Source organism: Carex rostrata, chromosome 6 (assembly GCF_964058835.1).
Source record: "Carex rostrata chromosome 6, lpCarRost1.2, whole genome shotgun sequence".
In the NCBI taxonomy this organism is placed as follows: Eukaryota; Viridiplantae; Streptophyta; class Magnoliopsida; order Poales; family Cyperaceae; genus Carex; species Carex rostrata.
In genome coordinates this window covers 11,704,258-11,776,346 of record NC_135923.1, presented here as the reverse complement: position 1 = coordinate 11,776,346, position 72,089 = coordinate 11,704,258, and the positions used below count along the sequence as shown (strand labels likewise).

The following is a 72,089-nucleotide window of genomic DNA, read 5'->3' as shown; positions in this document are numbered from 1 at the left end:
CATGTCAACATCTACACTCTTGCTATATATGTGTCATGCAAATATGATATGCGGTTGTGCAATATTTCCGTAGAGTAGTAGAGAATTTCTAAATTCCGTTGGGCTGTGATTGAGCCCGTTATAACTGTAGGTTGGCCCGTATTCATTCTGGTCAGGAAATTTTTAAGAAAGGTGGGGTCGTCGGGAGGGCGAAGCGTATCCTCCGTGAAGTTTTTTCGTGCGGAGCTTTTAATCTGATCCGTTCGTTTCACGTTGGATGGACCAGATCAGATTTTGTCCGAATTGAAAAAAAAACTTCTCAAAATTTGCGGAACTTTTAATCGGGTCCGTTCAATCCGAAATGAACGGACTAGATTAAAAACTCCGCAGAGGATACGCTTCCGTCGGGAAGGACCACAAATGGAAGGACTTTAAAAATCGACGCTCATCACCACGCAATAAATCTATAAACTCGATGTAATTTCTTGCTGCTGAAAGTACGTACATCACTATAGCTTTTCTTTGACAAATTATTAGTATGGATTGGCGGGTTATTTTTTACAACTTAATAATTTAGTATTCTATAAGATTTTGACATATAGATCATATTGGATGGCTGATATTGATTTTCCGACAAAAAAAAAAAACATAATTTGAGTAATACAAATGTTTGTGTAAAAACCTAACTCCTATTATTATAAAAATAGACGACTTATACAATTACTTATGATTTCTTTGTTTAGTACTCATATTATTTTCAAAATTGTACTAATAATGCGTGTGATTTATGACAAAATTATTCGATTAATATATGATTTCTTTGCTTTCTAAAAGTATTATTATTTTACTTATTATTGTATAACCAAAAAGATACTTCGAACTATTATGGCAAACAAATTTGAGTGAGTCTATGGTACTATGCATATCATGGGTTGGTCCATAATACGGCTAAATATTTGACTTTTCAAAATCCTAACGGTCGATCCGAACCGTTCATCTTGTTCTCCATATTAATATGTGTTTGGAGACCAAATTTTACATTTTTTGAAATTTTTTTACTATTTTTTTAGATATTTAGAAAATCACTTGATCTGAAAATTCTGGACCATCCAAAAACAGTGATTTTCAATAAATCTAAAAAAATAGTAAAACAATTTCAAAAAATGTAAAATTTGGTCTTCAAACACATATTAATATAGAAAACAAGATGAACTGTTCGGATCGACCGTTAGGATTTTGAAAAGTCGAATATTGAACCGTATTACGGGCCAAATCGTAATATGCATAGTACCATCACTAGTGGAGAACATACAATTAGTGTCGCCTTAAAAAACCGACACTAATACTTTAGTATCGGCTATTTACAAAAAACCGACACTAATAATATTAGTGTCGGCTAAATCGGCTAATAACTGAGAATTAGTGTCGGCTGTTTATAAACAGCCGACACTAATGTATTAGTGTCGGCTATTTATAAACAACCGACACTAATACTTAACAATTAGTGTCGGCTCTTTATAAACAGCCGACACTAATACATTAGTGTCGCCTTTTTATAAACAGCCGACACTAATTCTCAGTTATTAGTGTCGGCTATTTATAAACAGCCGACATTAAAGCTAAAAAAATTTCATTTTAAGTCCCGCGCACCTCTTTCAAACGCACGCCTAGGGTTTAAAACATCTCCTTCACTTCGCTTCACGCTTCTCTCCGATCTGATCTTCTCAAACCGAGCCGCTTCTAGGCGAATACCAGATCTTCTCAAACCGAGCATGCTTCAGTCCAAGGGGCGTAACTTTTGATCCGTCCGTCGGATCGGGCTGAAATTTTGACAGGAGCTCCGCAGCCCCAAATCCAAGCTAGAATCCTTTCCAGCCCGATCCGACCGTCGGATCAGCGATTTTTCGAATTTTCTTTACAATTTCAGTCCGATCTAACTTATAGTCTTTATAATTTTAGAGTTTTTAGGGTCTTTTATGTATTTTTTATGTATTTTCTGTTTTAGGGTTTGTATTTAAACATATTTTATGTATTTTATGTTTTAGGGTTTGCACAAACCATTTATAAGAATTATTTAGTGAGCAATTTGGATGATATTTTATTTAGTGAGTGTTATTTGTAAATTATGATGAATTATTTGATATCTTTGTTTTATATATAGTTCAGCAAAAATATATGAGCATTCCAGAACAAAAATTTTCATTTTTAGAATTTCCTATGATTTATAGTGAATTTTTGAAATTTTTTTTTTTAAAAAAAAAAAACATTAGTGTGGGCTATTTATTAAAAAGCCGACACTAATAAGTATTAGTGTCGGTTATTTAATTAATAGCCGACACTAAAAGGTAGTATTAGTGTCGGCCATTTAATAAATAGCCGACACTAATGGCTTACTTTTAGTGTCGGCTATTTACAAAGTATTAGTATCAGCCCGATTAGTGTCGCCTAATGTCCGATACTAATACCCATAAACATCCGACACTAATTCCAAGTTCTCCACTAGTGCATAGACTCACTCAACAAATTTTATACATCACTGGTCATTTTCAGGTTTTTATTAATTATTATGGCAAACACTATCAGTCTGTAATATTTAGGTTTTTATTAATTTGTTAATTATCTTAATTTTAGCCATTTTTTTAATATCCTTCATTAATTATAAAATTACAAAGTTGTCCTCATTTTTTTTTAAAGAGGAGGGTTCAAATGCCTCCATTTTTTGTGCCTCCACCATGCCTCCATTTTTTAAAACTTTAATAATTCAAAATTTAAAACTTAAAAATCAAAATAAAACCGTTGGATATGATCTACATCATTTTATCTATGAACATGTGAAAAATTATGACATTTCAATTTTATTTTGATTGTCATCAAGAGCTTGTAAAAAATGCACTAATTTGGATGATTTCTAGACGTTGATTTTTGAACTTATTGATTCACATAAAAACAAAATTGAAATGTGATAATTTTTTACGAGCAGATAGAGAAAATAACATAGATCACATCTAACGGTTTTATTTTGACTTTTAAGTTTTAAATCTTGAGTTATTAAAGTTTTAAAAAATGGAGGCATGATGGAGGCACAAAAAATGGAGGCATTTGAACCCTCCTCTTTTTTAAATGCTCCAACTGTTAGAATTCGTGGCGGTTGAGGTCCTTACAAGATCACCAAGAATTCTGGTAGGCTAATGGTTAGTATTTTTTTTAAGATACTTTTTAAAAAAAATAAATAAAAAATTTGTCAGTTTGGTGATAGAGAAGAGGAGGCTAGAACTGAAACAAACAAAAACATGTTGGCTATTTTTGAAATATTGAGAAGAATAATAGTGTGAAACTAGAAAATTTGATGTTAAACATGCAAGAGGTAATTTTGGGTGCATAGAGTTACCAGTACCAGTGTTTCACCCATTGCATGTTTCTGACTTAATACATCCTCTTAGTGTTGTCATTTGTCTAAAATGTGACTTTAAAAGAGTTCTCAACAAAATTGAGAGAAAAGAGACTAAATTGGTGAGAGAGAAAAAAGAGAAAACTCATTGGCATCTGCGAAGAATGATTTCACGACACAAGGCAATGGAGAAATACTGGTATCGGCAATTATATGCACCCAAAATTACCTCTTGCCAGGTCAACATCAAATTTTATAGTCTCATGCTTTTTTTTTTCCTTCTTAATATTTCAAAAACAACCAGTATATTTTTATCGGTGTCAGTTTTAGTCTCCTTTTCTCTATCACCAAACTGGCAATTCATTTTAAAAAAAATAAACACATCTTAATTAGAAAACCCTACTGGACCGCCAGAATTCCTGGTAGTCTTGTAAGGACCTCAACCACCAGAAATTATGACGGTTGGGGCATGTTAAAAAAAAAAAACCGAGGGCAACTTTGGAACTTTTACTCTTTTGAGGATATTAAAGAAAATCGGTAATTTTAGGATCGGAGAATATAAAGGTATGAAAGTAATGGGCTACTCAGAAGATAGCAATTATTATTATTATTAATTATTGTTTGAACTCTGCTTTTTCTATTATTTAATAAAAGGAATCGAAGAATCTACCTCGTGGAACTTAATTTATGTGAAACAACATACTCAAAGAATCTGATTCTCTGTATGACACGAGTGATTGCAAATCATGTGATAGGCAACACTAGTACAAAGTGACCCATCAAATATATGTCATAGAGGAAATCCAGTAAATTATAAGAAGTTTCATGTGCATGAATAATTATTCAAAATTCAACATTTTTTTGTAATGAATATTCATCATTATCTTACAAGAATTCGAAATAAACATGTGCTATATATGTATTACCTCAAAAAAAGTAAAATCAGATTTTGATCCCAAGAAATCTAAAATATATATCGCTGACACTTCTAAGAAACCATCAATTAACTTTATATTTTTTTTGTGTTCCTTGATCTTCAAGTAATAGTTACATATTGAATAATTTCTGAATTACTTCTGTGTTGTGGATCATTAAGCAAAAGAATACTATTTCATTGAAAAATACCGTTTATGGGTATTTCCATTGAATACTATATGAAAGAATAGGAACAGATTATGCTATTTAGACAGAGGTACTAATTTTGGAGTCTATATAGGCTTCCTTCATTTTGGAAATTTTAAATTTTTTACTTGGAAATAATCAAATAAAATATCTTTTAATTTCGAAATCTACATAATAATATGTTTTTTCATTCTGTTATCTACAAATATTTTGAAAACTTGGCACACAATTTTTCTTAAGGGAACCTAATTGACTAAAAAAACAAGATCTGCTAATTAACATGAATTCATTGAAACACAGGATATATAATTTTTACAGTATTCATTTCTATGAGAATTTCAATAAACATGGCAAAAGCGAAGCATGATTATATAAAAGATGTTATACAAACTTTGAAGCACAGGATAAGATCATACACAAAATAATTACCGTTTATTATAAAATTTTTTTGTTTATGGGGTCTAAACTACATCCAACATATTATTTGCCTAACTTGTTTTAGTCGTAAACATCAGATTATTAATAAAAATTAAAATATTAGAATCATCCATTACGAATAATTATTCGTGATTACCAAATTTCATAAGATCTTTTACGAGGTAATTAAGTAGTTTTTGAGCAGTCATCTCTGCAATACTGCGTGGGGCAGATGAAAACAAGCAATTATTTGACAATCTCAAATATGCAGAGACAAGAAAATCTTTGTCGACCAACCAAAACTAACGAGGAACCAAGCACCCGTAAGATGGTTGGGCTAAACTAGGACATTTGCAAGCCTACACACGCGCGCCACTGTAGCAATGTCAATCTGTCACCTCTCTACTTGCGACTCGTTATAGGGAAGGATGCACAATAATTGTCAGAAAAAATCACAGTGGAAGTTGGAAAATTGGAAAAAAGAAGAAAAAAAAGAAGAGGAAAGGATAGTTATCGTTATATTTATTGCCTACTGGCTGCATAGTCTAGACTGTAACAAGTCAGATGCCAACAAATGGAGTTTTTTTCATAAACCATAATTGAAAAATGGATTCTTAGGGAACCAATATGATTACAACTTTTTTTTTAAAAACCATAAGAACCGTGGGAACCTCACGGTCTGGCATTTTTTTTTTTTTTCAGACCGTGTGCTTCTCACGGTCTTGCCAAATTTTTTTTTTTTTTTTTTTTAAAAAAAAACAGATTTTTTTTTCAGACCGTGGGGTTCCCACGGTCTCAATTTTTTTTTATTTTTTTATTTTTATTTTTTTTATAAAACAGAATTTTTTTTAATTTTTTAATTTTTTGTATTAAAATATTAGAAATGTTGAATATGTTTCTTTGAAAATAGATGAAATACAATATAATTTGATTTATTAGAAATACTGCAATAAATAACCCGGATCAATATTTTTCAGGTCGGATTTTTCGCGGCTGTAAGAAAAATTAATATATTTATTTATGTGTTATTAGAAAAAAATAAAAATGCTTAGATTCTGAGTTATTGATCCCGGTTCAAAAGTCATTTCTAGGTAATCCAGAAAATATTGTGATCTTTCTAGTAAATTTAATTTATGAAAAGTTGTATCTATTTTTGAAAATAATAATAACTTTTAAGTTATTTAATAATTGTTATTCAAAAAGAATTCTCAAAATAGATATAACTTTTTATAAATTAAATGTCCTAGAGGGATCACAATATTTTCTGGATTACCTAGAAGTGACTTTTGAATCGGGATCAATAACTCAGAATCTAAGCATTTTTATTTTTTTCTAATAACACATAAATAAATATATTAATTTTTCTTACAGCCGCGAAAAATCCGACCTGAAAAATATTGATCCGGATTATTTATTGCAGTATTTCTAATAAATCAAATTATATTGTATTTCATCTATTTTCAAAGAAACATATTCAACATTTCTAATATTTTAATACAAAAAAAAAAAAAATTAAAAAAAATTCTGTTTTATAAAAAAAAAAAAAAAAAAAAATTGAGACCGTGGGAACCCACGGTCTGAAAAAAAAATCTGTTTTTTTTAATAAAAAAATCTGTTTTTATTAAAAAAAAAATACAAAAAATAAAATTTTTTTGGCAAGACCGTGAGAAGCACACGGTCTGGAAAAAAAAAATGCCAGACCGTGACGTTCTCACGGTTCTTATGGTTTTTGAAAAAAAAGTTGTAATCATATTGGTTCCCTAAGAATCCATTTTTCAATTATGGTTTATGAAAAAAATTCCAACAAATGGTCAGTTTACCTTTTTCGTTATTTTGTTTTAATTTCTTTCTCGTGATTACATCCGAAGAGACCCTTATGTTCTCATTACCGTTATATATGGTCGTAATGGAGAAGCCGAGAAGGCGTACAATATTTTACCAGCTTGTTTAAGCTTCATTTCTGAGCTACAGTACTACAGAGACGGGCACCGAAACCCACACACACAGACGCAGACTGCAAAAAGAAATCAAGGAGAAAGAAGAAGGGGGTGGGCCCCACAAATAGAGGCTCATTTGTTGAATAAAGTGGGGGCTATGAGATGTCAGAAGGGAATCTATGTTTATCTTTGGTGGAGTGCCTTTCCCGAGGATCAAGGTGGCAGTGTTTCTTAATAAAAGAGAATAAAGGCTGCTCTTCAGGGTACACCTCACCAGAGTGGATTCATTAAGTAAGTGGTTTTATTTCAAAAATTTATTTTTATCACATGGTTTTATTTCAATTGGTTCTATTTAAAAAGAAAAAAAAAAAATCCTGAATTAGCAACTAAGGAATCCTTCAAAGGCAGTCACCAGTCGATGCATTCACACATAAAAACCAGTGAAGGGACTATGATTAGGAATCCGTAACCTAACAAGTACTCACGGATAGAGTCAGATTTTTAAATTATAAGAATCAAATATGAATAAAAATTAATTATATGATTTTTTTTATTACGAATGAGAGTCAATTTATGATATCCGGAGCATTTTTTCAAAATTATATAAAAAAAAATTAACTATAAACACAATTTAAAAAAAAAAAAATGAGAGTCAATTGACAGCCATATAGTATTACTACATTCAGGGGCGGACTCAGGATTTTCGTCAGGGGGGAGGGGCAAAAAATTATCGAATCAGGTTTAAATCGCTTATCGGATTTAAATCCATTAACTAATTAGGTACTCAATAAAAAAAATAATATTTTGACTTATATTTTCCAATGCTCTTACTTATAATTTATGATGCTTTAACTTGTAATTTTAATTACCAATCATAATTGAAGATATTTATTTTGATTTTAACACTAAATTTAATCCGAATTATAAATCAAACATCCAGAGGGGGGCAAAAAAATTTCCAAGAAGGGACAAAGTCGATCAGTACTGGTAGATCACCACTAAAACTCGAAATCCAGGGAGGTGGCTGCCCCCCTGGTCTACTCTAGGTCCACCCCTGACTACATCCGCCTCTACAAGTACCGGATTGAGTACAATGTGCCTTGATGAATTTTAAACTAAGCAATTAGAATTCAGTGTCTGTATAAGGTCTGTTTTGAGATTCGTGTCAAATTAAAATTAACGATTCATATGTCATTATATTTGGAATGAGATTTGCTACTTTTCAAAATCCATGTTATCCATGCTCTCCTCTCTATCTCTCTCCTCTTTCTCTCTCTTTTCTCTCTTCTATTTCTCTCTCCTTCTTTTTTCAAGAGAGAGATAGAGACAAAAATGAAGAGCACCACCCTGCTATTCTTGTTAGAATAACAGCAGATTTGGATCCATTATATTCACTCCAGTATTGGACCGGATTTTAATTTATGTAATTAGGAGGTTCGGATCCATAAAATGACTCAAAATTTGAGTTTGAATTTAGACTGTTTGATCAGAATCCGAGCTAATTCAGTATGCGGTGGAAATTTAAAGGACTTCTTTAATATTTGTGTAGATTCTTATCAGACTATCTGAATTCAAACTCAAACTTTGAGTTACTTGAGGGGATATGAGTTCCTAATTATAGGCATACTAGTTGGATGCAACACCATCTTCAACAAATGGAGAATAAATTAAATTGATATATGCAAATAATATTAGTCTAAAATATAAATATCTGGATTATTTGCAAAAAATTTATGAATGATTAATGATATTCAAGTTAAATCTATAGCACTTTGGAAATTTATGATTAAATTTTTTTTAAAGTATTTGTATTTTTATATATTGTTTGCATAACGTTAAAACATATTATTTTTAATTATAGCTGTATAATTTTAGATTAAAAAATGATTTATAACAAATTTTCACGAATACCAACATCTGTGAAATTAAATTATTTAAATCCAACGCTCTAGTTGGTTTTTGATAGTATAGAAATTTATAAATTTTAAATTAAATAAATTCAAAAACCTAATTTAAATTTAAGTAATAATTATAATGATAGAAGATTGAATTAAGAGGATATTTGAGTGTTAAATTATTATTTGGAGCCTTATAATTGTATCTCAAATAAAATCACTGAGCGCGACCCCAAGTAGTTTAACAGAAAATGCTAGAGTACTAATCTAGAAGTCAATTGATATCATGCAAACTTATCTATATTCCGACCCGTATTTTGTACCAAAATCTGTGTTTAAAACTGTCAAATCGTGTTTATTTCATTGAATATCTATAGAATGTGGTACTGCTGCACATTTGTTATTACTTTGCAGAAAACGGACGAAACCGAGGAAGAATCTAGAATTCGAAGATTTATACATGGTCCGTGTACCTTCTTATGCAGACCGTATAACCCTCTGCCCGACCACAGACATGACCAGGACACCATCCACACGACCTGTATATGATGCTGAAATTTCAGGACCTGAACTTAAAACAGTTATAACTTTTGACTCATAACTCCGTTTTGAGTGTATGACCACTTTTCAAAAATCTTGCTAGAAGATCTACAATCTGAGCCAAAAACACAGGCACACGGTCCGTGTGGATTTTCACACGGGCTGTGTCAAGCAATTTCGGAAACAAATCCAAATTTTAAAGTAAGGCTAATTGAAGGAAGGTCGGCCAGAAAAGCTTATAAGCGGGATTTCTTGCACCAGAGATCTCATTCTGGAGCAGAGAAGAGATTTCTAGGGTTTGGGAGAAGATGGCTAAGCTGGGAGGCAAAGGGAGGAGGAAAACGAGAGTTTTCCGATGATTCATCTTCTTCTTCTTTCTTCGAGTTTTATCATTTCTTCTTGTTTTCTTTTCATCTCTTTTAATTGTTTTAGAACCATGTTAGAGTAGACTTTTTAGTTTCTAGGGTTTGGATGTAATCGAATGTTTTGTTTTGCATCTTAGTTATTGAAATTTTTGGGTTGAAATTTGTGTTTGCTTGATTGTGTTTGATTTTAATTCCTTAGATTAAATTATTTGATTTTAATTGGTTTGCCACTAGATACATGATCACATTGACGAGGACCAACCCGAGTCGGACTCGGATTCAGGTTCAGACTTGCTTTGAGAAGCGTGCAGCAACTATTTAAGAGGATCATATTTTGAGGATTGACCAACCATATTTTCTAGAAATATTAATGGTTGTTTACATTTCCTAGATATCTCTTAATATTTGTTTACATTTCTTAAATTTACATTTCCTAAATTTATATTTTCTAAGTTGTCATTTATGTTTTCTTAATTCCTAAGTTAAATCAATCTCTCCTTATGGCTATAAAAGGAGACCATTTTGTAAGAGAAAGACAACTTTTGATCAATATATTTTCTTCTTGAGAGAGTTTTATACTCGCCTTTTGCTATCTAGCATTTCTTTGTTACTATTCCACTAAACCGAGTTCGAGACCCGTCACTAGCGGAGTTGAGATCCGGGACCGAGATTGCATTAACTGGTATCAGAGCCAAGTTCGACAACCACCTTCGCGCTTGCGTGAAGTTGTATCCTGACAACCACTCCGTTCGACATCCATCTTCAACAACATTTTTTTTATCCGACAATGGCCGACCCAAAGCTTCTCGCCATCCTTGAACGAATGCAACAAAACCAAACCGCGCTACTCGAGCGAATAGATAACAATCAAACCCAACTTATCACCACACTCATGGAACAACTAAACCCGAACAACAACAACTGAGAACAAGAAGGACCCTAAAATTGAGACCAAGTTAATCCTCCAGTTCGTGAGCATGACCGAAATTGAGATGGTGGTCTTCGAGTAGAAATTTCAGATTTCTCAGGAAGTCTCAAACCGGAGGAGTTCCTCGACTGGACCAACACCGTTGAAGAAGTCTTTGAATTGAAGGATGTATCGCCCGAAAAATGCGTGCCATTAGTGACAATTCGTTTCCGAGAACGGGCCGCGGCATGGTGGCAAAATTTCAAATACCACGGCTACCTCAATAATCTTCCTCCACTGAATGATTGGAATGAGCTCAAGCGCGAGATGAACCGCAAATTTTTGCCGCTCAACTATCGGCAGACTTTATATCAGCAGTTTTAGACCCTTTCTTAAGGTACAAGGAGTGTAGATGAGTACACTCTCGAATTTTATAAGTTAGAAGCTCGAAACCAGTTGAACGAGACGGAGGACCAGCGAGTGGCTCGATACCTTCACGGGCTTCGTCACAACATTCAAGATGCACTCGCCGTGCACACCTTTCACAATGTCTCTGAGGCTCAGTCCAAAGCGAAAGTGTTGGAACAACAATAAACTCGTACTCGCAATCTGATCCTGAGAAACACATACCCAGCAAACCATACTCAGCCCGAAACTTCGCCAAATTTAAATCAACCTCTCTTTAAACCAAATAACAACCCATCTCCCTAACAAAACCGCACTCCACCTGCACTAACCAACCCAATCAGCCCTCAGCCACAGAGTAACCGAAAAGCCAATATCCGATGTCATAGATGTCATGATCTCGGCCACTACGCCAACGAGTGCCCCAAAGCTAGCACGATTCAATAAAATTATGAATCAAACTAAATATATTGGAGCTGTCTAGAGAGCAAAGATAGATTTATTAGAGCTGACAATTTCGAGATATAAAAATAATAATCACCATGTGAAGATGCTCCGAAATTTTGATTTATAACATTCCCAAAAAAAAAAAACCACTTATTTCGCAGAATTGAAAATTTACCAATACCGCAACGACATATGGAGGCCCTATAGATTGGGAGCCGCCATGTGTCTTTGCATCCCTATGCTATATAAAGGGGCCGCAGGTTCCAAATTTCATTATTCCTTAGATCGCTTTCAATCCCTTCGAGATCGGATAATTTTTTTCTTCTTTTCTTATTTTAATTTTTAAATTTAGATAGGTTTAGGGTTTAAGATTTATGTTTAGGGTTTAGGATTAAGGTTTAATTTTTATATAGACTTCTCGGCAGAAAATATGTATATCTTGCCAGCTTATTGGCTAGAAAAAAGTAAAATGGTGCAAATGTGGGTCCATCAACGCACATGGTGGCCTGGATTGCATGCTTATATTCACACATTGCATGCAAGATTTCATTAATTTGTTTGTTTCCGTGATCAAATGATGAATATTGATGAATGATATATGAGCAGAGTATCTGGCTAAAGCAAGACTATTTATAAGTCACCTGCTCACAGTACTACATCAAGTCTTTCAAAGCTTCAAGATCTTACAGGAGGGAAATCTTTGGATGCAATACTGTAAGGGTGCTGCAACTAAAACTGGAATAGGGTAGCTGTGGGAAAAATGCTGAAAATTTTGAAAATTTTAAATTAGAAATTGAAAGTGGCAGTATATCATTAGGTTTTGCTTCAAGTATTGAAGGGTGCGATGTCGATGTTGGATACTAAAATGTAATCAGTACTTAGTAGCTACTACTAAGTTTTTCAAAAAAAAAAGTATTTCAAAGCTTCATGAATCTGCACGATTGAAAATTTCCCTTTATTTGCAGTTTTGTGTGGTTGTGCGTGTGTTCAGAGCTTTTTTGCGTGTTCATGTGATCGAAAGGTTGATTTTTTTCCATGTGTATCCAATTTTTACAAATAATTTAAATTATTATTAACCCTAAAAAAATTTAAATTATTATTGAGTAGAACTAGGGTGTTTCTAAGTTCATCAAGTTCCTATGTGAACTCAACTCTAAAGACTATCAGATTGGCTTCGAACAATCCGAACCATTAAAACCCATCTATCCTTACGAGTGATATGTTTCTACATGCGAAAATTTGAAATTTTGGAAGTAATTTGGTATAGAATCAAGTGGTAAAAAAATGAATGCATTAATATTAATTTATAAACTTTCTAATTTTTTATCGCTTGACTTTATACTAAATTAATTCGAGAGCTTAAAATTTTCTTATGTAAATGCATCACTTATAAAGTAGATGGGTTTTAACGGTTCAGATTCGTCGTTTCAAGCCAATTCGATAGATTTTAGAGTTGAATTCTATTAAAAATAGATAATTAAGCAACATAAAATCCTCATCATATGCTAATTTAGGAAATGAATAATGTAACATCCATAATATAGCCTGTAATCCAAATTAGATACCTAGAATCATTATTAAAGATTTAGCAAATCTAATATCATGTAAATTAGGAATAGTCCAACTGCTATAATAAAAAAAGCCTATAAATACACATGTATCAACTCTCTAAGATCAGACTTTCAATACAGATTATTTTCAAAACTTATTTAAGTTCAATAGGAGACTTGGTGAACTTAAGAACAGTACCCTAGTTCTACTCATTATTATTATCTATTTTTTTTTAATGAATATCAAAAATTTGAAATCTGAACTTACGTTTTAAAAAATCCAATGAAGTTTGAAATCTGAAATTATGGAAATTAATCTTCAAACCTGTTATTCTGATCCCAACCGTTAACATTTTTTCCAACGACAAATCTCAATGAAGAAGTTTTTTCATATACAAATCTCAACTAATATCAACGGCTGGAGTTGGAATGGAATAACAGAGTTGAATTCTGTTGAGAAATAGATAATTAAGCCTCAGAAAATCCTCATCATAGGCTAATTTAGGAAATGAATAATCTAGCATCCATAATATAGCCTGTAATCCAAATTAGATACCTAGAATCATTATCAAAGATTTAACAAATCTAATATCATGTAAATTAGGAATAGTCCAACGGCTATAATCAGCCTATATAGATTAACTCTCTAAGATCAGACAACAATTCAATATAGATTATTTTTATCATCTCTCTCTTTCTAAAACTTATTAAGTTCAACAAGAGGTGAACCTAAAAACACTCTAGTTTTACTCATTATTATTATTATTATTATCTAATTTTTTAACGAGTAGCAAATTTTGAAATCTGGACTTATGTTTTAAAAAATCGGATGAAGTTTGAAATATTAAATTATGGAAATAAATCTGAGAACCTGTTATCCCGATCTCAACCGTTCAAATTTTTCCAAACGTACATCTCAATAAAGAAGTTTTTTCATGTACGTACAAATCTCAATGAAGATCAACAGCTGGAGTTGGAATAACAGATTATTCCTGCAGATTTATTTCCTGAAATTATGCGTTCAAAAGTCTTGCTTCGGCATACGCTTTCAGAATTTTAGAAGTGGGTGTTCAAATATTTATGGTTTTTTTTTAAGCTTACTATTTGAATGTATATATGTGCATAAAATACTTCTAAACACATATACGTAATATATTTGAATTGCATTGACATAAAAACAGATATCTAATTTTCATATTTTTTTTTTAATTAGGATAAATATATCTTAAATAATATTGATCTTTTAACTTTATTTTGATAATCGATCATGACGAAAAAGATTACATTTTTACAATGTGCACGAATTTCATGATGTAAGCAAAAAAAACCTATTTTATCAAGAAATTGTGCAAGGAATTTTGAGCCAGCTTTATTTTCTTAAATAGAACCATACTCTCTGAGGAAAGCGGAAAACATGCAGTATATCTACAAGAATAAGATAGTATTCGTGATGATAAAAAATGACTATTCACGAGAATACGTACATCGATAAAAAAATTCTATTTTTAAATGTGTTGGTATTACCGAAAGGAGTATCCATGGCATTACCCTCGTGAATATTGTCCCACATTCTTGTAAGTTTAGTAAATTTTAGTATAACTTATCTCTGATTTTTGTTGAATTTACGTTCTGTAGTTGACAGATTTGAACTTTTTCTTTCTCTATATATAGTTTTATTATTATCATTTCTTTAATTTTTGTTTTAGCATATATACATCTAATTATAACTTGGATACTACATCGATCATTTGATATTTTAAAAATATTACTAAAAAATAATTAAAAAAAATTCAAATTACCGGCCCTTATAGGGGTTGTAAGAAATCTTTACTAACTAAAAACTGGCTTAGCTTTCCAATATCAATTAATTTGATAATTGGAAAAGTTAGTTTTAACGGCTCTTTAATGGATGAACAATCAAATTTCAAATTGATTCAATATATATAATTGTGATATATACGCTTATGTCTAGAGATGGAGCCATGCTTGCTAGTGAGAAGTTGCTAGTTGTTTTTCTTTTATTTCCTGTATCAAATAGATGCACCATAAAAGACACAATGTCCGATAGATTACCCGTGTTAATTGTTGCTAAATTCTAACTATTTTTTTTTCTTAAACCAAATTAATTAAACAAATAATATGGATCCACGGTAAAAGAAAATTGATTTTGACAGTCAACCGACACTGGAAATGGGGAGCTTAATTATTAATTAGGAAAAAAGCTATATATCTCATATGAGTAGGGGTGATTAATGAGGGAGCATGAGCGAGTTGGGGTATGCTCATGCTAGGCTCATTAAGTTAATGTGCGAGTTTAAGCGAGTTGATAATGAACTTTTAATGAGCGAGTTATGAGCAAGTCACGAGTTATGAGTTATAAAATTTAACAAATTGTCATAATCCATTTAACATTTTTTTACAGTAAAAATCCGTAGGTTATCATTAATATAACAAGAAAGTACATGAGTGTTTAGTGCTGTTACAATGCTGCAATGAATAGAAAAAAAAATACTACAACAGACTACCACAAATGATGGCCCGAATAACAATGAGAGTAGTGTTGGTCCCAAAGGCACTTAGAGGGGAAGGGGGTGAATAGGGTATTTTTAAATTTTAATCTAAGTTATAAAGTTCTAGTGTGTCGTAAAGTTATTCTTGGCAGAAACTTAGAATAACTTTGTTCTAAACTAAAACGTAAATAAATAAAGTAAATAGTAGAGTTTAGAGACACTTGACACGAGAGTTGTTTACGGAGTTTGACACTAATGCCTACGTTTCCGAGCCCGCGACCTTCGAGATGACGCGTCTTTCTTTACACAATGAGAAATGATTACAAGGTGGAACTGGTGAGCCCTTACAGTCTTCTGGAAAGTCACACAGCTCGAACAGGAGCACTAAAGGCTCAAAGGAAGATAATTCACAAGGACAATTAATTGATTTGATCATGCAGGATCACTCTAGGAGTTGGGAGTTGTTGAATTGATTGAATAAGCTTCAGATTGATTGTGAGTATTGAAGTTTAAGCACACAAGCAACAATGGCTTTCTCTAGATCTGAAAATACAAAATATTGAAGTTGAAGGCGGCTAGAGTGTCAATCCAAACCTTGATATAGATTTTATTTATAGAGAGCTGATAAAAAGGAAGTATCTGGTGCTGATCGTTGCAACGGTACAGGGACCGGCACAACGGTAGGGTAATTTGAACTGGTTTGGATTGCAACGGTAGGGACCCTGATAACGGTCAGCATCACGAAAGTCTCTGTCTCATCTACCGGCCTGCGTCGGTTATTATCGAATTATTCTGGCACAACACATTCTATGAATTTATTTATTCCGCTGCAATGGTATTTGGACCGTTGCAACAGTAGGCCTCACTTAGGTCAGTCTCAAGCTTATTTTACCAATTTTACAAATTAATTGTCCTTAATCTTGAGTAATGCTTTTGCTATCCAGTATCTTGTGCTTCATGACCATATTCTCGATGTTATAATGCAGTTCTTTAATTCACCATCGATGTGTATTTATTGAATCTTCAGTTGTCATAAACCTGCACAATGTCTCAAGAAGAAAAACTGTAAAATGCAATTATGTATGTTTTGCAAATCTAGTCAAACGGACAAGTCGAGGGCTCCAAAAGCAACACTTTAATTTCAATTCTGTGTAAACAACACACTTGAGATTGGATGTGTCAGAAACTTGATTCATTTGGATTTGATACAGTTTGGGATTGGATGTGGCTTCATGTAACTCAGTTCTTAATGAGCGAGTTGGGGTATGCTCATGTTCGGCTCATTAAGTTAACGTGTGAGTTGATAATAAGCGAGTTTAAGCAAGTTGGTAATGAGCGAGTTGTTAATGAACTTTTAGCGAGTGAGTTATGAGTGAGTCACGAGTTATGAGCAATTTACTCACCCCTACATATGAGGAGTAAATTATATATGTATTAATTAGGGATAATATACATAATGTATGGATTAAACTAATCTCTACATATATATGCTTTGAGGTAAATTTAGCTAAAAGTCGCGCGGTAATAGATCTGAACAATAAATTGAAGATTATTTCAATTTGTTTCAAAATCAAGGAGTAAATTAGTGTTACGTTGGCTAATTATTTACATACAAGGAGGGGTAAACTTGCATCTGAAAATGTATAAATATGTAATGAAGTACCAAAGATAAGGCTCCTGGGTTGTTAATGTAGCTATGAAATATATTTCTAAGCACAGAAGTTGTGGTTTTATGTATGCGTCAAATAATCAAGGGTAGATTTATATGCTATATATATATGTACGGTAAATAAATAATTAATGCTTTGTGTACTATTAATATATAGATGCACAATCAAGAATATTTATAGAATTGGTGGCATGCACTGTCCTAAGATTAATTGGATGCTAACAATAATACTTTAACGATACAATACAATTAGCTAGCTTGAAGTTGTTTGGAAAAGTTAATGCAAACATATGCTCATGCTTGTTTTACACAGGTTGGTCAAAGATGGTCTTTCACCAAAGTTAGCTCTTAAAAGATGAGAAAAAGTGGAAGAAGATACCCTTTAATCTGAATTCATAGCTTTACAAAAGAAAATACAAAAAAGAGTTGCACCCCTCTCAGAATTTGTACAAGCTTTGCACAAAAGCACTAAACAAAGATAAATTGTTGGATTAATGCCAATATTCATTCTGAGTAACCAAAAGCAAATTATGAACTCCCAAACTGATTCCATTAGCTTTGTTTCAAATAGACACAGATCCCCCACCCTCTCTCCCTCTCTCTCTCTCTCTCTCCCCCCCTTACTATCTCTCTATCAAACACACACAATGGTTTTTCCGGTAGTTTGATTTGACGAGTTAAAAACTAGAACCACTATAAAGGAGAATTTGCATGTTACTCTATTCCACTAAAACTCATCATCTCAAGAGGAAAAATATCATATCTAAGTGTCCATGCCATGCATACACAACAAAGACTGTTCAAATATATATATACGTGCATAGAGCAAAACTAGGAAGGAAGAAGAACTTAAAATCAAAGAAATGTATAATTGAGTTAGCTACAGAAACTCAACGTGCACATTCAATGTAAGAAATATCTCTATCAGCAAGATCTTAATTGCATATATAGTTATTATATGTTCACCGATACAAAGATTGTCCTACCCTAAGTCCCTAATTGTACTGCTGTAGATGAAAACCAATCTATATTAACAATCTACCTAATTTAGATGAGAAAGCTCTTAAGAAATATCTAAAGGAGGCAGCAATAGATCAAGATTCTCTCACTATGAAATCCTACTACAATAGGCTACAACTCTCTTTTGTTGTTCAAATGCTTGGGACTCTCTCTCTCCCTTCCAACCCCCCTCAAAATTTCCAGGTACGTACTCATCTATTCACTGTTCGGGACAAAAAGTAAGCTTCCAATTACTACAGACCAAAATGGCAAGTGCATTCACACTGCATGCGTGCATATAGTTGAGCTGACTTTCATGCATTATATGACCGGTCATAAGCTAACCAACGTATAATTGCTATGTCTTTATGATAACTGACATTTACATCAGACAAATCTTGCATATATTTTGTCAACGCCATTTATATGAAATTAATTTATTTACCCGACAGACATTTATGCATTGATTAGTCAAACTAGCTAGCTAGTCAGGTCCACTTCACTATCTAATCTCATTGCATGTCCTATAAGAAGCAAATGAACAAACATAAGCTTATCAATGCCATATATATTATAAAATTTGAGAATGCAGCAATATGCAAAGTTTAATATAAATATTAATGTGCTGAGAATCTATATGAAGCTGCCTTATATATATATTTTTAAAAAGTATTACAAAGCTATATAAGTTAAAAAGGAAAAATAAATCTATCAGCAGAAGTTAATATTTATTCCAAGTATCTACATTTTATTTTTCAAATAAAATTGGAAATGATATGTCTGAATTGTTTTAAATATATGTGAAGGAAAAAAGTAAAAGAAAAAATATTCATAGCAAACTGCCTACCTTTGTAATTCAAGCATCTCTTTTTCCAAACTAAATTATACTTGATTCTAGAGATGAACATGTAAGAAACCAATCACTAATAAGAGAAGAAGTTCCACACTGCATTTGCATAAACTAATGCATCACTGATACTGAAAGATTAAAAAAAAAACAGAGAAAAATAAAAGAAAAGGGAGGAGGACACATATCCTGGTTCTCATGCACTTGTATACATGGTTAACTAAGGAAAGCATACAATCAAGAGATCTAAGGTGTGTTAATTAACTAAAAACAGAACCCATAGAAATATGAAAAAAAAGCCCCATGCTTTAAACACTATCCCCTAATATAAAGCTAAAGAACAAATCCACTTAAAAGTGTCCAAGAAATCCCCAAACTTTGAAAAGAGAAATAATGCTACCTAATAAGTACTAATTAAAGTTTACCCGTTTGCATGCGAAGAAACAAATACTGCCACCACAATGTTAATGCCAAGCACCTTGATATCCTTCAAATTTGATAACAAGAATTGGACCGCACGCTAAGAAGGGTTCCCGGTTGATTGAGAGTTGAATCCTGGCAAATCTGATGCCCATCCATGACTTGTATGGGCGCCGGACATGTTTCCACCACCACTTGCTCGGATAGCATTGTTACCACTATTCCAAACAGTCTCACCATGAATAACACCCATATGCTGTCTATCATCCATCTTGACTGCAGCCATATGTGCAATAAGTCCTTGCCGTGACAACCCCCCTTCACCTATTCCGCTGTTTCCGTCTAACCCTAGACGGTACATGGCTGACATCTGCGGCACTGCTTGTTGACTCGTGTCCAATCCACCAAAGAAAGGATATTGCTGCATATGTTGCATCAAAGTGGAACCACCACTTGAAGTAGTGTAGTCTATTGATTCAACAGGTTGCCCCATTCCGGCAAAACCTAACCCTATGTTAGGTGCACCATAATCCAACATCGGGTTAAGTGCGCCCAAAAAGGGCAAACGAGTCGAAGGTATTGCTGAGATGGTTGTGGTAGCTGAAGCCGAAGAAACAGAAGTGACAGAAGAAGAAGATGACTTGTTAGCAGAGGAGGTTGATTTTGATCTTTTGTTTCGGCGGCACCCACCTCCAACAGGTACGCTGCGTAAGGCCCCTCCACGTGTCCAATACCTGCGGCATGTCTTACAAAAATGTCGTGGCTGAGTCAAGCTATAGTTGTTGTAGTAGCAAAATTTTGTGTTGGTGGATTCGCATCGTGGACACTTAAGGGCTTGCTCAGGTTGTGGAAGCCTTGCTTGACGAGCCCGTTCTGACATGGATCCAGGTCGGGTTGCAGAATTCGGGTTTGAACTTGAGGCCGGTATGCCCGTTTCTGGACGAGGTGGTGCCATAGCTCCAACTGAGGCTGTGACACCACTGAGAGGAATATGTGTATGCGCATCGGAGCTTCCGGGAAGTCCTTGTTGCTGATTTAACTATATTATCACAAGAAAAAAATAATTAAAAGGAGAATTTAGGCAGCGGATATTCAAGAGGAGATAAAGGAGAATATTTTGTTTCAACAACATATTATGCTTTCTAGAGATGAATATCGGAGAAAACTTGGATTAGAAAAGGAGAGAAAGGAAAAGAGAACAAACCTGGTTCCAGTTAGGAGGATCTAGGTAGATAGGAACAGAAGGAAAAACCATGGTGTGGATGTTTATTCTTTAATTTCTCTCTTTATTGTCTCTCCTTTTTTTTGTCCCTCCTTTTTGTGGGGGTAGTGTTAATGCTTCTTTGAAAAAGGTTGACGGTTTCTTATTAGAGATGGTGGAGAATCACATCCATAAGGGCTTCACAGAGAGAAGAAGAGACTATGGCGAGAGAGAGAGAGAGAGAGAGAGAGTGCAAGGGAAAGCAAAAGAATTTTATCAACTATCTGGATGGTGGTTCTTATATTTTATTTTTGTGGGTGGGGTTACAGGAATTAATGTTATAGTGTGACTGTGTGATAGAGATCTTGAGAGACACAGAGATTTTCTTCGCTTCTAAGGTGTGAGGGAAGGGTTAAGTGGCAAGGCTGCTCATGCATGAAAAGTTGAGATTAGAAAAAGAAAAAGAAGATCTCAGATCATGGGCCATATACAACCCGTGGTGGCTGTTCGTCGATCGGGATGATATCTCAAATTCTCAATTATGTATATTATGGAAGAAATAATTATAATCGAAGATAATGAACAGCGAATAGCGTCAGCAAGAGGCAAAGTGTGGACATGGTTAAGTAATTCTCTCTGTATTTTTTTTTTTTTTTTTTGAAAAACATGGTTAACTAATTTTTTTTTTCTTTTAAGTTAAGGTTAACTAATTTTTAGCCCGCACAAATAGTTACACGCTTGCAAATTGCATATGTTGTATTCAATCTCAATCGGTTATGTTATTTTTTATGAGACGAGAAGATATTAAAGAAAACAAGTTATTATTGCATTCTTATTTTGAGCTTTACATGTATCTCTATTTATAGAAGAAATTAAAAACTAGTCATTGCATATTAACTACCAACTACTATCATTAACCTCTATTTCCTAATTTATTTATTATAATACACTACTCCCTAAATTAGCTGTTACAATAATAATTAGTCACTATTTTCAACACTCTCTCTCAAGTTCGGAATGTATATATCGTGCAATCCTAGCTTGCTTGTGTTTTTTTCAAATGGATCCAGATTCAAGCCTTTAGTGAAGATATCCGCGAGTTGATATTTACTTTGTTGAATTTAGAGACGTCTAATTACAATAATTAAGTTGGACATACGTGCATTATGATTATGATATCAAATACTGTCGCAAGATTACATTTATGTAATTATTAAAATATGCCAAACAATGTGATTAATTAAGTCATGGCATTATACGTATTTAAATAAGGTTTTAGATACGAATACATATAGAATAATGTTAATCAATTATAATTGTTAATGGACCGATTATAGTTGATTAAAATAATAGCAGTGATAAATTTAGGCAAACTTGTCTCACAAGTTTTTAGCTAGACAAACTTGTCTCAAAAGTTTTGCACTGCTATAAAAGGGCTGGGTCTCCATAACCTTGAACTCATCATGATCATTCTCCACTGTCTTGCTCCATAAAAGACTAGATATTCTGCCTTCAATTCGTGAGACAGAAACAAGTAAGAGAGAGTTCAAGAGTTGTGGAAGGACTCGCTAGCCAAGTAATTTTGTAGGTTGAGCGTGCGAGCAAGTCAATCAAGCCATCTACATCGATTCCTTTGATATTGCTTGAGAGGCAATAGACGGAAGGCCATAAAGATGGAAAGTAAGTAATTTCCGCTGTGCTTATTTAATTCTTACATAGATCTAGGTTAAGGTTTTAAGTAAATTAGAAAAACCTGACCAAAGGGCCAACATGTGGTATCAGAGCCACTTATGTAAGAATTGCAGTTTTTATTAATTGATCTAGAGAAAGCTTTGTCTTCTTTTAATTTTGTTTTTTAATTGCTTTCTATTTTTCATATCGAATTTAATTGTTGCAAAAGGAATTTTGTTAAAATTTTGTTTAATCGATTTTTTATGCAGTTTTGAATTAAAATCTTGAATTTGAACCCATCCTTGCGTTTTGTGCGATCTTGGAGAAGTTTTTTGAGATTTTAATTTTTTATTTGCATAATTTAATGATTTGAGTGAATAAATACGAAAGTGACCTGATCTGCTTTCGAAATAATTAATTATGCAACAATTTAAGGTTTTAAATTCGAATTAGAGAAAGTAATTTAGGTTTGAATTTTCGGATATGGTTATAAAGAATTAATTTGAGGAAGTTATCTTGAAACGGACAGAAAAAATGTTGTTTTTTGTTAACTCTCAAATTTTGTTTTCTCTCGATTCCAGATCTGGAAAATTTGTTAACTCTAGATTATTTTTCCGGTTACCAGACCTTAGGAGTAGTTGTAAGTAATTGTAATTTAGGTTGTAATAATTATAATTACTATAATTACTATGTATTATGCTACAATTAGCCTAATTATTAGGATTTAGATATTATTTAAAATTGGTATTAACGCTAATTAAGGGTATAATACTAAATTCTGAATTTGATCACAATTAATGCTAATTCTGACATAAAATTATTTAGTATTTTCTAAATAAATTATTGAAGCATTTCTAAAAGGTAATCATTGTAGAAATTGCTAAAGTTATACTAAAACCTAATAATTATTTTGATGAATATAGTTGACATATAAAATTAGTATATTATAATTTAAAAGTACTATAAGATGCTATATTCTATTTAGGACGAGTAGATTCTATAGGTACGTCCTAGATTAGGTTTTAGGCATAATTTTGGAGTCTAACTAAAGGCGTTTAGGTATACATGTATTGTTTTCGCATGACTCAAGCATTGATGTTCGCAAACGGACCTCTCTGTGCGAGACAAGTGCAGGATGGCACATGACAAGTTTGAAATGACGTGCTGACAATGGACGTGAGTGTTAGCTTTCCCAAAGGAGGGTTGGCACCTGCTAAGTTGTTTGGTGCATAAGGATAGTGTATAAAAATAAGTTGCAACACACATGGACTAGCGATGTCTAGAAAAGCATCGGGGGCTTGGAACATAAGTGATCCGTATGTGATCCTCCTCCCCCCGTTGACTGGCCTGGTCGTTAGTTCATGGATATGTTAATTTGACCCAAAGGTTGATTGACAAAAAGGTTATATATTTGTACTTTATTCACTACGTCAGAGTGCCTGAAGGTAATGATTGCACCCAAAGGTGTTTCATTACTAAATGGTGTTTTGGCTAAAGATTTAATGGAGAAAATAGTTTTACACAGGCCTTTAGATAGATTTTAGAATTATGATTAAGGATCAAATCGTGACGCATTGTGTCTGAATTATTTCTTTGTTCTTGAATTTTCAGATCTAAACATAATGTCAAATCTAAGTCAGATTAAGCCCCTCATGGGGAACAATTTCAAACAGTGGGAGGAAAAGCTGAAATTAGTCTTAGGGATCATGCAATTGGACACTGCACTGAGATTTGATCGCCCCAAGCCTGATAAAGAGGGTGAGGAAACTCCCCAAAAGAAGGCTGATATTGAAAAATGGGAGCATTCAGATCGCATGTGCATAATGGTGATGAAGCAAACGTTCCATGAGACTTTTCGAGGCATAATACCTGATACAGAAACCGGTGCTAAAAATTACCTTAAGGCCCTTGAAGAGAAATTCACAAAGAGTAAAAAGACTGAAGTTAGTACACTTTTTGTGAAGTTGGCAACAATAAAATACAAGGGAAAAGAAGGGGTTAGAGAGCATGTTATTGAGATGACAAGACTGCAACGTGCCTTGAAAGGACATAATTATGACATCTCTGATGAGGTTCTCATTGAGTTCATTTTTCTGTCTCTCCCGTCTAACTTTAGTCAATTCAAGTTGACTTATAATTGTCAAAGAGAGACGTGGACACTACCTGAGTTTGAGGCTCAATTGGTGCAGGAGGAAGAGAGACAGAAAATGACTAAGGGAGAAAGTGCTCATGTAGTAACATCTAATCCTAAGAGTAAAGGCAAGAAGCGCAAGTTTACTGCCAAGGAAAAGGAACCCACCAAGGCAGCTGCAGACAAAGATGCGAAGAAGAAGAAAAAGGATACTTCTGATAATTCAGAAGAAAGGACATGCTTCTTCTGTAAAGCACCTGGGCATACAAAGAAATTATGCACCAACTATCATGCATGGTTGGCAAAGAAAGGTATGTCTCTTGCTTTAGTTTGTTCTGAAGTTAATTTAAGTTCTGTATCAAGATATACTTGGTTGATAGATTCAGGTGCAACGTCTAACATCAGTATATCGATGCAGGGTTGCCTAAGCCATCGCAAGCCAAGTGAGGCGGAGCGCTACGTTTACGTAGGAAATGGCAATAAAGTAGAAGTGAAAAGCATAGGAAAATTTAGATTATTATGTAGGACAGGATTTTATTTAAGTTTTGATGCTTTAGTGGTTCCATCCTTCAGAAGGAACCTAATTTTTGTATCTTATTTGGACAAAAATGGTTATGTATGTTCATTTAGTAATGGAAATTTCAGTTTGTGTCAAAATTCTAAGCTTCTTGCTTCTGGTATCTTGTCTTCTTATGATAATCTTTATTTTCTAGATATAGACACTTCACATTCAGAGGCACTACATATAGATAATAGAAAACGTAAATTAACTTACGAGAAATCAGCAACATTATGGCACAAGCGATTGGGACATATCTCTATGAAAAGGATAGAACGTCTTGTGTCTAATGATATCCTTCAACCTTTAGATTTTACAAACTTAAGTGATTGTGTAAATTATATAAAGGGAAAACAAACAAATAAACGTAAATATAATGCCAAAAGGTGTAATGACGTTTTAGAATTGATTCATACCGATATATGTGGTCCTTTTCCAAAGGCTACAAGAAATGGTCATCGGTATTTTATCACATTCATATACGATTATTCTAGGTATGGCTATATTTACTTGATAAAGGAAAAGGCTGAAGCGTTAGATGTGTTTCAAAATTTTAAAGCGGAAGTTGAGTTACAACTTAACAAACGCATAAAAGTTGTCAGATCTGATCGTGGTGGTGAATACTACGGCAGATATGATGGATCAGGAGAACAGCGTCAAGGTCTCTTTGCAAAATACTTAGAGGAATGCGGAATTGTGCCTCAGTATACATTGCCAGGTTCACCTACAATGAATGGTGTTGCTGAACGGCGAAATCGCACCCTTAAAGACATGGTGAGAAGTATGATTGCTCGTACAACTCTACCTGAGAATTTGTGGGGAGAAGCCTTAAAGACTGCAGCATATATAATTAATAGAGTGCCTACTAAAGCAACTAACAAAATCCCTTACGAGTTATGGGTTGGGCGCAAGCCTAGATTGAATCATTTGAGAGTTTGGGGATGTCCATGTGAAGCTAGACCTTATAAGCCAAGTGAAAAGAAACTGGACGAAAGGACCGTTAGTTGTTGCTTTATAGGCTATTCTGAAATATCTAGGGGGTATAAATTCTACAATCCAACAGAACATATAGTTTTCGAGTCAGGAAGTGCGAAATTTTTTGAGGATAATGAGTTTGTGGGGGGAGATATGATAAAAGATAGTATTTTTGAAGAAGAAGAAGAGACGAATGAGAATGAGACTATGGACCAAAGTTCTGGTTTTGTTCAAATTTCGATTGCGTTTAGAAATACATCTTTTGACAATGTGCAAACATCATCATCCCAAACAACTCAATTAGAAACTCAACATGGAATAGAGAACACAAATGGACCTGAATCTAACCCAAACCCTGACATTGCCATGACCAATGTTGATGGCCTAGGGCCTGTGGGAGATTCAGAAGTTGGTAATGATGTTCCTCCTCCTGTTGAAGATCAAGTTGTAAATGAACCTCAAGAAAATCTAGAGCCTGTGCCAATTAGGAGATCTACTAGAGAGAAAAGATCTACACAATCGAAGGATTATGCATATCTTCAAGAACATGAGTTTGACATTGGCATGTTTGAAAATGATCTTGTTAATATCAAACAAGCTGTGGAAAGCTCTAACTCTCAAATGTGGATTAATGCCATGAATGAAGAGATGAAATCTATGTATGACAATGACGTTTGGGATATCGTTCCGTTGCCTAAAGACAAGAAACCCGTTGGTTGAAAATGGATATTTAAGACTAAACGGGATTCTAAAGGCAATGTTGAAAAATACAAGGCACGTCTTGTTGCAAAAGGTTTCACACAGAAAGAAGGCATTGATTATAAAGAGACTTTCTCTCCAGTTTCATCGAAAGACTCTTTAAGGATTATATTGGTACTTGTAGCACATTATGATTTAGAACTTCATCAGATGGATGTAAAGGCGACATTTCTCAATGGTGACATTGATGAAACGATCTATATGAAGCAGCCAGAAAACTTTGTATCAGGTGATGCAGGGTCTATGGTTTGCAGACTTAAGAAATCTATCTATGGGCTAAAACAAGCATCTTGACAATGGTATCATAAGTTTCACAAAGTTGTTAGCTCATTTGGTTTTGAGTCTAACATAGTAGATGAATGTATATACCTTAAATTCTGTGGGAGCAAATTTATTTTCTTGGTTTTATATGTAGATGGCATATTGCTTGCCAGTAACGATAAGGACATGTTGCATCAAACTAAGAATTTTTTATTTAAGAACTTTGAAATGAAAAATCTTGGTGATGCATCATTTATTCTAGGGATTGAAATACTTAGAGATAGATCTCAAGGCATTCTAAGGTTATCCCAAAGGAACTATATCGATAAGATTCTAACAAGATTTGGCATGCAAAACAGTAAACCAGGAGATACCCCTGTATCAAAAGGAGATAAGTTTAGTCTAAAACAATGTCCCCAAACTGACTTAGATAAAAACATCATGAAAGATATTCCCTATGCCTCAGCCGTAGGTAGCATCATGTATGCACAAGTATGCACGCGTCCGAATATTGCGTTCATTACTGGTATGCTAGGGAGATATTTAAGTAACCCAGGTATGGAACACTGGAAGGCAGCCAAGCGAGTGTTGAGACACCTAAAGAGAACTAGGGACTATATGCTCACGTATCGGAGATCGGAACAGCTCGAGGTCATTGGATATACCGATTCTGATTTTGGAGGATGTGTCGACAGCATGAAGTCAACATCAGGATACATCTTTATGATGGCAGGCGGTGCCGTATCATGGAAGAGCGATAAGCAGTCATTGGTAGCCTCCTCCACTATGGCAGCTGAATTTGTCGCATGCTATGAAGCATCTAATCATGGCGTATGGCTGAAGAACTTGGTCACAAGGCTGAAAATTGTGGATTCTATTCAGAAACCACTCAAATTATTATGTGACAACAATTCAGCAGTGTTATACGCAACCAACAACTGAAGTTCGTCAAAGTCGAAGTACATTGACATTAAGTTTTTGGTTGTAAAAGAGAGAGTGCAGAATAATGAATTATGTATATAACACATAGGTACAGACTCCATGATTGCGGATCCTCTTACTAAAGGATTACCACCCAAGCAGTTTCACGAACATGTTGCTCGTATGGGTGTAATATCTGTTTAGGATAGTTAGAAAATGTGGGAGTCTGAATATGTTTTTTGATGTTCTATGGAATGTAATTGTAAACAGTTTTGTTGATATATACAAGTTGCATTCAGTTTCAGTTTCATTATTTCTCTCTTTAAAGTTTAAATTTTTTGACCTCATACAGTAAAGTTAAGGTGACTCAATTAGAAATAGGCACGTCTAATCACACTTGCGTGTAATTTCTAAACTATATGTCCAATTCAGATTCATGTCATTCAGTTATGTTGGCAGCGTGATTTATGTCGGTTTAGTTGCGAATAAATGTGACGAATGCCGCTTAAGTCCTTTGTTAGCATAATTGATGGACGGAATTGTTTAAGAAATACGATAAGTAAAGACATAAAAGTTGCATGCAATAAAGTTAAGGATATATAATCAAAAGATTGCACTTGTCCATGTGGGAGATTGTTGGATTTAGAGACGTCTAATTACAATAATTAAGTTGGACATACGTGCATTATGATTATGATATCAAATACTGTCGCAAGATTACATTTATGTAATTATTAAAATATGCCAAACAATGTGATTAATTAAGTCATGGCATTATACGTATTTAAATAAGGTTTTGGATACGAATACATATAGAATAATGTTAATCAATTATAATTGTTAATGGACCGATTATAGTTGATTAAAATAATAGCAGTGATAAATTTAGGCAAACTTGTCTCACAAGTTTTAGCTAGGCAAACTTGTCTCACAAGTTTTTAGCTAGGCAAACTTGTCTCAAAAGTTTTGCACTGCTATAAAAGGGCTGGGTCTCCATAACCTTGAACTCATCATGATCATTCTCCACTGTCTTGCTCCATAAAAGACTAGATATTCTGCCTTCAATTCGTGAGACAGAAACAAGTAAGAGAGAGTTCAAGAGTTGTGGAAGGACTCGCTAGCCAAGTAATTTTGTAGGTTGAGCGTGCGAGCAAATCAATCAAGCCATCTACATCGATTCCTTTGATATTGCTTGAGAGGCAATAGACGGAAGGCCATAAAGATGGAAAGTAAGTAATTTCCGCTGTGCTTATTTAATTCTTACATAGATCTAGGTTAAGGTTTTAAGTAAATTAGAAAAACCTGACCAAAGGGCCAACATACTTTTTACGTATGGTGTTTCAATTTCTTTTGCTTGAACCTTTTCTCTAATAAAGTGGCAATCTACTTCTATATGCTTTGTGCGTTCATGAAATACGGGATTAGAAGCTATGTGTCGTGCCAAATTGTTGTCGCAATACATTTTCATTGGAGCTTGAGTTCTAAATCCCATATCCAATAGGAGTTGTTTGATCCAAGTTAATTTGCTTGCGGTTGATGCAATGGCACGATATTCGGCTTCGGCGCTTGATTGTGTTACAACATTTTGTTTCTTGTTTTTTCATGTGACTAGATTTTCGCCTACAAATGTGCAAAAGTCGGTTGTCGATTTTCTATCAAAGCTTTCGGCCCAATTTGTATCGGAATAGCCACATATATCATTAGAATTATTATTTTTCATCCAAATACCTTTGCTAGGACTATTTTTTAAAAATCTCAAAATTCTATTTACGACTTCTAAATGTGGTGTTCTTAGTGAGTGCATGAATTTACTAATTTGGCCCACGAAAAAAAAAATATCCGGACGTGAAACCGTTAGATATATCAATTTTCCTACAAGTCTTTGAAATTAATTTATGTCTTTTAAAGGTTCACCATCTTTACTATTTAATTTGCATTTGTTATCAATTGGAGCAGAGATCGGTTTACATCCTAACTTACTGGTTTATTTTAACATATCAAGTGTATATTTTCTTTGAGAAATAAAAAGTCCTTTATCTGAAGTGGCTAACCTCTATTCCTAAAAAATATTTAAGATATCCTAAATCTTTTATGTCAAATTTTTCTTTTAGTTGTTTCTTAATGTTTTAAATTTGTTTGAAATTATTTCTGGTAATTATAATGTCATCTACATATACTAAAATGAGAGTAGTATTGATACCATCACAATTTGTAAATAAAGAATGGTCGACATTGTTAATTTTAAAATTGCAAGAAATTAAATAAGAGCTAAGCTTGCCATACCATGCCCGTGGAGATTGCTTCAATCCATAAATTGATTTATTATGCCTACAAGCTAAGTTAGAATTTGTTTCCAATTTATGACCGGGTGGTAATGTCATATACACCTTTTTCTTCAATTGTTCCTTAAAGAAATACATTTTTAACATCCATTGAATCTACAGTAACCCTGAAATCCCTGCTATTCTAAATACATGCATTAAAATGTTTTGAGATGAGTGCACAAAAAAGTTATTGAAAAGAGTTGCTTTGAGATTTGTTCCCGAAAAAATTTGACACCTGGATTCGAAAAAACAAAGATTTTAGAAACATTAATTGTTCATGAACGGATAATTGCAGTAGATTTATTTCGGGAAGAGCTTCACCCCCTTTCTCCAATGTGTACTTCCGCTACTGTATCATAAATAGTACATAACCTAAAAGGCTAAAACTATATGATAAGTTGCTATTAATTAAGTACCATAAATTAAGTTACCAACCTAATGCAATATCCAAGACACCTAAAAGTAGGATCAACAAATTACATAGATTATAGCTAGCATCCATTACTATTAACACACTAGTTTTATGAACAAGAATCAATCTTTGATCTTGTGACAAAAGACACACTTTCTATGTAGAAGGTCGTGTACTCGAAATCCGGAAGGAAGAGTACTTTGAACACTAAAATAAATCACTCTCTGAACAACAACGACATGTTGGAGGCCATTGATAGACTAAATCTCAGAAGATGAAAACCTCGAAATTGTTGTCTAGTTGCCAATATTCCAATGCAATTAAAAGCACATTACCCTAATCAATAATATGTAAGTTATGATCAAAATTGTCAAAATGGATCGGCATAAATTAAAGCTACCATTTTTCTCCAAGTCCAAGCTAGCTGCATGCAGCTTGCATTGTGGGCTGGTGTCATTCCTATATTTTGAGCGATCAAGTTTCTTTCATATTTCTCATATAGGTTCTAAATTTGTCTATGGTTTATTCTGATGCTCTTGAGGTGAGCTATATTGCCAAAAAGTCATTATTACAATGTCTCCTTTTGAGATCATATCTTCAGGGATTACAAGAAAAATATATACATGTTTTATATATGGTCGGCTTGGCCCGCTTGGGTGATCTCACCTGTGGTACAATTTTTACATGTACCATGCCCGCCGAGTCTTCCATTAATTGATTGGAAGATGATTCCACTCCTTGAATAAAGAGAACAAAATTAGGATGGCTCTAAATGGTGGCACGTGTGGTCGAATGCGACAAGGAAATTTGATGTACGACTGATCCGTTTTAAATTAAATGTCTTGAAATCTGAGGCTATATGCTTTTTTTTTTTGAGATGAAGCCCGTAGGCATATATTACGAAGCATAAAGTTCATATTACAACTTACTCCTAGAAAATAAAGACAACCTTACCTTAGAAATTAATAAGAAAACCTACAAATTATTCTACATGACCCTCAAGCAGGCATTGCACTTTCCCGACTTGATGCAGGAAATAAAAGAGATTTGTAGGGGTGTACATGTAACTTTTTCCCTTTTTAGATCTGACAACTATCTTCCCTTCGCCAGAGTTTGTTAACACTTCCTAGTTCCTACCAGCAGTGAGATCATGATGCATGTTTTCTCGGATCCGTATCCTTCCAGGTACCTGACTCAACACAATTGAAACGGACGGTTCAGATTTACTCTCAGCCGGTCGGGATTCGGGATGGCAGAGGGGCATGATAATTTGTGCTTTGAGATGCGTGCCAATCCATAATTCAGACCGTCCGATTCAATTCTACTATCAGTCAGGTAACATGAGGGGATACGAATTCTGTTTGCTCTGGGTGAAATTTTATGGATGAGTAATTCAATTATTTTGTAAGTGTGAGCGTTGTTCTATCATTAGCAGTTGCGACATATATACCAAATTAATTTTGACTTACCTCGAACTTAATATAATTTATTATTTTGATTTAATTTGTAGAGCTTTAATTGACAAAAAATATCTTTTAATTTTAAAGCCATCATTAAGAAAATTATAAAAAAAAATATTTGATGCTGGATTACGTATATATTAATTGTATGCATGGTTATAATTCGATCGATAGCTGTGTGTTCCAGATTTTCATTGAACAAAAGGATTCCCAACCTTTTTTTTTTTTTTTCTATAAATCTTAGCAGTTGTTTTATACGGTTACAACTTACAAATATATATTTTCGAATCAATGGATAGCTCCTTCAGCTGTGACAGCAAACTTTGCAGGGAATATAATGATAATATATTTTCACAATTACTGTTCAATTATCTGCTTGTGCAATAGTGCCAGTATTGATTAATGACCAGGTGTCCAATGGTACGGAAAGTCATATTTGTTCTGTGTGGTATTTTTTATTGAACTTTGAAAATGAAGATATTACGTGGAGTATAAATGTATTTTACTTTCTATCTCACTGTAGCTCATCTCTCTCTCTTTTTTGAAAACCTCACATAGCTACCTAGGTGCTCCTCTCTCTATATATATATATAGTTGTACACTTATTCAAAACAAATTAATAATTAATTTGCTAGTTTCATCTAGAAACGGTGAGGGTGAAGAATAATGACTTGGAAATTAATGAGAATATTGGATTCAAACACTTTTATCAAATATTGCGTGCCATGTATAACAGTTCTAGCTATTATGTATAATTAAAGAGATATCCTGTTACACCATTGAATTGCAAATGTTGGAAGGGAATAGAAATATGGTAATGCAGCCTCTATCAGCTTTATCAAAAAAAAAAAAAAAATATGGTAATGCAGAACCATTAGAGAATTCTTTTTTTTTTAAGGTCAGGGGCAAGGTGCCCTCCGACATTTTTGTATTAAATAAAATAAAGAGTAATATTTACAAGGTCATCTCAGCACATCAAATTTCCTATTACAAAATTTTCACTAATCTACCTATTTTGAATGAGCTGCAGCCAATAAAATACAAAATCCTCTCACAAAGTGTCTCTCTAAATCACCTCCTCTAGATAGAGTGAGCAGCTTATAAAACAGCCTGTCAAAGCTTGATTTGTGTGCATGCTTCATTTGCCAGTATTCGCACCGTCTTTCTCTCTCCTGCGAATGTTCGCCTATTTCGCTCGCGCTAAAGGGCCCATATATGTAGCACCTGCCCATGTGATATCCCAGTTTCTTTTATCCGAGACCCCCATATTCCTACGAGTCCGTAACCAAATCCTAACTATATATGGGCCCCCCCCCCCTTTTTTATACATAGAAAATATTGTAAAATAATATAAGTAATTAAAGTGAAAGAGTAACTGTAAAATTGATACATATCCAAACTCTTCTTTTTTTCACTGTTGCCACAGCAACACAAACAGTAGCGGGGTTCAAATTTTTTTTTTTATAAAAGTTTGGATCCGTACCAATTTAATTTACAGGTTTAAATTTTAGACCGAATAAATGCTACAGATTCGTCTATTCATCGATCGAGAGTCGAAGCTATTCTTTTTGTTTTCCTATATTATTTTATAATATTCACATTTCTAGAACCGTTAAGAGTTCTTATTTGTTACATTCTCTTGAAAGTTCTTGTTCTTCTCTAACGCAAATCCCCAATTCTGCTTTAACCAAATCCGGAAACGTAGCTCTAGTAGAGTCTAGACTAAAGAAATGAGATTTCTTATTTCCGCAAAAAGTATCATCTAATTTTATTTATACATGTAGCGGGTCAAAGAATGCTGTGATAAAAGCAGGCCCCTTTAATTTGAAGAAAAAATTATGTTCGTTTTTGCTTACACGTGGAATAAAAATATTGGAGATGGCGCGCGAGGTTGATTAACTAGTTCCATCAACAGATGCTCTCGGTCGGAAATCTCTCCCCTTGGATGGATTTACTGTTTGGAACGGGTGCACACGCACGAATTCATGATCCTCTCCAATACCTGATAAGGGAATCTTTTACAATTACTAGATTTGGACCGTTCTTTTTGACTTGGCGCGAATCTCAAAGCCCAGTAATACTGCCCCTAACGTGTACGTAGAATAAATAATTTGTACCATCCGTTTTAACCTGCACAAATTTTAAATATATACTTTCGTGTATCTAATGATTGGTCAGAAATAATTATCGCTCAGCGAAAATTGCATATAGTAATGCGATATTACAGAGGATATGTTTCCAAATATAACAGATACCGTATGAATTTGAGAAATTATATAGTTTCCTAGATATTGTAATTGTTTTTTATTACAAGTATTTTAGAGTTAATCTGTGTGGCACTTTTTATTGAAATTAAATATTTGTTTATTATTAATTTGCAACACGTAAACCTAAAAATTTGAGCTGCAATTAATCTCTCATGTACTGTTATCCTTAATAGCACCTAAAAAGGGATGAATATGAGATATTTTATAGAAATTTAACCATTCTTGGTTAATTATTCAAAAACTACAATATTCAATTGCAAATAAAATAAAATAGAAGAGTAAAAAGAATTGACACGTCTTCAGTGCTTGGACTGTATTTCTCGATGCGTCTTTTTATTACCCAACTCGAAAAGAATACAACTTGAAAACAGGTGAGCCTTTACAAAACAACATGAAGTCACAATATCTTGTAAAGCGAACAGAAACGGCTCTAAGTTCAAACTCTCAAGAGAAACTCTTAGATAATCACTCAATATTTATCAACGACGTCTGTTCTCTGGCAAAATCAATTGAATTAAGACTATAAAGCTACATTTTAATTTCAAATATTAATTATTTAAATCGTTGTATCTTTGTCAACCGTTGCTAACAATTGTTCATTGACTTTTCAACTTCAAAATAATTGTACCAATTTTTAATTATTTTTTGCTTAATTAATAAATTGTCTTGGTCAATTTGTTTTTTTTCATAAATTCATATTGCAATGATAACTCTTATGATGAATCTGCACATATTCCAATAATTTTTTTTGTAAAATTCAAATTTGTATATTTTATAAATTATTCAAATTAAATATATCAAAAATTGTTTACTACAATTATTGATGCGGTCAAAGTTAACTCAGGCACTTTAAACTATATAAGTTGCAACAATTTATAGTGAATTAGTATATTTATATTTCAAACGGCTATATTCCTATGTACATGTAGTAGTTTGTGATGTGTTTTTTTTTTTTCTTTTCAGAATAATGTTGGTCTCATCTTTAATTTGTGAAGAAAATGAGTCCAACGTTCCGTAACCATTTGAATAGAATGCAGTCCTATTTTAATTTTACAATTGGACATATAATAATAAATATAATTATATTGAATTCAATATTGAAATTGTTATATGTTTGTATTTTAATATATGATCCTATGATATGGAAAAAAAGTAATTTCGATGTTAATTTCTTACTGATATTGATCATGACACAAAATAAATAGTGTAAATTATCATACATATTTTTATGAATAAATTAACTTTTCTTGCTATGAAAAATATTACAATCTGTATAAGAATATTTGTAGAACTGTTCATCAATTGATACATAAAGAATTTTGTGACTGTTTCTATTTTTAAAAGAATAATTATTTCAATACCCGCACTACAGTATCCGCACAGTACCCGCATTTAGAGGAATAATGTATTTTGGTCCCCACTAATTATTATTCTAAAAAGATATTATATAGTCTCCAATAATTATTTTTCTAAAATTCCAATAGCACCATTTCACTATGGTCCCACTAATTATATAGTTTCCCTTTTACAGTCCCCGCATTCATTTCCGCATCAACCTTTCTCTAACAAAAATAGTTGACCTCATACATATAAATACTTCAGTGTATAATTATAAATACTTTCAATACTTAGATATTAATACTTTCAATGTCATATATAAAAAAAACTTGCAAGTATAGATATAAATACTTGTACAACGAGATATAAATACTTACGTGATGACGAGTCTGAAGGTACGTCATCATGGATCTCATTTAAAAGAAAAAATTGTGTAGGTATTAATAATTTAGAAAAAAAAATTGTGGAGATTTTGCAGTCCAAGAAGTTATCTTTCTGCATTTAATTTTCGGTGATCCTCTCGCGGGTACAGTGCGGATACTGTTATCAGCTTCCTTTTTAAAATTACAAAAAATTATGAGGAAATGATACAAAATAAATAATGCAGTAATTGCATATTGTTAATGATATTATAACTATGAGGATGGTTCAAATGCCTCCATTTTTTGTGTCTCCATCATGCCTCCATTTTAAAAACCTTTAATAACTCAAAATTTAAATCTTGAAATTCAAAATAAAAACCGTTGGACATGAACTACATTTTATCTATGCACATGTAAAAAATTATGGCATTTCAACTTTGTTTTGGTTGTCATCTTGAGCTTGTAAAAATGTATACTAATGTGGATACTTTCTAGACGTTGATTTTTTTAACTTATTGATTCACATAAAAGCAAAATCAAAATGTGATAATTTTTTATGGGCACATAGAGAAAATAACATAAATCACATCTAACGGTTTTATTTTGACGTTTAAGTTTGAAACTTTGAGTTATTTAAGTTTTTAAAAATAGAAGCATGATGGAGGCACAAAAAATGGAGGCATTTGAACCCTCCTCTATAACTATATACAAAATAGTTAAAAAAAAAAATGTTTGCTTGCTACAAAAAATATTAAATCTGTATAATAAGAAAATTTATAAAAAGTAGTTTTTGGTTGATACATGAAGAATGTTATAACTTTGCTATTGATGTGGATGTCATTTCTTCCATATATAATTATTGAAAATAGTTGCTTTATGTTAGATGAAATATTCCATCATATAACCAAAATATGTTATGTATACACTGAAAATACTTAATTAGGACAGTATAAATTTATAATTTATTTTGAAATCTTTGTTATGCATTTTTTTTTGTCTTGAAGGTTCTTAAATTTATAAAATCTATTGATTATTTATTTGTATTAATCTAATGGTTCACAAAATAATAATAAAAAAATGATTAGTAACTTAGGTTTGAAATTATGAAATGTAAATTGATAATGATTAAATAAATAATTAGCCGAAGTATAGTGGGACTTCACAATTATTGGTAAAGATTTATGCTAATATGGTACACATCCAATCTTCTTTAATCAGACTGCTTAATATATAATTCACATTTTACCTTTAACTAAAATAGATCGCGTTTAATAAATTAAGAGCGCTTTTTATGAGACATTTGAAGTAAAAACAATTTAAATATTTTTGCACAAAAATATGCTGTTAATCAGACATATCGAACTTGTCATTTAAAATAAATAATCCGATCAATTTGTCATATATTTATAACCAGTGCGTGCATCTGCTGTCTCATTTTAATCTGATTCTTTATGCAGCATCTTTTGAAATGGACGGTTCATACGTTCTGACGACTGTTGACTCACCAATCTCAATCAAAACGTTTTGCATGGAGGCGGAGCCTAATCCATATACACCGGGTGCATATCTACATTTGCTTAGTCGCTTTTCTTTCATAAATGGTCCCACCTGAGGATATTTGCTGATAATGACGGCCCACCACGTCGAGGACTGACCGCTTCCAGTTTCTTTCCCGTTCATACCTCCGTTATACCTGTATAGACCAGGTTTACGTGAACCGTCCGACTTTACTATGCTGACGGTGGGAGCCACTATCTAGGTGTAAGCTTTTTCATTGAGCTTTTGTGGGCCTAAGTGGTGGGTCCGATTTGAAATGGGCATGATGCCAAGATGAGCCCAATAACCTGGATGCTTCGACCCCCTGCCGTCTGCGCGCTTGTCGGATTGTAGCTTTAACGCTTTTTCTGGGACCCGCAAAAGATGCCAAAGAATCTTCAAGTTTGGATACACGCGGTCTATGCACCTAGGGATTCAGATGGGCTTGCTTAGTTGCGTGGTCTACTCTCCTGTTTTGGAGTATGTATAGACTGCATGGCAGCATGGGTATAATTATAGATAAATTGTTCTTGGTCGTCGTCGGCGAGCAAACACGACAATATATATAGCTGGTATAACTTTAATTAGCTACCTTGTCTAAGCTTACATATATATATATATATGAGTTAGGCTGGGTTGCTATGGATAGCATAGTGGCCTCCCGTGCTACGGCTCAATATTCAAGTTTTCAAAATCCAAACGGTCGATCCGAACCGTTCATCTTATTCTCCATATTAATATCTACTTGGAGACCAAATTTTATAATTTTTTGAATTTTTTTACTATTTATTAAGCCACTTTGAAAATCGCTAATCCAACGGTTTTACTGTTTTGTACAGCCACCGTTGGATCAACAATTTTGTAAAATACTTAATAAATAGTAAAAAAATTCAGAAAAATGTAAAATTTGGTCTCCGAGCAGATATTAATATGGAGAATAAGATGAACGGTTCGGATTGACCGTTTGGATTTTGAAAACTCGAATATTGAGCCGTAGCATAGAGGCCTCTATGCTATCCATAGCACCCCAGCCTAACTCTATATATATATATATATATATATATATATGCTGGATAAACCAGTCTGTCTGCTATTGACATTTGAAAGTTGAAATGCTTATTTCTCAAGTGACATTTTCAGTTCAATAGATCATGTTGTAAAATGTTAAAATTTCAGAGAATATTATTTATTGTAACGTATTGTTATTCTCTTTGGTTTAAATAGTTATTGCTTTTAATATTTCAGAAAATATATAATTATAGTGTTTGATTTAGTTTAGATCTCTCTAACTCTCTTCCAAGAGGACACATGTTCAATTCTCAAGAATAACATCTAAAAGATGTTGGTGTATTGGGTCGTTTAATAAAAATATATTATTCATTATTTTTATCCATTCGATTTAGCTTTATCTCATTTTATTTTCTATTCGAATAATTCTTATGTTAATTTTTCTCTTCTCATTTAATTAAAATTTACGTATCTAATGTCTCTAAAGTAAAAAAAAAAAAAAAAAAAAATTACTGTGCAGTTAACCATATTGTTTATTTTTTTAAGACATCTTTAACGTAAAAGAAATTCATTGCGTTCAAAAAAAAAGTATAAGGCATTGCTAAACATGCCTCCATTTTTTGTGTCTCCATCATGCTTTCATTTTTAAATTTTTTAATAATTTAAAATTTAAAACTTAAAAGTTAAAATAAAACCGTTGAATATGATTTACATCATTTTATCTATGCACGTGTAAAAATTATGACATTTCAATTTTATTTTGATTGTCATCAAGAGCTTGTAAAAAACGCATTAATGTGAATGATTTCTAGACGTTGATTTTTGAACCTATTGATTAACATAAAAACAAAATTGAAATGTCATAATTTTTTATAAGCTCGTAGAGAAAATAACATAGATTACATCTAACAGTTTTATTTTTACTTTTAAGTTTTAAATTTTGAGTTATTAAAGTTTTTAAAAATGAAGGCATGATGAAAACACAAAATATAAAGGCATTTGAACCCTCCTCTTGTACTATTAGTATTAAATGTTATACTAACAAATAACAATAATAGCTGTGGTAATATAGCACTCGGAACGAAATACATATTCTCTGTTTTTCTCTTCAATCAAAATGTTAAAAAAAAAAAAAAAAAAAAAAAAAAAAAAAAATCTGAAGTCACCTTATCGAAATCAGTTAAATTGAACAGTAAAAAATATGCGTGCATGAATGGAAATAACGAAGAGCAACTCGTGAAGAAGGAAAGGAAGATGCGAATTCCTTGATTGGGATACATTGCATCCATCCTTTGGTGCATGTATGATTCATGAAAGCGATAATACATAGTAAAGATCTACTTTTGGATAAAGACTAGTACACTAATGACAATTAATGCTTAACGTCTGGAAATATGGCGGAAAACTTTAATTGAGAACGGAGCGGGTAAGCATCAGTATTTTTTTATTTTCAGAAATAAGCTTCGGTACAGGTTTGACTTCAATAAAAAATTACACTAAAGTATATATATATTTGTGTGTTATAAATTATTAATTTATTGCTAATAATTGTAAAAAATAATAAACTTTAACTTATTCATTACGTTTCTCATGAAGGAAAAATCTCGTAAACTAAAATCCACTGTATTAAACTATAACTATTTTTTCGGGCTTCATTGTAAAAAAATAGTTAGTAATAAAATTTTACATAATAAATTCTAACAGATGATCACATAATTAAGTAATAAATTCCATATACTCTATGGATGAATGGTTATTAATAAAATAGTTAAATAGTTTCAAACGTACAATTAAACTTGACAATATTTGGTGATTGATCCAATAATATAAATTATGTAAACGTTCAAACTCAATTAGTTTTATCAATGTGTTAATTGTTTTAGTAAGAATTTCAAGAACACTGACATTTATGTTTCTTTCACATTTTTGCAAGATACTTTCAAATATCATGAAAATAAACTTGTGTCTCTTTGTTGAGTTTAATATCTATCATAATTAATATTAAACTTTCAATTCCTATAGATGATGTGTGTGCATGTACTAATACAAATAACTCTAATTGTAACTTAATTGGACAATTTTACAAGTTTATGAACTTACCGTTTAGTATAGAATCAGTGTCACAACAAGAATGAGACACTTTTCGCGAGGATAAAAAATTGACTTTTTGCGACGGACTACTCTCATTGTTCAGTTTTTTTCTTTTTGCGACGGAATACCATTATAAATGTATTTTTTTCCTCGCAACTAGATATGAGTATTAATTTCCTAATCTTTCTACGAGCGAGATAACTTCGAAAATTGGAGTAAGTTCCTAAATTAAACTAAACTAAAATGATGCAAGTAAATAGAAAGGTTTCCTAATTTCTAAGATTAATTTGTAGGGTCATTGGTTTTCACTACAAAAATTCAAGTATGGTTCAACTTAATTAATTATATAGGCTGGATTTTTGTTGGTCTATTGAGAATTTCTAATTGTATTTTGGTAATTATCCATTCTCACAACATAACACACTATCTGTAAAAAGTGGACAGATTAATTGTAAAAATTAATTTAGATATAATTATGTATAAATGAGTTAAAGAATCAACTTTTAATCTAGTAGTAAAATATAATACTCCCTGTGTGGAAAATCACTAATTTGTAACTCAACTTATTAAACGATGCTTGGTGGCATTAATCACAATCATTTATTCTAAAAAGAAAATGTGAGTTAAATAATATTGTATAAATTAATGGTAACTCATTGCTTATAAAAAATACAGAGTCAATCAAGCAATATTGTAGTTGTTAAAGAGAATTAAAACTGTAAAATTGTAAAAGATAATCCAATTCTTGACCTTTAAATAATCAATAATTTTAAAACATTTTTTCTCAATTTTTTTCTCCACTTGATAAATGATAATGCATATTTAACTATGCTAATGTTATAATGTACACTTGTTTTTGTGAGATTTGCGTAACTTGCAATGAATATATACTCGCTTAGTGTTGAATGTTGTAAATATGTTTATTAATATAATCTTGGTACCCGCTACCAAGTTTTCAAAAAAAAAAGAATATATACTCGTCAAGTTCGATACGACAGTTATCAAAATATGTTTTGACTGGTGAAAACATATTTTAACAATTATCAATACTTGTTTTGAATTCTAGACATTATTCTTATCCTCATTATTGTAAACTTCACCAAACATACTGAATTTTTATTTAGATTCATTGTTCGAACCACCTTAAGAATGCGCACTTATCCAACACTCCTGTAAACCAAAGGAAATTACACACGCTTAAAGTCGATTGAAAGTAATTTGAGGTTATTTTATTTTATATATTTTTGGTTCTTACACGGTCCGTAGGTCTATTTGAGGTTGTTTGAAGCAGGAGTAATTATAATATTTTTTATTGAAAGTTTAGTAGAAAAATAATGTTTATTATTTATTAGTAAAGTGAGAGTAGTAATAATTTATTAAATTTCATATTGAGGAATAATTCGACGAGATCTAAAGTTTGTAATATGGGTATAATGGATCTAATTCTGAAAAAATGCTTTCTTATTATGAGTAGAACTAGGGTGTTTCTAAGTTCATCAAGTTTTTTTGTGAACTCAACTCTAAAATCCAGTATTATAAATAGCTGGCTATAGCGACGCTATACCTTTTTCGGACCATAAACGCTAAAATATGAGATAAAAGTGTACTAACTCAGCTACGACCGCTATAGCTATAATAACTGACCGCTATTACCACTATGCACGACTCGCTATTGCTACCGCTATACTACATGGACTTTTTTTTTTTTTTTTTTCAATTTATATGGGTTTCTGTACTTCTAGTCCCATTTCTAATACTACATGATTTTCTACGATAAATATGCTAAACCAAAATACGTGTTTTTGTTTTTATTTGTGATTTATTCTCTCATTCTATATCGAGAAATATTCAAATATTAATTCTTCATTTTGATTGCTCTTCATATAGTATTCATTTGTAAAATTATTATTGTTTGTTTCAATTGAAAGCTAATTTTAATTATTACAATAATATATAAAATGTTTAAATATATATACTGACTTCATTTGTCTTATAAAAGTTATTGTTCTTCGTCTATTATAATATGTAATACTATGAAGTATGAACTATTAAATCATGTTACTTTCTAGATCTTTTTTTTCCTTCTTATTTGTGTAATTGATAAAAATTATAGATTTAGATTAGTTGTCATTTAGTTGTTATCTAAATTCTCCAATATTGATTATGTTGATAATTAGGAGAAATATAGAATATAAAATTTGAAAAGGAAAAAACGCTATGTATGATAGCTTCTGCTATAGCTACACTATTCGCAATAGCTTTTATTTTTTTGTCTCCCCGCTATGCCGTTATAACCTCTATTTAGAACTTTGCTAAAATCTATCGGATTGGTTTCAAACGATGAATCCAAACCGTTAAAATTCTTTTACCTTGCGAGTGATACATCCACATGCGAAATTTTTAAAATTTTAAATTAATTTTGTATAGCCTTAAGTGGTCAAAAGACGCTCAAAAAATGAATGCATTAAAATTACCATTTGACTTTGTACTAATTTAATTCGAAACTTTAAAATTTTCACATGTAGATGTATCACTCATAAGGTAGAAGAATTCAATTGTTTGGATTTGTCGTTTGAAACCAATTAGATTGGTTTTAGAGTAGAGTTCATAACAAGGAAGCTTTTACAATTAATTTTTAAAATTTAGAAATAATTTGAGAGTAATTGCTAAATTCGTAAATTTTATTTAATTCGCTTATTCGTTTAAAAAACGAATAATTCAAAAAAAAAAATTTCAGATTCACATAATGCTAATTTTAAGATATTTAATGTTGGGGTTTTGTCGGTTCAAACTCCTTAATTTAGCTTAAGCTGCGGAAACAGTAAAACATTTTTTTTTACATTTAACTTAAGCTACGGATTAAATGAATCAAGAAGATTCGTTTAATTCTATTTACAGATCTACTCCATAATTGATTTTCTAAAGCTTTAATCTATTTACCAATTAAATAGATTAATATAACAATTTATACCTTGTTTCCAAATCACAGTTGGAATGCAGACTGAGCGAGAAGAGCTACACCAGGGGAATGATTCTCCACGGAGCACCAAACGTATGATGCCTCTATAGGTTATCCACCAGGACTAACCAGAGAGCGGTATATTTCTTTTGTCAGGAATACTATAAACTGCGGTTTTCTGCAAAAACACTATTCACGAGGAAAAGACGAAAACCCGTAAACACGAATTTTCAGTTACTTGGTTTCACAAATAAGCAAAACTGAAATACCGCGAAATTCGGAAAAACACTATTCACCAATCCCCTAAATTTACTAATCAACAACTCGCAAGATTATACGTCAACTACGTATAACTTTCTTTTCTCAACCGAAACACTATTTGGGAGAGAAACCGAGAAAGAGAGAAAATATCGATTCGATTCGACACGAAACGATACGAGTGAATTAGTATTTTATTCTCTTCATGCACTCCTCTATTTATAGCCTCTAAAATGGTGTGAAAAGACCAAAATACCCCTATGACAGGGCATGCCACCTAGGGGGTGAGGTGTTATGTGGATATGATTGATGACGTGTCATCTGGATAGGATCGATGACATGTCACGCGGATAAGGATGAATCTGAAAAGACCCGAATGCCCTTGGCCCGAATACAATCAATATCCGTATAATTATTCTGAACAATTATATTTCTTGCGGTTGTTGTTTTGGTAACTTTTATACAACGTAACGTGTACGGTTATAAATTAACCGTTGTTTCTGCTTGTCATTTTTATATGACATTTATAATTTAATTATATCACGTATAATTAATTATAACCATCTTACTACTGATCATAACCAATTTATAATCAATCACAATAAGATTCTCCGATTAGCTCCTATATGGTGTGACCCAATAGGATATGTGTTATGTTGGTAAATAGAGTTAAAACCGTTTTAACTTCTATAATCATGAGAGGCATATGGAAAAACGCATCATGACGATCCAATTACACAGATGATGTTGTATAGTACAATATCACGATCCAGTAAATAATTTACTTGTGTCAGTTCTTTTGTCTCATAGCTATCAGATTAGTTTCAAGGTAGATGTGTGTCATCCTTGCAAACTTAATCTTTTCTTGATCTTGAGCAGATTATCAAATATAATTACTCTTGTAATTATACTGCTAGCAGATAATTTTACTCTATCAAGGGGCCCAGTGATGCTATAGCTTGTATAGAGATACGAGGGACAATAGTACTTTTGGTAAACCATCACTACCTCAGCTAAGCCATGTATACCGAAGAGCTACCGTTATAACTGCATTTTACCGACAGCGTTTGATAACAATCACACATATACATTTCTTAGTAGGAAAGATGAATATCTCATACTTTAGAACTTAACACTGAATGAAAACATTAATGACACGAACACAATTATATTTAATGTTTCATTCGGGGTCTGTCAAATACCATGTTCCTAGAACATGTATCTATGTGATTAAAATGACATCTCGTGTCAGGTGGTTTGTAAAACTTAACCATCTTTTAATCCACATACTAACCTTATCGCGGTAATTAGTGTTCACCCTAATTACCTTGGTCAGTGACTTTTTAAGATCTATATTATGGAGTTTCACAATTTCAGTCATGAACTCGAAATGAATCATAAATTTAATAATACTCAAGGCAACAAAATGATATATAAATAAACATTCAATTCATGAACAAAATTTTATGATAAATTATCGTATTATTGACTTCTAGATTATTACAAACTAACATTTAAAGGAAAAGAAAAAGAAAAAAATGTAGCATGTGTGCTGTGGCACAGATGAAATGGCGGTACAGGTAATTGGTAGGTTAACCAAAGCGGAATTTCTTTGTACTTCTCAAAGAAATAAAAATTTTGAATGTCATTTTCATAGAAAGAGAACAAAAATTCTTTTTGATACCCCTCCTTGACCAAACATTGACGATGATCTTGATTTCTTCTTTTGTTTTAGAAAGAATGTTTGGTTCAATCTTCTTGAAAAGATACAATTATTGCTTCCTTTTATAACCGTTCTACCATACTTACTTTAATGGCGTTTTATATTTATATTCTCTATTAATCATCGATTTGTTTCAGATTTCTTTCTGATCTTTTTTTTTATCAATTGTTATTAAAAAACTAATATTATACAGTTAATTCACCATAAAATTTTGAGAAATTTAGTTATATCCCCATCAAAACTTCTCTTTTTTTATATATCCCCATCACAACTCTAAATTTAGCTATATCCCCATCAAAACTAAATGATTTTATTTATATCCCCATTCCTTCATTTAACTATTTAAAATTTAAAATTAATATTATTAAAAAAATTGAAAAGACAATTTTGCCCCTTCCTTTTTTTTCTCTTCATGCTACTTTCTCTCCCGCTTTTCTTCTGACGCTCCCTCTCCCTCATTTTTTCTCTGCCTAATAACACAGAAATTTTCAATTCTGACAAGATCTTGTCTATTTTCTAGTTTGACACCTTAAAAAATAGAAATTTACATTATGCGTGAAACAAACAAAAAAGCAATTTTCGTTTGTACCAGCACCATCATCTCACATCTGATTAGTGATTTGTGAATTGGATCAGTAAAATAGTTATTTACATGCAGCTCCGTACTCATGTAAATTAAGTGAAGCTTCTAGCACATACCAGTAACACACAATTCTTCTACTAAAACATCTGGACTCTTGTATGATTTGCCAAAATTTTAATTGTTAACAAGAAAAATATCAACTTTCTAAAAAGTGCTTCAAAACAATCATATAACAGATTTCTAAAACAACATTTCACATATACCAAAATATTTGAAATGATATCACTGATTTGAGAAACAAAATCAAACCTTTATATAAATTTTATAACTTCTTATAAAATGATATCACTGATTTGAGCATGAAATCCTGATCATACATGTAAACTAAACCTATTCAACTTATAAAATCATTAACAGATATTAATATTCGCTAATGACCAACCAAAATACTTTCTAATCAGAGATCAATATTCACTAACAGAGATTAAAATTCAAGTAAACTGAAAATAGTCTACAAAATAACTTGCATTATCTGTAATCGACCTTGGCTTTTAAATAATACAAAAACTGCAAAAATTTTGGGAAAAATTTAGATAAATGCCTATATAGTTTCTTCTTTGAGAAGCTTGAAAATATTTGGAGGGCATGCTCTCTTCCTTTGTTGTGCAGTATCAATGTTAGCACCCCTACAAAAAAATAGATAAATTTAATCGCGCTTAATAAAAAAGTTGTAAAATTATATCTTTCATCAAAAATATTTAATTCAACCTTTTCTGTCTTGATCCATGTGTCCTTGGGGCATTGGAGCCATTTTCATTTTCTTGCGAAAGGACAACATTTTTGCACGTGCTCCTGTAACTACACTGAGGATTTGCACAATTTGCTGTCACTCGTGCCGGTTCAGTCTTGCTTGATTCGTACTCAAAATCATTAATAATCGCATAGTGATTTAATGCCCTTCTAAATGCTACCACATGCGGGTACTTTGCACCTACCTCCATCTTAGGGTCATCCTTATCATACAAGTAGAATTCTCCCTCGTAAGAAGTCTCATTTGCTTCATCAATCTCATCCTCAGAGTCACTGTGAAGACGATGATAACCCTCTTCACTATGACAATAATCAGACCATTCTTCATAATTCTCTTGCTCTCCAATACACAAACCTGTGTCAAGACCTCCATCTTCTCCAACTCTATCCCCCTGGATCATCTTATCTAAAGTCGCATAGATCACCACCTCCTTCTTCTCCTCATACATTTTAAGCATCAGTCGGTAACTTTCTTCATCCTCAAGTTGAATAAAGGATTGTGTGACAACACGGTTATCTAAAAAACATAGTTTTAGACTCTCATCCTCGTGATAGAGCCTACTCACATCCTCTAGTAACTCTACAAAACTAGAAGTTACCTCCTCAAAATACAAGGTCATTTGTTTGCCATAACAATACTTCTCTTTTTTTCCATTGTTGATTGGTCTAAATTGTCCCCCATTTTAACCTTCAACTTGTAACGCAATGAGTTTATGCTAAAAATTAGAGATAAAAGATTAATAAGATTACTTTAGATAAAACAAAATGGTTCAAATTTGGTACCAGTTTCAATTTTAACCAGAGTTTTTGTGTTTAAATGAATTGTTGCCGATGCATAAAAAGAGTAACTGCCAGTTTAAGATTTACATTAGACTAAGTTTGGTATTTTAATGTAAACTGTTGATTTCGTTTTTATTTGTCTTTGCAAGTTTCAGTTATATTCCATAAATCAATTTCAGTTTTGAGATTGGCATTATGCCTTTTTTCAGAAGAAAAAAAAAAAGATAACATGAAACTAAGGTGAAAATATCAGATTTTTGAACTGTCAACATGAAAGTACCTTGAACCATCGACTATCACATCTTTTCTCTTTCTCACTGCCTTCAACTTCTCACGGGTTATTTCATCTTTGTTACGCAAGACATTATCATCCTGATTATGGTTGGAACTGATGATCAATGAAGAAAACGGATCAATATTGTTTGAATCTTCATCCATCATATACAATTTCTGTGAGAGGGAGAAGAAAGAAAAGGATTGAGAGGAGAATAGGCAGAGAAAAAATGAGGGAGAGGGAGATCCGGAAGAAACGCGGGAAAAAGAAAAAAAAATGAAGGTTTAGCGGGAGAGAAAGTAGCGTGAAGAGGAAAAAAAGGAAGGGGCAAAATTGTCTTTTCAATTTTTTTAATAATATTAATTTTAAATTTTAAATAGTTAAATGAAGGAATGGGGATATAAATAAAATCATTTAGTTTTGATGGGGATATAGCTAAATTTAGTGTTGTGATGGGGATATATAAAAAAAGAGAAGTTTTGATGGGGATATAACTAAATTTCTCTAAAATTTTATACTGGCACAAATTAATATTATGTGAAAACTTTATATAAAGCTTCACCTATATTTTGTTCTAACGTTTTTGGTGCTTTATGAAAATTTGACTGACACTAATAAATATTTTGTCAATATATATGAATTTAGCTGTCATTGTTAATATAAATTTGCTTACATGCCAATACGAATCTATATATTAGTCATCAAATTAACTAATAACATCTAAACAAGTTCAGAATTAATAATTGAATGAATACAAGATAATAATTACAATGTCAAATTTTTAAACATGGGAAAGCAGAGAAAATTGTCGGTAATAAAATACTCTTCAACTTCCTTTAACCTTGTAAACATTTTAATTTGTTAATCTCGAAATTTAAGTGTAACGAAGGTAAACAAAAAAATATATAAAAAAAATATAGTAATCCTCTTTTCCGTTTCTTTCCCTCCCCTTCCGTTTTCTACATCTATTTTCTTTCACTTGGTGTTAACCAAACATAACGTGGGAAGGTGGGGGGTTTAGATTTTGAATTTATTGAAGCGTAGGCCCGGAAGAGCACTGTCATCATTAGTTGGTTAGTGTTTTAAGGGCTTTGCAAGGCTGGACTCCATGCGTTAAATAGGTTTTGTAAGGGACATGCTAAAAGGAAAAAAGAAATACAAAAGGCTAAGCCTAATCAGTAGGTTACTGCTTACATCAACATTAAAAGACAGGCTGGGAGCTTCCGCAATTTGGGCTTCTTATTTCAAGGCTTCATTTGGGCTGTCAATTTTTGGGCCTAGGAAACCTATCGGCAGTTAAATATAGGCCTTATAGCATTGATGGTAATCTTTCTTATGTATTAATTTTGAATAGATGGGTACTATTCACCTATACTGAAATCTACAGTGCTTATTTACAGTGAGATTTAGAGCTGGGTTCCACTGTTAGCTTCAATTTTTTTTAATCCTCTGTTCTTACGGAAGCGTATCCTCTGCGGAGTTTTTCCGTGCGGAGCTTTTAATCTGGTCCGTTCGTTTCGAATCGGACGGACCAGATCAGATTTTATCCGAATTTAAAAAAAAAATCTCAAAATTTGCGGAACTTTTAATCTGGTCCGTCCGATCCGAAACGAACGGACCAGATTAAAAGTTTCGCATAGAAAAACTCCGCAGAGGATATCATTTCCTGTTCTTACTCGGCTCGTGTAAGGATCTCTCGTGCGCCATCTCAGGTATCTATCTCTATAGAGCTCTCTCTCTCTCTTTTGGATTGGAGACATGATCACAGCCTTCACTCTACTTTTTAATTTTATTGAAGTTTTCATTGATTTGGTCAACTCCTTTTGTTGTTGGATTTTGGTGCTCTTGCTAGACAAGATAGCAGAGGTGAACTCTAAGAATTCGTGTGGATCTTTTGTTTTTTTCCTAATCACAATTCTCTTTGATTTTTCAGTTATGTTCCTCCAGATATATATATGCAATTAATCATTTCTAATTAAGCCTTTAACTGATTTTATTTAACTAGGCGTCAATCAATTAAACTGATTGATCATTGTTTTTTCTTTGTCGATAACAACTGAGATGATGAAAATGTAGGAGTGGCACTTCTCACATATCCTGTACTCATGGCTTCCGATATCATTTTGTATCAGGTACATATTTTGCAACTTCATCTTTCTTTAATTTGGCAATTAAATTGTTTCTATTATTGATTCAGTTGACTTCTTCCTACTTTTTTTGTTTTATTTTCTCCCTTGAAACTCAAAGAGCAACAGAAAGAGAAAAAGGGAGCGATGGCTATAGTCTCGAAATCCCAAATCTGAAATCAAATTGAAGAGGCAGAACAATACTTTCTCCTTCTGCTATCCCTTTTCTCATATGCAAAAATATATGTGTGAATAATTCTTTTTCATAACCACTAAATATCATGGCTCTACGAGTTAGGTTAGTATTTATATAAATTTATTTCCTTTTTGTATATTTGATATTACAGAAAACATGGCAAAGACTGAGACCTGCAAGTGTATTCCACAATGCAATTCCATATCCATACGATAGAATCTTATATCCTATGCACATCGAGGTATAGTTATCTAACTTCTTGCCAAATATGCTAAATTTTTGTCATTTCGTGATTTGAGTGAAAATTTCCCTTTATTTAAAAGGTACTTGCCCTCATCATAATGAAATCATCGCTGTTATGATGGCTATTGGTTGCTTTCTCGAAATAAAATTTTCCTCGTATTTAACTCCAATTCAATCTATTATAAAGAGTTTAATGTCTAGATTCTACGAGAGTCCTTATTTATTGTTTGTTTCGAATTGAATCTGAGTCATTTAAACAAATAATTTTTATTCCTTTGATTAAATACATCTTTTATATGTGTAGAAGTTCAAAATTAGTTAAAATTGTACTCGTTACACGTACCGCTACATGTATTACTACAGTTATTTTGATTCTGCACCGTCGGATTTCAATCAAAAATCGTGTGAATTAATCTACGATGCGTAAATTCTTTCGCTGGAGCGCTGCGCCTCTCCCAGCAAATTATCTCTATGCCCCCCTACCTCCCCGATCCCTTCTTCCAAAGAAAAAAAGAGAGAAAACCATAATCCCCTCAGATCTCCGCCACTCCGCCTTCCTTCACCGTCTCTCTCAAAGCACTGCGATTCTAGAGATAAAGAGAGAGATGGAGAGAGAAGGGGACAAAGGATCGTCGTCGATGGCATGGAGGGGTCGAGAGAGGGTAGAAGCTCCCTCGCGCGCCTTGCCTCGGTCGTGCGCGAAGGCGATGCATCCTCGGAGGAAGCGCCGCCATGATCGGACCGATGAGATGGCAGCAAGAGATCTCTGGAATCGTGCCTCCACGATCTACAACCGATGTTGTTGGTAAGTTGAATATTTTTATTTTTCAAAAGTTTTGCCTCCTTTTTTTTACCAGTGATTAATTAGGGGAGGTTTGCTTTGCGCAGATGCAAGCTCAGAAAGAGACACCACCTGACATGCAATGCAAGGATAAATTTCTTGTGCAGAGTGTTATTGTAAATGAAGGCACCAATGCCAAGGAAATAACTGCAGAGATGGTAACCAATCACTCTGTTTAACCAACTATCTATTGATAATCAGCAAATTTAAATACCTACCTAAGAGTTCATCATACAATCCACCACTTAAATTCGTTAATAGATGTTCAGTCTTTAGTCTTATAAATCCGTATAAGGTACTGTTTTCCTGGTTTATTAAAAACAGCATAGAATTTTAAATTGCTAGCTAATTCTCCTTGTAGAATTGCAAAATTGGAGCTAGAGTTTAAATTTGTATTAACCCGACAAAGAGAGACAGGCAGACTGATGCAAATTCCAAAAAAAGACTCATTTTGCAAAAGGTTGATCCTTGCATATTTTATGGCAAGTCCCAATTTATTGTCTACCTGTGGTTATTCTGTAACCAATTTTGACCCAAACAACCTGATAATTAAGATAAGGGGCAGTTAAAGTTCTAAAACTGTGAAAAGTTTAACGAAGTGGCTTTCTTTTATATAGTTCTCTAAAGAATCAGGAAATGTGGTGGATGAAGTAAAATTGAGGGTTGCTTATGTCCCGCTATCTCAGCCGCCATCACCAGTGCATGAAGGATCTGAGGAGGGCTCATCACCGAGGGGATCCCTTTCTGACAATGGAAATTTGACTGCTACCGAATTTATGAGTGTTAGTACTCTTTTTCCTTTTACAATTATTTTTCATTTGCTTATGACTTATGTTGTCTAGATGATTGTTTGGTGACTATTTGAACATTTTCAGGCACCAAAAAGCGTACTCTGAATAGAAATCTAACACAGAACCATAAATTCAGAGTTCTGAGATGAGTCATGTGAACTCAAACCTTTTCTTGGCGTTTCTCTAGCATTTGAGTTATAATAACCTAACTTGTTTTGATAAATTGTCGATTGCTCAATGATGTTTTTTGTGGACTGTTCATCATATTAGTCATGGTAATTAATAGGCATATGTTCATGTATAAACATGTCCATTTTATAGGAAAAATGAAGTCAATGCACTTACAAAGAAAATGACATTAGTGAAGATTTCTCCTGGAAGTTACCATAAATTTTGTATGGTCAATTAATTCAACTAAAGTAGAATGTTTTCTAATCTCATGATTTTAAAATTTCATAGTATTGCATTTCTCCAATGGTGTTTTTGCATTTATTTAATACGTCATTTTCCTTTTGGAAGTCATCAAGCAGAGAATGGTCATATGTCTGAATCAACTTGAAATTATGGGCCAATATGTTATTTTTTATTTTTGTTTTCTTATTCGGGTTGTGTGAATGAACTAGGGCTTATTTAATAACTGAAACCCAGGCAATAAGGTCTATGAGAGAATCTTATTATTATTATTATTATTATTTTTTTTTTTTTTTTTTTTTTTATGAAAGCCCGTAGGCAAGAGAATCTTATTATTAATTGTTTATGTTCAGTCAGGACGGACGGAGTCCTGTGTTAATGTTACAGTATGTTCAGTTACAGATTGTTCTTAATTTTAAGGAATGTCAGTGCTGTTCTGAAATTCATGTGGAGATTTGAATCTCTACTTTTGAAATTGTAGAGTTAAGTTCATGTGGTGATTGTTTTATTTTGAAAATTGACAAGTGTAAAACAGTGATTTCCAAACAAAGAGTAGAGGTTAATTTTTATTCTGCACATGTATTACAACTATTAATTTTGGTAATTGTGATGTTTTATTTTATTTCAATCTAAAGATCAAGACTTCTGAACAAATTGAAAGAATGAGAGAAATATGCCGGTCGATGAAGAGCTCACTGTTATTGGATGTTTTTCAAAATAATAAGAAAAAACAATAATATGTTATTTTCCCCTCTAATAAATGAATAGATTAAAACTGATGCAATTGATCAAGTGGTTCATGACGCGATTATTGCTGTTTCTATTTTTCCCTCTATAGTGTTTTGCTATGATTAATTATAATTTAATGTCATAGTTAGTGAAATCGTTTAATATTGAAGACATGGATGTAGTGGCTGAATCAGGAGTCGGATGGATCTCACATGATGAATATCTGAAACCATATGACCATATTTTTGCGCTAGATCCAGGCATGAAACCATATGGCCTTATTATATTCTCAGATGAAATCCGTGCATTTAAATGTTATTATTTTATATTGGGATAATTTTGATTATTTCTTTATTTTAATTCGGCTTGTGATTAGCCAGCAGGGTTAGGTGTTATGTATTGTTCTTAGAAGAGAGATTTGAATATCTTCGCGTGCTCAAGGTTGCTTGAATTTTAGTTTGTCTGATTGAAAAATTATTAATATTTATTAGGAATTGCGGATGTCTAAGGACAAGGGAGTTCTTTTTATGGTTTTTCACCTTTGGTACTAGTGTTTTTTGTCATGCAGTACCAGTAGAATTTAGCAGTTTATTCAATCGTCAGCGGTATAATCAAAAAATGATTTTGTTATTTCATTCTCTTAAATGAAATTATTGCTGTAAGAAATAGTCTTTACGTTTGTGTTGTGTCAAACTCTACGTCATACATCGAAGATGATCAATGACAATGATACTTCAAGAAATTTTTAATGTTATATTTAATCTTTTTTTTCATTTATCATTGTTTCTTTTACTGTTATTTATTATTTTTTGCTTTTTTTTTCCTTAATTATGTATGAATATCAATAACAATTATTTTTCATATTTTATTTATTATAATATGTCCCCGTCGCAACGCACAGGCACGATACTAGTCCTTAATTAAGACTCAATTTCAACCTATGTGGCTAAAAGTGCAAGTTGTGCAACTTAAAGTCATAGGTCTTAAAACACTTTGTTGATATACACAATGAACAATTCTGTTTTTACATGCAAATAAGGTTGCACAAGGGCTTCCTATCCAAAGTAAAATGGAACTCATTTGGATGGATATACCGTGGGTCCCACAATTAGGTCAGAAAGTGTATATTTGCAATTATGAGCTAGGCATAATTTTTCTTCATCCACATATTAGCAACTACTTGAGCAATGCATGTGGCCTTAGCTGAGGCTCAGTCTATGACAGTTGATCCTCTGGAGAGATAAATGAGATTAGTGAAGATGATGCTGACGAATATAGGCAAATAATTGGGGATTTTGAAGTAGGAGGAGTGCATCTATACTGAAATGCTTTGCAGCCATGTCTTTTTCCCCTCATGATTATTGTTTGCTTGATTTGTAAGTATCATGTGTGGTAATTACAGATGCAAATAAGCAACTATATTAATTGTTTATTTGGTTATCTCATAAGAAGATACAAACTCCTTTCATGATACCAAACTACTAACACACACACACCACAATTATATCCAATACAAACTAACACAATTACAAACTCTTTTCATGATACCAAACTACCAACACACACACACCACAATTATATCCAATATAAACTAACACACTTTTCAATTTATGCAGCACCGAGCTGCCAAAGGGAAGGAATATGAAGAATAGCTGCAACAGCTCCAAAAAACTTTTAACATCTGTTGTATATTGTAAAAATATTATTTTGCCTATTACCTCCACGAAAACAAATATTAGGAACCATTTTGTTAATAAATTGTGTTTTGAAATACTACCAATGGCGGAGCCACAGCCACTCAGGGGTAGGCAGTTGCCTACCCCTGGAATTTGAAAACCATTATCATAGTTAGCTTAGATCTGAGTTTTGCCTAATTACCCTGAATTTGAGTTTTGCCTACCCCTAATTGATTGGGTCTGTCTTCGGTGAAATCTCCAGAGCTGCTGCTAATTTGATTTGAGTTTTTCATCACTGGTTCAGAATAGAATTGAAAGGGAATGAAAAATGGGGAAGAAATGTCTGAACTGTGGGACCATGATATAAAGCTGACATTTGTTTTCAAAGAAACGAACCAGATTTTTTTATAATGGGCCAAACTTTAAAATGGTGCATGCAAGAGTAAAACTAATAAATGGGCCCAAGTTCTAACAAAATTGATGTGGTGTGAACTTCACCAACAAATAAATAAACATATTTTAAGAAAGTAGGACATTGTAGATGCCTCAAAAATGTTGAAAACTAGTATTTTATGTTGCGTAATTATATCTCGCAGCTATATTATTATGATTATATTATAATTTATTATATTATTTTTAAACATGATAACAAACAATTAGTTCAAAAAAAATAAATTTAAACTTTAAATAATATATATATTTCTAAACAACAGACTTTATTTAATAAAAAAAATCTACAAAAACACATGCAACATGTACTTTAGTTGATTAGCTTACTACATAACTTCATTTTTTTTGTATCATTAGTTGATTACCAAATTGATTAGAAATAAAAGGATCTTCATTTTATAGAAAGTGTGTATTGATCATTTTAGTTTTTAATAAAAAAATGAAAATTAAAATAAAATACAGATATTAATAATAAATTAATAATATTTATTTTTGTCTACTCCTGACAAAAATTCTGACTACGCCACTGAATACTACAAGATGTGATCTAACTATATTACACCTATGCACTCATGTACAACTTTTGTTTTACTTCTCCCCTATTTGCCTCTCCATTATATCACTCCAGTACACTTTTCTTTCTTATTTAAAATCTCTGTATGCTTCTCCACATGTCGTGACAATGGTGGCGAAGCAACGCGAGACCCCCTGCTAGTTGGTAAACAATTGAGACACACAAAGCTCTCAAGTCTAAACAAGAATATTCAGTGGCACAAAAAATAATGGCAAATTTGTATAAGCAAAATTTAGATGGGACAAATCATGTAAACACAATTTTGTGGACGAAATTAGGAACCTATTTTTAATTTGATTCGAGAGAATTATGAAAAAAAAATGTTTCCTAAAAACAATCAGCAGTCCAATTATACTCTCTGATACTTTTTTTTCTTTTTTTTTAGTAGTCTGTTTGAATTTTCTAACAACAGAAAAATAACAAAAAAAGAGAGGTTAACCAGAAAAAGAAATATCTATTGTTGGCTATCGAGTATCGACTATTATTGACATATATTAATTTATTTTTTTACTTTACCTGATAGCTGCTATCCGGTTTTTCATAAAAAAAAAATAAAAAAAGACTATTATTAAAGGAAAAAAATAATATTATATTACATTATTTTGTTAGTCCAAAATAACAAACAGCGTGAAACCGTTCAAACTATCGCGCCGTCCCAGTTTAGTCCACGCAAAAATGCTGGGCACTTTTGAACCTCACAGCAGATGACAACCGTCCGATGAGAGAGGTAGGGTTAGTCGGCACCTGTAATCTAACGCTCCAGGTTCATCAGAACTTTCTAGAACCCCTCTCAAATTGAAAGTGAGCCTATATAATCACGCTCCCTCGCCTCCTCTCCACTTATTCCACCTCCACAAAACCTAGTCTTCAACCCTCGCAATTCTATTCTTTTCTTCCATAGTAGGTTTTAGTCTTAGTTTCTTGTCTTCAGATCTGTTTTTGAGAGATGGCCGGCAAGGGTGAAGGTCCTGCGATCGGTATCGATCTCGGTACCACCTATTCTTGCGTTGGTGTGTGGCAACACGATCGTGTTGAGATCATCGCCAACGACCAGGGAAACCGTACGACCCCGTCCTACGTGGCTTTCACTGACACCGAGAGGTTGATCGGTGATGCAGCCAAGAATCAGGTCGCCATGAACCCCACCAACACTGTTTTCGGTGAGTCGGATCTGTTCTGTTTTTTATTCTGTTCTTAGATTTTTTAGATTTAGATCTGTGTCTCTTGCTGAGGATCTTCTATGGTCCAGTAGACAGTAGATCTGTGGTTTATGTTGACATTAACCTTTAGGTCAATTTGGATCGAGTTTTGCTATAGGTTTGTGAATATTTTATTAGTTGATTTAAAGGCCGATCTGGTAGAGAACTATGATTCTGTCTATCTTTTATGAAAGGTTGGTCTTGATTTGTTTCTGTACAGACTTGTTGTTTGAAATATGATTCTTCTGGAAATACAGTTGCGTTTGCTATAGTTAAATGTCCAGTTACATATGTATGGTGATAAGTTAGAATTTATATAGCTATTATGGATTGTTCCAGAGCATGTCTGTATCTGATCTTTTGTTTTAGTTTATTCTGATGTTAAGATTGTTTCTATTTTACGTGTATATCATTATTATATCAGCTATCATAAACTAGTCTTGCAAATTACTCTGTATTTTAGTGAGTCTGCACTCTTACGTCTGTTTTTTTGTTATAGGATTGAGTTTATTGTAATTCAGTACTGTCCTCTAAAGATTATATCATTGTATCCGCATCATCAAAGTCTAACAATTGACCTCATTATATTTCAGATGCCAAGCGTTTGATTGGTAGGCGCTACCAAGATGCCTCAGTTCAGAGTGACATCAAATTGTGGCCGTTCAAGGTTGTTCCTGGGCCAGCTGACAAGCCCATGATCCATGTCAACTACAAGGGCGAGGAGAAAGAATTTGCAGCGGAGGAGATCTCCTCCATGGTGCTCATCAAGATGAAGGAGATTGCCGAAGCCTACCTTGGCTCTACCATAAAGAATGCTGTGGTCACTGTCCCAGCCTATTTCAATGACTCTCAACGTCAGGCCACAAAGGATGCTGGTGTCATTGCTGGGCTCAATGTCATGCGTATCATCAATGAGCCTACTGCTGCTGCAATTGCCTATGGGTTGGATAAGAAGGCAACCAGTGTTGGTGAGAAGAATGTGCTGATCTTTGACCTTGGTGGTGGTACCTTTGATGTGTCACTTCTGACCATTGAGGAGGGTATTTTTGAGGTCAAGGCTACGGCTGGTGACACCCATTTGGGAGGTGAGGATTTCGACAACAGGATGGTGAATCACTTTGTGCAGGAGTTTAAGAGGAAGAACAAGAAGGACATCAGTGGCAACCCAAGGTCTTTGAGAAGGCTCAGGACCGCTTGTGAGAGGGCGAAGAGAACTCTCTCCTCCACTGCCCAAACCACAATCGAGATTGATTCCCTTTTTGAGGGTATTGATTTCTACTCCACCATCACCCGTGCCAGGTTCGAGGAGCTGAACATGGATCTGTTCAGGAAGTGTATGGAGCCAGTCGAGAAGTGTCTGAGGGATGCTAAGATGGACAAGAGCACTGTCCATGATGTGGTTCTGGTTGGTGGGTCCACCAGGATTCCCAGAGTGCAGCAACTCCTCCAGGACTTCTTCAATGGGAAGGAGCTCTGCAAGAACATCAACCCTGACGAGGCTGTTGCTTATGGTGCAGCTGTACAAGCTGCAATTTTGAGTGGTGAGGGCAACGAGAAGGTGCAGGATCTGTTGTTGCTGGATGTCACTCCCCTCTCTCTTGGTCTTGAGACTGCTGGTGGGGTCATGACTGTTCTGATCCCCAGAAACACCACCATCCCAACCAAGAAGGAGCAGGTCTTCTCCACCTACTCCGACAATCAGCCAGGTGTTCTTATCCAAGTCTATGAGGGCGAGAGGACCAGAACCAGGGACAACAACCTGCTTGGCAAGTTTGAGCTTTCTGGCATCCCCCCAGCACCAAGAGGTGTACCCCAGATCACTGTCTGCTTCGACATTGATGCTAACGGTATCCTTAATGTCGCGGCTGAGGACAAGACCACCGGCCAAAAGAACAAGATCACCATCACCAACGACAAGGGTAGGCTCAGCAAGGATGAGATTGAGAAGATGGTGCAGGAGGCCGAGAAGTACAAGTCAGAGGATGAGGAGCACAAGAAGAAGGTTGAGTCCAAGAATGCCCTTGAGAACTATGCCTACAACATGAGGAACACCATCAAGGATGACAAGATCTCATCCAAGCTGCCGGAAGCTGACAAGAAGAAGATTGAGGATGCGATCGACCAGGCAATCCACTGGCTGGACAGCAACCAGCTGGCCGAGGCTGAGGAGTTCGATGACAAGATGAAGGAACTTGAGGGAATCTGCAACCCCATCATTGCCAAGATGTACCAGGGTGCTGGTGCTGACATGCCCGGTGGCATGGATGAGGATGCCCCTGCTCCGAGTGGAGGCAGCGGTGCTGGTCCCAAGATTGAGGAGGTCGACTAAGTGAATCGGTTGATGTGAGGTTTGGCCAATCTATGGTTTTTTTCAGTTTATTATGTTTTGGGTCCTACAGTAGTTATGGGCAGTAGCGTTGTTAGCTCTGCAATTTTGATTTCTCTGCATATTGTCAACTTTTTAATTAAGTGATGGTTGGGGTTTGAACAATTTGTTGTTATAGACGGTATTTTGCATTGGGCACTAGTATTTTTTTCGGTGCATATTTGTTATTTATTTTTATTGTTATTTCTTTATTATTATTAGTCTCATTTCTTTCATCATTTTTAGGTTTTTTTTTTTTTTTTTTTCTATTTTCCTTTTCTTCGCCAGAACTGCTAATATAGGTATAAATCCGGTAAATTCTCAGTTTTTAACACGAAGTGTTCTTCTCGAATGAATTTTATATAGTCATACCAAGTGCATTTCCGCTTATTGAAATGTTTTAACTAGAATGTCTGAATAAATTAGATCCCCTTGTATCTCCAGATCTTAAAACCATGAAAAATATTTCAAATGATATTATTGCAACTTGTGTGAATGATTATGTCGGTCACTACCATTCAACAGTAAATTGTAGTCGGTGATAATTGGAAATTGAAGGTTGAGGTCCCTTCTGTTATCCTTTGATAATGAACACGATGATAGAGGTTACCATTTCGTACGGTTAGAGAATTAAATGTTCAACAAAAACATTCAACACTTTAGTTTCTTTGTACAATACACCAATAGTCGAAATGATAATCTTTAAAGCCTCGATACGAAGAACCACATTACATTTGAAGGGATATATTTTGGACCCATTAGATGCGAAAGATCTCAGAATTGAAGAATTCTGGTCTGGACAAACATTTTCAGTTTAAAAATTTCGGTACAATATGATCTAGTTGTTCTCTGTTAAGACGAGATTGTTTCGCCTCTACAGAACTTGATAACTTTCTCAAAAAAATTAAAGAACTTGATAAATATACTAATGTAAAAGTGTCATTATATAAACACATCGTAATTTAACCTGAGAAATGACAATTGGTACGAATCGTTCTTTTTACAATGAAGTAAATAGTCTGTGATAGCGGTTAATTTGTTTCCACCGTGGAAGGAAAATTTGGGACTGATGAGCAACTTCTGTGCTCTACAAAGCAACAGGAGAAATTTCAGGTTCGCCAGATAGAGCGTAAAGTGGTCAACTTAGACGAGATCTGAATAGTCCAATTTTAAGATTCGTAAGCAGATTGGATGCCGTCTATTCTGAGACTGGCCTTTGCTCTTTTCTACTTCTTTTCTCATGAATGTTGAGACCTATAACGTTGCAAGTCTTTTGACTTAACTACCCGTCATTCTAATTTACCGATTTAGTTGTTCGGCTTATCAGTAAATAATTTTGTGCTTCGCATACATACATCACATCCAAGTTGAAGCAGTGGAGGCCAGATAGAAAAGCTTGTGAACAACACCCCACAATTGATGATGGATCCTACACCTTTAAAAGAGAGACGCATGTTCAAAATTTGTTATGTGATTTCGGTTGATTATTTAAAACAGGAGGTCCAAAAACCTCTGTTTCATAAAAAGTAAAATAAAAAAGATGATGACATACTATGGAATCCAACTGAAGCTTTTGTAATAGTTCTCTACTTCTATATTATTTAAACGTACTTTCAAAAAACAAATTTGGTAATAATAAAAGCTCTCAAAATTTTCTCCGGGAAAACTACATTAGGTCACGATTTAAAATTATGCCCTTAACATTTTTTTTCTTATCGTCAACAGACTGGCAATTCCATGTCAAATTTTATTCTAATTCGGGCATCTTGCATCAGCCAAGACCACTGTAGCTCTTGACATGCTCAAAGGCCTCCTCTTCTAACTCGACTAGCATCTGATAGAACGATTCAATATCTGTGGCCGCAATGGTCAGCTATTAAAATCAAACCTGGAGTTTACAAAAGGAGATCAGCTACTAAAATCAGTAATTAACTATAAGCAGCTCTGAAAGGTAGGCAACAATGGTCCGGCTTCAGGAATTTTTCCACAGAAAGGAAGGAGGAAAATATTGACAAGAAGTTCAAAATGAACCTAAATTCTTTCCAGTGGTACTGGTGTTGTTGTGCAACTCCAGTATTGTTCAAATTTTGAGGTAATCTGGCAAGCACATCAAATCCATTCTGATCTAAGGATAGCATGAATGCATCCTGCAAAGACAATCAAAAACATTGCAAGCATTCAATTCGCTTCTTCACTCTTTTAAGGTTGTATACTTTAAAAATGAAGGCTTTGAACTTACCCGAGCAATAGCATTGAAATATTCCAAACAGGAGAGCATTAGTGCCCTCCACCTTGTCTAACTCCGGTTGATGCCGTCTACTAGTTTTGCAGAAAAAGGCACTATAACAGAACAAAATATATAAAAAAGTTCATAGGCATTCATGACATCTAATTTTGGCTATCATCTCTTCTAATAGACAACTAAATTAGGTTGGCGTCAATGCTTAGATTCTAGACTCTACCAAAGGGTCATGTTTTAATGCAGTGGTTTTTAATACATGATAAAATGTGCTCAGACATGTACTTACATAGTAATTCTGATTTAAGTTCTTCAAAATCTTCCAGATTGACATCATGAGTACCACCAGTACCATCAATATATGCACATGAACTGTAGTTGTCAATAAGCATTCATAAGGATTCAAAAGGATATGATCAAAATTTAGGATATAACAAAAAATTACTTAGCCAGCTATAATTATCCTAATACTGTGACTTGTAGCATTCTCCTTGATTGTGCAAGAAACTTCAAATTAAGAAGGCATTGCATTTTCTCTGTGGGATGATTCTAAAGGGTGTGAATCTAATGTTGTGAGGTATAGCACTTTTATACATGGCATGTGCAAGAACTGGTAATTAAGTAGGCATTGAAATTTCTTGATGATGTGATTTCAAAAGGGCACGAACTTAAGTAATGTCATTTGATCATTATTGTGGAAGGAAGTTGGAATTGAGAAGGCAATTGCATATACCTGGGTTGTTCCAGAAAGGTGAAAGCGAGAAAGCATTGTATATTCTAATGTCGTAACCTATGGCACCTTTATTTATAACCAGTGCGAGAAAGGGAAAACTGAGAGGCATTTTTACAAATGGGCTGTGCAAGAGGTAAAACTGAGAAGATATTGGATTGTAGTTTTCGAGTTGCATCAGTCTGATGTCATCATCTACAACTCCTTTATAGACGGGCTGTGCAAGAAATGGGAAAACCCTAAACCATCAAGGATGTGAAGCTAGTTGCATAACCTATGATCTTTTGTTCATAAGCAGGGAAAAGAACTGAAGAAGGGAACCTACTGAGTATAACAAACTTAACAGTGGAACATTAACTTACCTATAAAGGTCCTCAGGACTGCAGAGCAAATCTTAATTTGAAAGCCTCATCAGCATCATCGGCTAGCGACAGATGGTCGAGATCGATTACAGGAACTGGAGAAGAAGGCTGTGGAGGAGCATTGAATTGGCCATCATGGTCCCTCTAGACGTAACAGCTGGGTGGATCTCGGCTGTTGGTTCTGCCCATGCTTCATTAATTTTCAGATAGCATTTGGGGCCAATGTATCCATCTTGTTCGCACTTCAATCTTTTCTTATCTTTTGGGCATGATTTAAAGTACTAATCATGTTCTCCTAATACCTCATCCACTATTGCAACACATTTATAGTCTCTATTATGATGAAATGGAAGAATAGTCATTAAAGTGATGCTACATTATTAGTTGTGGCATATATATAAATAGACAACACAATTGAAGAACTCAGTAGCCTCTGCTAAGTATTGAAAAAAAAAAAAGACAACACAATTGGAAAAACTGATATTACAAAATTTTAACTTGAAATTTTGAAATGTACATCATGTGAATTGTATTGTAACTTTGCGAGGCATGTATAAATTATTTGAAAGGAGAAAAAACCTTAAACTGATTTGCTGCAAAATTTTCAAGTGCCTGATTTGTAGAAACATCAACTCAATTGAAAAACAAAAGCTCTTTGGGCATTTATATGATCAGCACATTTATATACATTAAGACCCCTTATTTTTGTGCATAATCCATTAGGTACCAAAATTCTCTGTATGCAAGCACTGGTTGAAAATACATTAAACCGGTATAGGGGCAGGTTTATCATTAAGCAAAAAATAAATATTGGTACATGGAGGGATTCTAAATTTTTTATCTGCTTAAACCATAGAGGTAAAAATAGCATATTCAATGCTGGTTACATATACATAGAATTTAAGATGTTTATAATATTATCTCATAAACGGGTAAAACGCCCATGTAGCAGTACACATACAATCATTACTATAATTTTATGCATAATGACATATGATTTGTTTGAGCAGTGCACTTACGACTGAGATACTTCATAGGTTCTGATGGAGAGGTTACTGTCGTTGCCAAACAGAGGTGATGTCCGTAACTGGAATCCACTAAGGGTTACTATTGCTCTCTTTTGTTCCATCATGCTCCATAGCCTCTACCTGCAAAAATTAGCATTTCTTATATATGAGACTTCAGGTGCACAATAGGGATTGCAGTGAAAAGCTTCTTGTGCTTTTGAATCAGGAATACTTTCATGATTTGCATATTCATGCAAATTAATTGTACATAGATACATCAACATTGTTGTAACAAAGAGAACTAAAGCATTGAGCATAAACGCTTTTAACATTATTTAAAAATTTAACAGAAAATTAAAATGAGAAGTAAAAGTAAAAATAAAATATATGATAATAAAAAAAAAGAGAAAAGGTAACGTACCCGATAATCCCCGCCTACTGTTTTCATGCGGTTTCAACTGGTTCCGCCCATCTTTTTCACGCGGTTCAACTGTTATAACTGTTCTCCGACTTTCTTATATAATATGTTTCCAATTACCGTTGTTTCCGTTTTTTATTTATTTCCAATCTCTCCCGTTCTCTTCTCTTTCTTCTCTCCCGATGGACCTCTCTCCTCTCAAGTTCTCGAGCGCTTGATGCAATCGGACAAATTTCCGATCGGAGATGACAGACGCAAGTGGCTACGCCGGAGGCTCATGTACGTGCGGTGTATGCACTCGCTACGGTGAAGTCTGGAGCAGATGAGTTCATCAACATGATGCATGGGTCAGATCTGATCAGAGTTGAGCTCTTCAATATCAGTGAGAGAAGTCGCCCCTTCCTCTCTTACAAGGTGATTAAGAAATTCTGATGTTTCACTTGAAAAGAGTAGGATTCACAAATTTGTAGTTTGTGACAGGAATTTATGCATATCTGAGGATTCGATTGAGGAATTTATGCACCATCGCTATCTCGATCTCAATTTAATTTGATTTCTCTAATTCTCCGTTGGATTAGTAATTGTCCATTAACTGTTTGTAGAAATGCCTCACAGAACATGAAATAATATGAAGAAAATCAGTACATGTTGTCACTGAATCATATCACGAGAAGAACGCTCCAGACACCTCATAAACAGTCAAATTGGGCAAGAATGTCAGTGGAAACAGATTCTGGTACACATCCTCTGATATCAGTGGCACATTTACAAATTGAGACAATTTTAAATCAGGATTTTTTTTCAAATAGAAGTGCATGATCGGTTTAGAGGAGTGCTGCTACATTTGTAATAGGATTAGCCTTATTTCTTTTTCTATGTAGCTTAGATTAAACTGTTGTTTTTTAGTTCTTCATTTCCTGTAATTTAACGGGGCTGATAAACAATTCTGGGACTGGTTGTGGAAGCTTCAAGGACTCACTCCAAAACTAAAATTGTTTGTGTGGCGATGTGTGCACAATGCAATCCCGGTTAAGGAGGTCTTAGCAGCACGAATACAAGGGGTTTCACCCATATGTCAACAGTGCAATCGTGCCCCGGAGTCAGTCATGCATGCCTTATTCTCCTGTGATTTTCCGCATGCCTCATGGATCAGCTCGCCTATTGGACTAAGGTCAGGTGCGCTGCAGGCAGGTTTCAAAGCCACTGTCAAAGCCTTAGCTCCAGCTTTCAACCCGCAACAGATATGTGAATTCGTAAGTATGCTTTGGGCGATATGGAGAACACGCAATGATGCGGTAATTGGGGGGAAAAGGGTATCAATCCGGTCATAAGAGAAGCATTTTCAAGTGGCAAATGCCAGCTGTACCATTAGAATGCTTACTGGTATGCACCGGACTAGATCTGCTCAAAATCAAATACCAAATCCAATAAGGCTGGTACCGGATGGACCACTGTCAGTTGTAATGGGAGGGGTAGTGTGTTATGCAGATGGATCGTGGTCTCAAGATGGACTATCAGGAATTGGCTTGTGTCTGGTACGAACAGGAAATATTATTGGCTGGGTCTCCAAAAAGGTAACAGCAATAAGTCCATCTCAAGCTGAGGCATTGGCAGTCCTTGAAGGATACCGCCTATTACAACAAAGGGTAAATGATTTGGGAACAGTACTGTCTGACTCAATGGATGTGGTTCACTCACTATCGGGTTCACAACCGATCATTAACGACTGGAGATCATATGAGCACGTTTGGAATGCATGGCTGATGCAGGCACAATCGGCTGGAAGATGCAAAATTGGTTTTTGCAACAGAGAGAAGCCGGACCTGAAGATTGCTCATCAGCTAGCAAATTTAGGAAGGGTAAATGGATGGTGTAAAATGGATGCTCAGGGACAAGACCATGAAATTGAGTTTTATATTACAAATTTTTGTTCAGAGAGTTTGTAAGCCTGCGGGCCATGTAAGAAATAAAAAAAAAATAAAAAATTCCTGTAATTTTTCATTGAATTGCACAATTTTTTGCTCGATTTTTTTGGATGGTTCTAATAGGATTAGTGAACTATATAAATAAGAAATTAGTTGTATAAGAAACGATTATTGATTGAATGAAATCTCATCACCTTTTCCTTGAAACTATTTTCTTTTACATTCCAGAAATACCCTTCTTATTTAATTCCCTAGTATCGGGTTGTCCGTGCTAGCTGGTGATGTCCTAGGCTAGCTCCGGCGAGGTAGCACTACCTCCTTTGCGGTGGTGACGGATCCGGCCTGTTGCTCCTCACCAAATATCTTAGTCTCCAGGTGTTTCACAAGTGGCGCAATTCATTTCTGGCTTTGGGGGAAAGTATATCTGCGGAGTTTTTCAGTGCGGAGCTTTTAATCTGGTCCGTTCGTTTTGAATCGGACGGACCAGATCAGATCTTGCCCGAATTTTAAAAAAACTCAAAATTTGGTGAACCCTTAATCCAGTCCGTCTGATCCGAAACGAACGGACCAGATTAAAAGCGCCGCACGGAAAAACTCCACAGAGGATAGTGTTTCCTGGCTTTGGCCCTTGAAACCCGTATGTATTTCTTTTCAGTACTTTTTTTTGTGTGAGAAACATGTAATTGGAGTTTATGTGTGACTGTGTGAGAAACCTGTAATTGGAGTTTATGTGATTTACAGAATTCAAAACAATTGAATGTCGCATCTAGATGCAAATTTAAAAAAATAAAATTTGAAAAATAATTGAAAGTATCTACAGAGTTACGTGATAAGGTTTACATAATTCAAAATAATTGAAAGTAGAATCTAGAAGGATATTTAAAAAAAAAAAATTGGGAAATTTTTTTTGAAAAAAAAACTCGAACAAAAATTTGAAAAAATAATTTCAATTTGAGGGCATCTCCTTACTAGTATTGATTGGAGTATATTTTTGAAAAATAGGCCACTGGTGAAATACACTTTGCATCAAAGTTTTTTATTTGCATTTGAGGCCTGATTTCATGCTATTTAGTCAACTCGAACAGCAGGAATATGTTGTAGTTCAGTAAAATTAAAAAATTGTAAAAAAAAGTGAAATTTTTTTACTAGTTTATAGTATTCAATGAAATTGTCTACAGAGCCATGTGATAAGGTTTATAGAATTCAAAAAATATGTAATGAAATTTTTTTCCTGGTTTGTAGTATTTAACGAAAATGTCTACAGAGTTATGTGATCAGGTTTACAGAATTCAAAACAATTGAAAGTATCATTTAGATGCAAATTTGAAAAAAAAAATTAAAATTTTTTTTACCGGTTTACAGGATTAAACGAAACTATTTACAGAGTTATGTGATAAGGTTTACAGAATTCAAAATAATTGAAAGTAGTATCTAGAAGGAGATTTGAAAAAAAAATTTGAATTTTTTTTACATTTAAAAAAAATAAAATAAAATTTTGAAAAACATTAAAATTTGATTTTTTTTTTTTACCAGTTTATAGAATTAAACGAAACTATTTACAGAGTTATGTGATAAGGTTTACATAATTCAATATAATTAAAAGTAGTATCTAGAAGGAGATTTGAAAAAAAAATTCAAAAAAAATAAAAGAAATTTTGAAAAAAAAATTTGAATTTTTTTTTCATATGTCTGTTTACATAATTTTAAGTGGTCTTAGTTAGTTATTAGTTTTGAAAAACTATTAGAGATCTTCTAGATGTGGTCTTGGTCAAAGGTCTAAAAGTGGTCCTTGTCAAAGCTGTTAAAGTTGTTAAAGTGAAGGTTAAAGTGAAAGTTATTGGGGACCACATAGAAATGAGAATTTTATGTTGACAGGATTCATTGAATTAGTTTATAGAATTTAGTATTGAAGTTTACAGGATTTAGTATTGATGTTTACAGAATTAGTTGAAAATATCCGGTTTATAATATTCAATTAAACTGTCTACAGAGTCATGTGATAAGGTTTATAGAATTCAAAAAAAAAAATTCAAATTCTTTTTTACATTTTTAAAAAATAAATTTGAAAAATAAAATAAAATATTGAAAAAAAAATTAAATTGAATTTTTTTTACCGGTTTATAGGATTAAACGAAACTATTTACAGAGTTATGTAGTAAGGTTTACAGAATTCAAAATAATTAAAAGTAGTATTTAGAAGGAGATTTGACAAAAAAATTTGAAATAATTTTTGAAGAAAAATTTCAAAAAAATTTTTTGAAAAAAATTCCGAATAAAAATTTTGAAAATAAATTTTGGAAAATAAAAATTTTGAAAATAAAGTTTTGAAAAAAAAAACTCGAATATTTTATGTTTACAAAGTTTTAATATAGTCATGGTTAGTTTTTAGTTTTGAAAAGCTATTAGAGATCTTCTAGATGTGGTCCTGGTCAAAGCTCTAAAAGTGGTCCCAGTCAAAGCAGTTAAAGTGGAAGTTATTGGGGACAACATAGAAATGAGAATTTTATGTTGACAGAATTTAGTATTGAAGTTTACAGGATTTAGTATTGATGTTTACAGAATTAGTTGAAAATATCTGAGGATTTTTGGAGAACTAGAGTTGGGGGGCTGTTAGCTGCTTCCTAAAAAAAATGACAAACAAATAAAATTCAATGGAAATACAGAAAAGAACATAAGTTAGTTCACTTATGATAGGTTCAAAGTAAAAGAAATGAAATATAGAAAAATGAAACCAATACCATTTCAAGAATGAGATTACTCTGGCTGCAACCTGCTTATCTGACTCTTGCATCAGGTTTCCAGTATACATCTTCATCATTTTCTATCTGTAAAAATGAATAATCAGACAAGACAACTTATCAGTGATATAGATAAACTTCATCCCTACTACGAAAATGATTTTTTCCAAAATACGTGCTTCTGTTTTTATTTGTGATTTATTCTCTTATTCTATATTGAGAAATGTTCAAATATTAATTCTTCCTTTTGATTGCTCTTCATATAGTATTCATTTGTAAAATTATTATTGTTTGTTTCAATTGAAAACTTATTTTAATTATTATTATAATATATATATATATATATATATATATATATAGAGGTTGGCTAAGATCAAAGTGGTAGTTCCTGAGGTTTGGTGCTACCAATTTGTTTTTCAATTTTCAAAGTTCAAAATGTCGATCCGAACTGTTCATCTTGTTCTCCATATTAATATGTGCTTGGAGACCAAATTTTACATTTTTCTGAATTTTTTTGCTATTTATTAAGCCACTTCGAAAATCGCTGATCCAATGGTGGCTTCTAATTTTAATGTTTTGTTAAGCCACCATTGGATCAGCGGTTTTCAAAGTGGCTTAATAAATAGCAAAAAAATTCAGAAAAATGTAAAATTTGGTCTCCAAGCACATTTTAATATAGAGATCAACTTGAACGGCTCAGATCGATGTTTTGAAAATTGAAAATTGAAAAACGAATTGGTAGCACCAAACCTCACGAACTACCACTTTGATCTTAGCCAACCTCTTATATATATATATATACAGAGAGAGAGAGAGAGAGAGAGAGAGATGGGCTATGGTGCATTGCAATGCATGGAGAGGTTTGTGCATTAAACCATAAATATAAAATTCAAAATCCAAATGACCGATCCAAACCGTTCATCTTGTTCTCCATATTAATATGTGCTTGGAGACCAAATTTTACATTTTTGTGAATTTTTTTACTATTTATTAAGTATTTTACAAAATTGTTGATCCAACGGTGGCATAACAAAACAGTAAAATCAGCAGCCACCGTTGGATCAACAATTTTGTAAAATACTTAATAAATAGTAAAAAAATTCAGAAAAATGTAAAATTTGGTCTCCAAACGCATATTAATATGGAGAACAAGATAAACGGTTTGGATCAGCCATTTGGATTTTGAATTTTAGATTTATGATCCAATGCACAAACCCCTCCATGCATTGCAATGCACCACAACCCATCTCTCTCTCTCTATATATATATATATAATGTTTAAATATGTATACTAACTTCATTTACCTTATAAAATTAATTGCTCTTCGTCTATTATAATATGTAATACTATGAAGTATGGACTATTAAATAATGTTACTTATTATATTTGTTTTTTCTTTCTTATTTGCATAATTGATAAAAATTATAGACTTAGATTAGTTGTCATTTAGTTGTTACCCAATATTGATTATGTTGATAATTAGTAGAAATATAGAATATAAAATTTGAAAAGAAAAAAACGCTATGTATGATAGCTTCCGATATAGTTACGCTATTCGCAATAGTTTTGTTTTTGTCTCCCCGCTATGCCGCTATAACCGCTATTTAGAACCTTGCTAAAATCTATCGGGTTGGTTTCAAATGATGAATCCAAACCGTTGAAATTCTTTTACCTTGCGAGTGATACGTCTACATGCGAAAAGTTTAAAAGTTTAAATTAATTTTGTATAGCCTCAAGTGGTCAAAAAACGCTTAAAAAATAAATGCATTAAAATTACCATTTGACTTTATACTAATTTAATTCGAAACTTTAAAATTTTAATATGTAGATGCATCACTCATAAGGTAGAAGAATTTCAATTGTTTGGATTTGTCGTTTGAAACCAATTCGATAGGTTTTAGAGTTGAGTTCATAACAAGAAAGCTTTTACAATTAATTTTTAAAATTTAGAAATAATTTGAGAGTAATTGTTAAATTCGTAAATTTTATTTAATTCGCTTATTTGTTTAAAAACGAATAATTCAAAAAAAAATATTTCAGATTCACATAATGCTAATTTTAAGATATTTAAAGGAAAAAAAAATATAGCATGTGGGCTGTGGCACAGATGAAATAGCGGTACAGGTAATTGGTAGGTTAACCAAAACGGAATTTCTTTGTACTTCTCAAAGAAATAAAAATTTGAATGTCATTTTCATAGAAAGAGAACAAAAATTCTTTTTGATACCCCTCCTTGACCAAACATTGACGATGATCTTGATTTCTTCTTTTGTTTTAGAAAGAATGTTTGGTTCAATCTTCTTGAAAAGATACAATTTTTTGTTGGTATAAATTTTAAGAATATTCGGATAGTTATAAATTAATTACAGTAAATCAAATTGAAATAGAGTTATCCGGATCGTGTACGAAACACTTTCCTTAAGCGTATTCCGTCTCATCGTGCAAGATGGAACCGCGACCAAGATAATCCGGAATTGTTGCTCCTTAGGCACACCATGGAAGCAACTGACGATAACTCTGCAATATCTAGCATAGATCATAATTTGATAAAATTGAAGAATTAATCAAACGGACTTTCTGTGGGAGTATCAAAGAAAAGGTTTTTATTTCTTTCCATTTATTTCTCTGATTCAGATGATATCAGATAGAAAGAGGGATCTGTATTTATATTAATATTGAGAGTTTGTATCCAAATAAGAAAAGAATGAGCATCCTATTATATCAAATAGAAGGAGACATATATATAGTTATAAAGATTCAATCAAGAGATTTAATATTAATTAATGATAAGGAGCCTGATAATTGTACAACAAACAAAATTCCCGAGCGTGTCCCCCGAGTAGTTTAACAGAAAAAAACTTCCAATGTTATATAACTTCCATTTCCAGCGCTAATATTCAAGCATTTAAAGCGTTGTTTATAACATTTTATAATGCTACTCGCAAGCATTTAAACCTCTGCCTGCAAGCATTAAAATTCTAAATCTGTATAGTTTTAACTCCTAATTA

General features: G+C 33.3%; 2 protein-coding genes and 2 long non-coding RNA genes across 5 annotated transcripts; 3 read left to right on the top strand and 1 right to left on the bottom strand.

Annotated features, from left to right (window-relative positions):
• Window positions 1–18,303: 18,303 nt before the first annotated feature.
• Window positions 18,304–21,198, bottom strand: LOC144555986 (dof zinc finger protein DOF3.6-like). Of its 2 annotated transcripts, XR_013512167.1 has the most exons (3): window positions 20,602–21,198; window positions 19,403–20,436; window positions 18,304–18,654 (listed from the first exon to the last, which is right to left on the bottom strand). XR_013512167.1 is itself a non-coding variant. In XM_078304450.1 (2 exons), exons 1-2 carry the CDS (start codon window positions 20,650–20,652, stop codon window positions 19,498–19,500), a joined length of 990 nt encoding a protein of 329 aa, XP_078160576.1. In that variant the 5' UTR covers window positions 20,653–21,195; the 3' UTR covers window positions 19,062–19,497. The 2 variants fall into 2 exon arrangements, 1 of the variants encoding a protein (XP_078160576.1); XM_078304450.1 differs by lacking the exon at window positions 18,304–18,654 and having other exon boundaries at window positions 19,062–20,436; window positions 20,602–21,195.
• A 3,401-nt stretch (window positions 21,199–24,599) lies between these two features.
• On the top strand, window positions 24,600–25,057 carry LOC144556084 (uncharacterized). The gene is made up of 2 exons (XR_013512207.1): window positions 24,600–24,711; window positions 24,819–25,057. It is a non-coding gene; the product is annotated as an uncharacterized LOC144556084 (long non-coding RNA).
• Window positions 25,058–51,494: 26,437 nt separating this feature from the next.
• Window positions 51,495–52,713, top strand: LOC144555787 (uncharacterized). Its single transcript, XR_013512114.1, has 3 exons — window positions 51,495–51,624; window positions 52,084–52,252; window positions 52,353–52,713. It is a non-coding gene; the product is annotated as an uncharacterized LOC144555787 (long non-coding RNA).
• A 4,187-nt stretch (window positions 52,714–56,900) lies between these two features.
• On the top strand, window positions 56,901–59,840 carry LOC144556192 (heat shock cognate 70 kDa protein 2-like). Its single transcript, XM_078304698.1, has 2 exons — window positions 56,901–57,257; window positions 57,890–59,840. The coding sequence occupies exons 1-2, from the start codon at window positions 57,044–57,046 to the stop codon at window positions 59,623–59,625; spliced, it is 1,950 nt and encodes a 649-aa protein (XP_078160824.1). The 5' UTR covers window positions 56,901–57,043; the 3' UTR covers window positions 59,626–59,840.
• Window positions 59,841–72,089: the final 12,249 nt, after the last annotated feature.

Bases quoted from the DNA above. Each gene is read 5' to 3' on its own strand.
- LOC144555986 (XM_078304450.1), bottom strand. From the start codon at position 20,652: ATGGTTTTTCCTTCTGTTCCTATCTACCTAGATCCTCCTAACTGGAAC. The intron at 20,437-20,601 runs GTTTGTTCTCTT...GTGATAATATAG, and splicing joins ATCCTCCTAACTGGAACCAG to TTAAATCAGCAACAAGGACT.
- LOC144556192 (XM_078304698.1), top strand. From the start codon at position 57,044: ATGGCCGGCAAGGGTGAAGGTCCTGCGATCGGTATCGATCTCGGTACC. The intron at 57,258-57,889 runs GTGAGTCGGATC...ATTATATTTCAG, and splicing joins CCCCACCAACACTGTTTTCG to ATGCCAAGCGTTTGATTGGT.